The sequence below is a fragment of the Ochotona curzoniae genome, unplaced genomic scaffold, assembly GCF_017591425.1.
Source record: "Ochotona curzoniae isolate NIBS_2020 unplaced genomic scaffold, NIBS_Ocur_1.0 contig_523, whole genome shotgun sequence".
Classification (NCBI taxonomy): Eukaryota; Metazoa; Chordata; class Mammalia; order Lagomorpha; family Ochotonidae; genus Ochotona; species Ochotona curzoniae.
In genome coordinates, this window is record NW_024466459.1 from 2,158,044 (window position 1) to 2,218,228 (window position 60,185).

At 46.5% G+C, this 60,185-nt stretch overlaps 1 protein-coding gene across 2 annotated transcripts; it reads right to left on the minus strand.

The window, feature by feature from the left end:
- Positions 1-28,523: 28,523 nt before the first annotated feature.
- Positions 28,524-52,418, minus strand: NOL11 (nucleolar protein 11). 2 transcript variants are annotated; one of them, XM_040989531.1, is made up of 18 exons: positions 52,208-52,418; positions 51,339-51,452; positions 51,169-51,225; positions 48,657-48,805; positions 47,865-47,922; positions 47,158-47,299; positions 44,701-44,889; positions 41,325-41,401; positions 38,997-39,120; positions 38,480-38,568; positions 37,925-37,999; positions 34,605-34,789; positions 34,380-34,505; positions 34,035-34,265; positions 31,692-31,770; positions 31,133-31,225; positions 29,078-29,185; positions 28,524-28,919 (listed from the first exon to the last, which is right to left on the minus strand). In XM_040989531.1, exons 1-18 carry the CDS (start codon positions 52,346-52,348, stop codon positions 28,803-28,805), a joined length of 2,154 nt encoding a protein of 717 aa, XP_040845465.1. In that variant the 5' UTR covers positions 52,349-52,418; the 3' UTR covers positions 28,524-28,802. The 2 variants fall into 2 exon arrangements, with proteins under 2 accessions (XP_040845465.1, XP_040845466.1); XM_040989532.1 differs by lacking the exons at positions 47,865-47,922; positions 48,657-48,805.
- Between the last annotated feature and the right edge of the window lie 7,767 nt (positions 52,419-60,185).

Consider the following 60,185-nt stretch of genomic DNA (forward strand, 5'->3'; position numbering starts at 1 on the left):
GGGCAACTCTTGTCTGATAAAAGCCTCCCTAGCTGTGAGGATGTTCTGATGAGTATTCATGTTGGTCTACTCTAAGAGGGTCCACCTGTATCCTTTCTCCCAAACTTCCTTGTCAATGATCTAAGTCCACGATGGCCTGAATTGATGTAGAGACTTCTTCTCACACAATAACGAGAATACACCTCAAACTTCCGTCTCCTGGGGGAGATTTTTTGTCACTGTCCCTCCAGCCTGCTTTGAAGCGCAGTGATGTCACTTCTGCAAACCAAACTCAACTGTGGTCTTCCTACATCACTTGGTCACAGAGAGGTCTTCCTAAGGTCATGGTTGAGAACTGAGGGAGTGATGGCTATAAAATGAGACTGAACACGCTTGTGCCACTTCTGTACTTCTTAGAGACCTGTTTGTGCCTGTTCTTATAATATACCACAATCTCTTAAGGAAAGAAGTGCTTCTGGACACACCTTATGGCTAAGTGGAACAGACACTCCATTCAAGCTAAACCATACAAATATATGTTCACCTGGTTTTCACTCTGCCTTGGCCCCAGGTTCAAAGTCAGAGTATCCCACATCAGAGTGCCTGCTTCCAGTCCCAGCTGCTTCACTGCTGATCAAGCATCTTGTTTATAACCACACTGAGAAGCAGGTGGTGGCTTAAGCACTGTATCACTGCCACCCACATGGCAGACCCAGACAAAGTGTCTGGATGCTGAATTTGGCCTCTTACACAACCCCACCTATTTTAGGCAGCTGGGGAGTGAACCAGTGGATGGAAGATCTCTCCCCATTATTCCTTTCAAATAAAATGAAAATAATAATTTTTTTTTAAGAAGACAGTGACATAATGAAGCACGTATATATGTGATAGTCTTATTGTTTTAAAAGATTTATTTTTATTAGAAAGTTAGATTAACAGGGAGAAGGAAACACAGATTTTCCATCTGCTGGTTCACTTCCCAATTGGCCATAATGGCCAGAGCTGAGCCATTCCAAAACCAGGAGCCAGGAGCCCCTTATGTGTGTCTCATGCAGGTACAGGGTCCTAAGGCTTTAGGACATCCTCTGGTGCTTACTCAGGCCACAAGCAAGGAGTTGGCTAGGAGGTGGAGCAGCCAGGACATGAACCTCTATGGGATCCAAAGGCAAGGATTTAGCCACTGAGCCACAGTGCCAGGCCCGGCTGCATTACTTCATATCCATTGTAAATCCGTTAGCCATTGCTACTGTTTGATTCCAACTGACATGATTTTTCTGTTGATTTATTTTGCCATTGTCTGCAAGCCTCGGACTACAAATAGTACCCCTTCAGCTGTCAGAGTCTGATAGCTTAATACTTGATGTTCTCTCTCATGAGTCTCCAAAGACTGGACCATCACAGACTACCTCAGACTGGCATTCCTAAGAGTCACTAACCTGCATCCATTCTGATGTCAGTATCCCTATCAGCTGGAGTTAGGATGGCAGGGAACAAAAGCCAGCACTCCCTTGTTTGCCCTTCACAGAACCTCTGAGCATGCCCGTGAGCCAGGGTGTACGCCTTTGCAGCTAGGAAGCGTCCAAAACAAGCTGTAGAATGGAATCAGGGAAGGCAGCCCGGCTGCCAGGAACACAGCCCAGCATGCCCCACTGTCACTGCCAACATGGCACTGGCCCTGCCTCACAGCAGTGCTGACTTCCGATTAAAGGCAAGGATGGGTGGGCAGGCAGGCCTACAAACAGGGTCAGGCTGCATGGAGGTGGGGATGAAGACAGCAGATCCCTGGGGTCTTGTCTCCCAGAAGTAGGGACGGCCATCCCTCCTAACAGGAAGGGTTCCTTAAACCTGGGACTGGGTGCAGATCAGATGGCATATGACACATAGAAACCAGCCTGGCTGGATTTGGACTTTGGTGGGTTGGGTGATATGTATAGAGCTGTGGTTAAGACTCACAGTCAGAAACAGGAACTAGTCTATGAAGAAGTGATTATCTCTGTGATCCTAGACAGGTTGCAGAAGCTGGCTGAGCCTCTGTTTCCTCACAAATTAGATAGAGGAGCTGGGCTAGAGCAGCGCTCTCCACAAGTTCAAGTCTCAACTGCTCTGGTCCAGCTCCCTGCTGCACAACCAGAAAAGCAGAAGATGGTGGTCCAAGTACATGGATTCTGGCTGCTATGTGAAAGACCCAGATGAAGTTCCAGGCTCCTGCCTTCAGCCTAGCCCAGCCCCGGCTGTTTCAGCCCATTGAGGGTGTCAACCATTGACAGAAGATCTCTCTGTTTCTTTCCAACTTTCTCTCTCTCTTTGCAACTTTCAAATAAATAAACTTTAAACAATGCCCTGTGATCTTGCTTTTTTTTCTTTTTCATTATGGAACTCAAGAAAAGTAGAGAAGCATTTGGAATTCAGTAAATACAACTTAAAAAAAAAAGGTTTATTTATTTTTATTGCAAACCCAGACATGTAAATAGAGGAGGAGGGACAGAGAGGGAGAACTTCACTCCCCAAGTGACCGCAACAGCCAGTACTGTGCCTATCCAAAGCCAGGAGCCAGGAATTTCCTCCAGATCTCCCACATGGGTACAGGGTCCCAAGCAGGTGCTTTGGGCTGTCCTCGACTGCTTTCTCAGGCCACAAGCAGGGAGCTAGATGGGAAGTGGAACTGCCGGGATTAGAACCAGCAACCTTATGGAATCCCGGAGCATTCAAGGTGAGGACTTTAGCCGATAGGCCATTGCGTCAGGCCCCTAAATACAACTTTTTAATAAATATTTATTTATTTTCACTGGGAAGGCAAATCTTCAGAGAGAAAGAGAGACAGAAAGATCCCTCATCCTCTGGCTCACTTTCCAAGGGGTCACAATAGCTGGAGCTGAGCCAGTCCAATACAGCAGCCTCCCCTGGGCCTCCCAAGATCTCAAGGACTTGGACCATCTTTTGCTGCCTTCCTATACCACAAGCAAAGAGCTTGATGGGAAGTGGAGCAACTAGGACATGAACCAGCACCCATATGATATCTTCTATCCCCTGGTTCACTTCCCAAATGGCTACAAAGGCCAGATCTGTACAAGGCTGAAGTCAGACACCCAAAGCTTCTTCCATGTCTCCCACATGAGTGCCAGGGGCCCAAGCACTTAGCCCATCTTCTGCTGCTTACTCGGGTCATTAGCAGGCATCAGAAGTGGAGCAGCCAAGACTTGGACCATTGCCCATATGCAGACTTAATCCGTTGTGCCACAATCCTGGTCCTATCTCACACTACCATGCTTTCTTGGAATGAAAAGTCTCCTGAATGTAAACAAAATGTTCAGCCCACCCTGTCTTCTGGGCTATCCACCAGTTCCCTGTTTTGGGAGAAATATCCCTGTCTCCAGCTGAGAAAACCAATCTCATTTGGGAACTTAAAAACCTTGAGCCTCATTAGAGGTACCTCACCCAGTGAGATAAGGAGACCAAGCCATCTCAGTTTCCCAAAGATATCCCAGTTTTGTGGGCCTGCACAGTAGCACAGCAAGTTAATCCTCCACCTGCCAGTGTTACCATCCCAAATGGTTGTGAGTTTGTGTCCTGGCTGCTCCAATTCTGGACCCAACTCCCTGCTGATAGCCTGGAAAAGCAGAGAATTGTCATGATTAATTGAACATACAACAAGAAGAAGCTTAATGGAGAAATTATTTTATTATTCCATGCTGCGGCCATCATCCACACTTTCAAGAAGACACACTTTATTTGAAAACACAGAGACTGTTATACCGCAAAAGAACTCAGATGTCACACAAAGGCTTTCATTAATTCTTATCTTACGTGAAACTAGCAATTCTTAGAATAATTATTCTTATGTTAGCATCACTAAAAAAAAAGTAAGAGAGAAGGCATTAACAGTGTCTTGGTATGCTTTTGTCTGCTATTTACAGTTCAAGGAAAGCATAAGAGATAGTATTGAGGCCAGGGACACTGTCTTCTGTTATTTTTAACTAGAGGGAGGCTCAAAGGAGAGATAGCACTGTGGATTCCAGGCTGCCTCTTGGTGTTCCAAGGTTAGACACAAGCCCAGGTGTTCCTGGCTTATGAATAGCTCCCTGGTCCACTGAGGCACTCAGCTCCTTCAAGGATGGTTCAGGTCATTGAGTCCCTGCTCCCACGTGGGAGACCTGGAAGAAGTTGCTGGCTCCCAGTCTCAGATCAGCTCAGCAATGGCATTGTAGCCGTTTGGGGAGTGAACAAATGGATGGAAGACTTTCTCTCCATCTCTCTTTCTCTCTGTAAAATTTGCCTTTCAAATAAAAAGAAATGTATATTTTTTAAAAAGTAACCCTGTTGTAGTACCAAAAGTCTCCCATCTCAGGAAGCTCCGAGCACCAGCAAACTGGAGAGATGGGTCTCCCTGGGGAGCAGTTCTTTGTGCACACAGCATGGGCAGAGGCTTGGCTAAAGCCTGACTGTGACCTTTAAGCTCATTACTTTGCAAACACTCAAGGGGGAGGGCAAAGGCTCTAACCAGTTTGTGGCGGACCTAGAGCCTTTGCAAAGCTGCGTAAGAGCAGGTGGGGGCATTGAGGCGGTGAAATTTGGGTATCAAGCTGATGAGGGCTCATTTAAGCCCACACGCCTGGAGAGGCCCAGAGCTCTGTGAACAGATTTACATAGCTAAGATCCCCAGATACATTTTTTTTTATTTTTAATGTTAGTTGGTTGAAAAGCAGAATGACAGAGAGCTTCCACCCCTTGGTTCACTCCCCAAATGCCTGCAATAGCAAGGACCTGGGCTGAAACCAGGAGCCAGGAGCTGCATCTGAGCATGGATGACCATGATCTGAGCCCTCATCTGCTGCCTTCTAGGTGCGTTAGCAGGAGGCCGAATGGGAAGCAGAGGTGGGATGCGATCCCAGGCACTGTGATACTGGATGAAGGCGTCCCAGGCAGTAGCTTAGCCTTCTCTGTCACATTTGCCCAAGCCAAACAATTTCTTTAAAGCTTTTCACACCTATGGCTCCACCAGATGCTCTCACAATTTAACAGCAGTGTATAGTCCATCCAGAGGATGTTGAGAGCAAGCCAGAAATTTCCTGTTATAAATACACATTCATAGCGCTAAAAAAAAAGTTATAACATGAAGATTTTCGTTGTTGTTTTTTTTTTTTATTCTAGAAATAGGCAATGCTGTGCTGCATAAAATAGAGTAAGTTTTCCAGGGAGTTAAATAGAGGCTTTGGTTTTATAGACAAATAAGAGCTAAAGAAGGCAGAAACGATAAATAGAAAGTGGTTCATTTCAAACAAAGATAACATGCAGATTTGATTAGTGAATATCAGTATACATCAGGTACCTTTCCTTGGCTAAGAATGAAGGCAGAGGGCCCGGCACAGTGGCGCAGTGGTTAAGGTCCTCGCCTTGCACGCCCGGGATCCCATATGGGCGCCGGTTCTAATCCCAGCAGCCCCGCTTCCTATCCAGCTCCCTGCCTGTGGCCCAGGAAAGCAGTGGAGGACAGCCCAAAGCCTTGGGACCCTGCACCTGTATGGGATACCCGGAAGAAGTTCCTGGATCCTGGCTTTGGATCGGCACAGTACTGGCCATTGTGCTCACTTGGGGAGTAAATCAGGTTTGCTGGCAGGTTTGGGAGCTGGCCTGGTTTGGGTTATTCCCAGCCTTGATTATTGTGTTCACCTGCAAGGAGTACATCCTGACAAAGGAGTTCCCTAAATCCCTCTATCATGCCTCCTCTCAGTCCATCAGGAGCTTCTTACAGGATTTGAGGAAAGAAGAAATTGGAAATTAATTTTTTTTTAAGATTTGTAAGTTTATTTAAAAGCAAAGTGAGAGAGCAAAATGGGCCAAAATGAAGGCAGGATCCAGGTAGTCCATTTAGGTCTCCTATAAAACTGGAGGGAACTCAGGTGTATTAGCAGAAAGCTGGATCAAAAGTGGAGTAGCTGGGGCCCAGCGTGTGGCTCAACAGATAAGTTCTCATTTTGCAAGTGCCCAGATTCCATATGGGCATTATCTTATGTCCTGACTGCTCCATCTCCCACTCAGCTCCCTGCTTGTGGCCTGGGAATGCAAGGGAGGACAGCCCAAAACCTTGGGACCCTGCACTCTCACAGGAGAGCAGGACAAAGCTCCTGGCGCCTAACTTCGGATCGGCTCAGCTCTGACCATCACAGCCGCTTGAGCTGTAGACAAGCAGATAGAGAATCTTTTTCTCTGTCTCTCCTTCTCTCTGTAAATCTGACTTACCTGAAAAAATAAATAAATTTTTAAAAATAGGGGGCGTCTCATGCCTGGATCCCACATGCCAGCCACCATGTGCACGTGGTGAGCTGTCCTTGGGCCTGCCTGGCCTCCGGGGGTTGCTCCCTTCGGGGGGGGGGGGTACACCCAGAGGGGAAGTCTCCATGACTGGATAGGTCTGGGGCCCACCCACTGCTCTCATTAGGTGGTGAATGGGATTGGGGAGGGGCGCAGCCTTGGGCCTGGGAGTTTAAACAGCTCAACAGTTTGGGTGGTGATGGACTAAGCTAGGTGTAACCAAGGAGCTTGCCATCAGCCACAGGCAAAGGAACCCGCAACAGTCTGGACTGATCAAGGCAGCAGCACCCGATTGTGCATCCTGAATAGGGCTGCAACATTCACCAGCTCATACACGGCCAAATGGAAGGCCAGACTGCGCCGGGCACTGGCCTAAAACCCATTGGCATGTGCGAGAACTGGGTTTGGGAGTGGATCAAGCGGAGGAACTTGGGAAACTCCCCTGGTGTGTCACAGCTCCCACTGGTGAACATGTGGTCCAGACGTGGGGGGTCAGACAAGCTTGGTAAAGTAGCTCCAACAGCTAACCTTTGTGTGAATTGGTAATGGAGCGCAATGTACTGGGCAGGACCGAGCAAGCCTTGGCCTACAAGCGAAACTAGAAACCAGCATGGAGCACAGGTCATGCTGAGCTAGGCTCGTGCACCTACTGGTCTGTGTGAGTTAGGGACGCTAGGCCACAGTGTCTAGGGCAGAGTTTGGGACAGGGGAGGGGCTGAGTTAAGCTGAGTCAGAACAACCACTGGCATACACGTGATATATGGCTGGGAACAGGCCTGGTTGGGTAGCTAAGGGGACACCCTAGCTGGGTGGAGGTTCCCACCAAGGGGCATGTGGGCTGGAATGGGGGCTGCGTTCTGATCAAGATACAGTTGTAGTCTCCCTTGGCACAAGTGTGGACTTGGACAAGACACACCAGGCCAGACCCCAACACCGTCTGGTGTCCTGGAGGACGAGGGTAGATGTGGGATGGACTAGGCTAGGTCTCAACCCTACTGAGCCATGTGTGAGCCGTATTTGGGTATGGACGAGCCATGGCTGGGCTGAAACATCCAACAGCAAGAACCAGATTGGGTTGAAGGCCAGTCAGAAAAAGCCACTGTTCCTGCTAGGACAGGAGGTGAACTGAGTAGGGCTGGCTCATGGACCCACTGGTATGCGCAAAATCTGGCATTGGGAGGGGTTCTGATGGAGGAGCCTGGGCAACTCCTCTGATAGGACACAGTCCCTGCAGGTAAGCGCAAGAAGCATGATAGGAAACAGCCCAGAATGGGCCATGGAAAGTTACCCACTGGCATACATTTGGCATGGGTCGGGGGTAGACCAGGCTGAATCAGTTCACGTCATCCACTGGCAAATCTGAGCACCAAAACAGAGTGTGGGTCGAGCCAGGTTCAGTCACGACAAAAACCAGTGCACAACACAGAATGCCAAGGTGAGGTTACCTGTACCGGATGTGAACACAGTGCCCACCAGCACACGTGAGAACCAGAAAGGGAGGGGGCAGAGCCGGCAGGGGGAATAAGGGGTGGTTCCCTTGCTGGACAGCTACTCCCACTGGAGAGCATGAGCTGGGATGGGGGCAGACCAGACTAAGCAGGGCTAGGACACCTGTGCGCCTCATGTGGACTAGATCAGGGAAAAGTCAGGCTGAGCTGATTATTTCTACTGGTGCAAGCATAAATTAGAGTGGGTAAGGGTTGTTTGGGTTTAGCCACAGCATCAGCTGGCAGAAGCTGGCACTGGGGGCTAATTGTGTCAAGTCAAATGCCAGAACCATCTGAAGAGTGTATAATCCGGGAGTGAGAGAGATCTGGGAGGGAAATAGTGGGCTCCTCCCTCTTGGGTTACCACTCCCAAGGGAGGGCACAAAAACTAGGACGGGGGGCTGGGGTGGCTAGACAGAGAGGCACTCAACATCCATGAGGGCTGCATAGTGGAGCTGGTTAGATGGAACTAAGCTTCAATACCCATTGACATGTACGAGAGCCAAATGGGATGTGGGACAGACTGGACTACTGCTACACATACTGGCAAACCAGGGTGGGGGCGGGCCTGGTGGGAGTTATTGTGCGTTGCTCCGACTAGGCTGCAGCTCCCACTGGTTTATGTGATGGCTGAGCATGTGCTGGGCAGAACCAGGCTGGACTGCAACACCCATTGATTCCAGTGGAAGTCGGGACTGAAAACAGAACCAACCTAGCAATTGCAACTACTAGCTGATGGGGCGATGGACTGTGCCGGGCCCTGTGCTTGCTAGAACACACAAGAATCTGGTCTGGGAATACCTCAAAGTTTCTTTTGAGATCTCCCCCGTCAAAATGCTGGACTCAGAACCCTAACCAAGAAAAGACAAAAGACTGAACAAGACAATCAACCACCTCAGCTATTTGTTGTCAGCAAAATACTGGGCAAATGGAGACTCTATGATGGACTATGTCAATCAGTGGATTCTTCAACGACCTCGTTGTGCGTGGAGTGGCGAGATTGGCAGCAATTTATAACTGGTGAACTATCAAAACCACTTGAGCAAGAACCTCGGAGCATACCCTACATGCGGGACCTGGGGAAGGTGGGAACTTGGGTGAGCCTTCTCCCTTAATAACCCTCTTTAAACATGAAGGAAACAATATGGAAAAAATAATAGTCTTACCCACTTCCCTATAGCCCTTGAACCTTTTTACCCCAATTAACTATGTAAAGATTGTCCAAAATATAATAAAAAGAAAGAAAAAAACCATATATTTATATTGCTATGAAAGGAGCCAGAGAGAAAGGCTTCTTGGAGGAATCCCATGTTATGTAATAGCATTTGTGTGAAACGTTCAAGATTAGGCTAATCCACCAACACAGGAAGCAGGCGAAGGGTTACTGAAGATGAGAGAGATGAGAGCCCCTGCCAGTGATTTCAAGACTTCTTACTGGGGTAATGAAAATATGTGAGAATTAGAGCCTAGTGCAGTAGCCTAGCAGCTTAAGTCCTGGCCTTGAACATGCTAGGATCCCACATAGGCACTGGTTCAAATCCCAGTGGTTCCATTTCCCATCCAGCTCCCTGCTTGTGGCCTGGGAAAGCAATTGAGAATGGTCCAAAGCCTTGGGACCCTGCATTCGCATGGAAAATCTGGAAGAGGCTCCTGGCTCCTGGCTTCAGACTGGCAGCTCTGGACATCGCAGGCACGCGGGGAGTAAATCAAGGAACGGAAATTCTCCTTCTCTGTGTCTCTTCTCTGTACATCTGCCTTTCCAATAAAAATCAATCTTTTTAAAAATGTGCTAGAATTAGACAGTAGGTGCTAGCCTCCCAACCTGGGAAATCAATTGCAACCCAATAAATTGTACACTTAGTTAAAGGGTGAAATGGATGGAATGTGAATATTTAAATAAACCTGAAGAATAATACATAAGTTATATGGAAAATGGGAGTAATAGCCATGCTTTGAATGTTTAATCTGTTCCCTTTAGTCTTTCTCAAGTTACTAGCTGCTGATATTATCATTGTTAGTTTGCATCTAGTCTGTTTCCTAACTATATTCCTCTGTAGGAAACATGAGGATGGTTCAGTGATTTTTTTTTTTTTTTGCAATTTTGAAACTTAGCATTTCTTTTTTTTTTTTTCATCATGTCTGTGATTCTATAACCCCCCAACCCTAAATGCCTAAGACATTTTATTTCGTTTAGACTCTGCTCAGCTTGATCCTGCCTTCTCTTTTATTTAATATTCAGGAACGGGTTCAGCCCCATGGCATAGTGACCTAAGCCTTCATTTGTGGCACCATTTCTAATCTCAGTTTTTCCCCTCCCTCCCTTCCTTCGATACATTCATTTATTAGAAAGGCAGATTGATGGAGAGCAGGAGAGACAGGGAGAAAGATCTTATATCCTGGCTTCAACGGTTGGAGCTGAGCAGATCCAGAGCCAGGAGCTTCTTCTGGTCTCCCACACAGGTGCAGTCTAGACTTGAGGGGTGGGAGTTGAAACCTTCTTAGGTAGCGCTTCCAGGCTTGGGCAGTGCCCCTGCTCTTGGCCAGGGCCTGGTTCAAAGATCCTGCCTGGCCTTTGGAGTGGAGGCATCTCCCACTGGGGACTTCCTGGTGCATTAGCCAGGCTGGCCAGGTTCAGTGTTCCCAGACCAACTACAGGGTGCCACCTCCAGGCCAATCCCAGTAAGTGTCACTTGGTGACCTGCACAAGCTATGCTCAAGTCTCTCCGTGAATCCTCAGGAAGTAGGGCCAAGGGTCCAAGCTGCTGGAAGGGAACACACTCATCCCCAAAACAACTGCGGGGTCAGTCCCCTGCATTTCTATGCTGGTTGCTCTGAGAGACCTCAGAAAAGAGAAAAAAAGAAAAAATGCTGTCAGTCCTCCAGTACCAGTTTCCCAGTGTGCTTGTTTCAGAGATTAATAATTCTGTGTTTCTTACAGACTTATTTATTTAAAAGGCAGTGAGTTAGAGAGGAGAGACTCAGAGAGATCTACCACCGACTGGTTCACTCCCCAGATGAGCACATCAGCCAGGTCTGAGTCGAACTGTAGCCAGAAATTAGAGGTCCCTCTGGGTCTCCCACATGGGTGGCATGGGCCAGAGGACTTGGGTCATCTTCCATTGCTTGTTCAGCAGCATTGGCAGGGAACTAGATCAGAATAGAGCAGCCCAGACTGGAACCTGAGCTCTGATGTGGATGCCAATGTTGCAAACCACAGCTTAATGCACTGCACCACAAGGCAGACCAAATAATGTTTTCTAACTTTGGGTCTTGGCTTTCTCCCAGTCATCCAGCCTTCTACCCTTGAAATGATTCCTTCCAGCTGTCTTCCTCACCTGCAGTGCCACATTAATAACTTGTATGATGACTCATCTGGCTAATCATCTATTTATACGCATCAGCATCCCATATGGGTGCTGGTTCTAGTCCCAGCTGCTCCACTTCCCGTCCAGCTCCCTGCTTGTGGCCTGGAAAAGCAGTAGAGGATGGCCCAAAGCCTTGGGACCCTGCATCCGTGTAGGAGACCTGAAAGAAGTTCAGCTCCAACCATTGAGGTCATTTGGGAGTAAGCCAGAAGATGGAAGATTGTTCTGTCCCTGTCTCTCCTTCTCTCTGTAAATCTGCCTTTCAAATAAAAAGAAATTTTTAAAAAGTACTTGTGACTGGGACCATGGCCTAGTGGCTAAAGTTCTCAACTTGAACGCACCGGGATCCCACATGGGTGCTGGTTCTAATCCTGGCAGCTCCACTGCCCATCCAGCTCCCTGCTTATGATCTGGGAAAGCAGTCGAGGACGGCACAAAGCCTTAGGACCCTGCACCCACATGGGAGACCTGAAAAGAAATTCCTGGCTTCGGATCGGCATAGCACCGGCCACTGTGGTGATTTGGGGAGTGAATCATCGGATGGAAGAATATTGCAGTAAAAATAAAATAAAATCTTAAAAAAAAAAAGTACTGGTGATGACTGATAGAAGTGACCTGTGGTTAAGACAGGAGTCTTAGTGAATTTAGATGGTCTTTGGGGAGAGGGACCCACCACTTAATCACTCATACCCCACACTCCCACCTCCACCTTGGAATAGTCAGGGCTTGACCAGACCAAGTTAGGAGCCTGGAACTCAATCCAGGTCTCTCCGATGGGTGGAAGAGATTCAAATGCTTCAGGCATCACCTGCCGCCTTGCAGGGTACACGTGAACAGGAAGTGGATGTGAAGCAGAGCAGCTGGGACTCAGATCAAGTGATCTGATATGACATACAGGCATCCCAAGCAGCAACTGAACTGTTGTACCAAATGCCTGCCCCGCTCACTGTATTTTTAACCTCGTCCCTGAACTCCTGCCAACAGGAAACCAGACACACAGAGCTCCTCTATGGCATCTGTATAGGCCACAGAGGGGGTTGGGCATGCTGCCCAGGGTTCTTTGAAAGTGAAGTGCTAAACAAAAAGAAACACACGCATGCAGAAAAAGAAAAGGAACATCTCCAGGACCCACTCATGCTCGTGAGAACTGGGGTGGGTGTAGGACAGGCTCGGCTAGGTCTCTGCCCCCTGCTGAGCCATGTGTGAGCTGTGACTGGATGTGGTCCTGGCTTGGCTGGGATGTAGCATCTAATAGTAAGAACCGGAATGGGTGAGGGTTGGTCAGGAAAGGCCACTGTTCCTGCTAGGACAGGAAGTGGACTAAATAGGGCTGGTTTGTGGATTCACTGGTGTCTGTGAGATCTGGTATTGGGAGAGGTCTGATGCAGGAACTTGGGAAACTCCTCTGTCGGGACACAGTCCCTGCAGGTCAGTGCAAGAACCACGATAGGGAGCAACCCAGATTAGACCAAGAAATGGTACCCACCAGCACACATTTGACTCAGATTGGGCGCGTACCAAGCTGGGCCAGTTCATATCACCTGCTGGTGAATCCATGCACCAGAACAGAGTGTGGGTCAGGTCAAGTCAGACCACAACACAAGCCAGTTCATGTGAGGGCCACGTCTAGGGGCTGCCTGGACTGGGCTAGGTTGTAGCCCCTACCGGTGTGAGCTGGAATTAGTGATGGGCTGGGACCAGCCAGGCTGCAGCACCCAGTGGAAAATGCCAAGGCAAGGCGAATCATGCTAGACTGGGCCATAGCACTAAACTAGCACACATGAGACCCAGTGAAGGGAGAGGGAAAAAGCTGGAGGGAGTGTTGCATTGGGCTCCCCTGCTGGACCACCACTACCACTGGTGAGCATGAGAGCTGAGATGGGGGTATAGTAGGCTTGGTAGAGCCACAGCTCCTGTTGCCTCATGTGAGCTGGATCAGGGGAAGCCAGGCTGGGTTGACTATTCCTACTGGTATATGCATAAGTCAGAGTGGGTGTGGGTTGGTTAGGTTTTGCTGCAGTATCAGTTGGCAGATGCTGGCATTGGGGTTGCAAATGCTCTTAAGTCAAAGTGCAGAACCACCTGGAGAGTACAAGAGCTGGGAGTGTTTGGGCCCGGCGCGGTGGCGCAAGTGGTTAAGGTCCTCACCTTGCACGCCCGGGATCCCATGTGGGTGCCGGTTCTAATCCCAGCAGCCCCGCTTCCCTTCCAGCTCCCGCCTGTGGCCCGGGAAAGCAGTTTAGGACGGCCCAAAGCTTTGGGACCCTGCACCCGCGTGGGAGACCTGGAAGAGGCTTCTGGCTTCGGATCGGCATAGCATTGGCCGTTGCGCTCACTTGGGGAGTGATAGCATTGGCCGTTGCGCTCACCTGGGGAGTGAATCATCGGACAGAAGATCTTCCTCTCTGTCTCTCCTCTCTGTATATCCGCCTTTCCAAAATAAATAAATAAATAAAATAAATCTTTAAAAAAAAAAAAGATCTGGGAGTGGGAGTGGGCCCAGTAGGGCAACTGTGGGCACCTCCCTCTGGATTGACATTTTAACTAGTGAGCATGAGAACCAGGACTGGGGCAGTGATACCTAGACAGAGTGGCACCTGCCGGCATGTGTGTGGGCTGGATAGTGGGGCTGGTCAGGTCGAACTAGACTTCAATGCCCATTGACATATTTGAGATCTGAAGGGATGTGGGACAGACTAGACTAATCTGCTGTGCATATTGGCACGCACAGGAACCAGGACAGGGAGCATGCCTGGTAGGGGTTATTGTGGGTTGCTCCAATTAGGCTACAACTCCCACTGGTTTGCATGAAGGTCGAGTGTGTGGTGGGTAGGATCGGGCTGGGCTGCAACATCCTTGGTTTATGTGGAAGATGGGGCTGGAGAGAAAACGGTCCCAGCAATTACAACGACCAGCATGTGCATAAGCTGATTGGGGTGTTGGGCTGTGCTGGACCCTGTATTGGCAAACACACATAAAAATCAGGTCTGGGGTTATCTCAGATGAACTTTCTTCGGGGATCCCTCCAACTGAACCACTGGAGTCAGAACCCAACCATGGAGGAAATGCAGCTTCCATGGTCTGACCATGGAGTGCATGTATCAGAGCTGGGACTCCTCAGTTAGGCAGTGGACAGCACATCCAGGTGCACATGGAGATTATGGCAGTACACGGAAACCTGCAGTGGACACCTGGTACGATAACGGAGGATGGAGGGCAGAACAAATTGATCAACTGCTCCAGCCAAGAGTTGGCAGTAAATACTTAGGCAAATGGAGACTCTAAGGTGGACTATGCCAACCAATAGATTCCGGATAGTTTTTGTCATGACTGGAGTAGCAAGATCAGCAGTAAATCAGAACTGTTGAACTATCAAAACCTCTTGAGCATGATCCTTGGATCATGTCCCTTGCATCCTGCTGCATGCATAAGTCAGAGTGGGTGTGGGTTGGTTGGGTTTTGCTGCAGTATCAGCTGGCAGATGCTTTGGGAACCCTGGAATGGTGTCCGGTGGCTGTCCCCCATCCCAGGGTGCAGAAGTCATTGGGAGGCTGGGTGTGGCTTCTCCCTTGATCTTCCCCCTTTCCCCAGATGCAGGAAAAAAAAAAAAAGATTGTGGAAATAATGGTCTCACCCACCTTCCTGTAGCCCTTGGCCCTTTGCAACCTAATCACCAATGTAAAGATCATTACAAAAAAAAAAAAAAAAAAAAAGGGAAAGGAAAGTCTGATCCACACAGTGCATCCGAGTCCAGAACCTAGGAAGGTCTTTCTCCCTCTTGAAGGGTTTTCTCAGCCTTCCATATTGCTCTTTTTGTACTCATGGTTCTCAAGCTATAAAGTTCCCCTGGAACTGGAGAAATGAGGGAACATTTCTCTTTGGTTGCCTCAAGAACTAGAAGGAACAGTTGGCATTTTGTGAGTGGAGCCAGGAATGCTAATGGTTATTCACATGAAGATTCTAAGCCATGAAGATGCACCCTCTCCAAAATGCTGCAAAATGCCACAAGAAGTCCCGGAGACCACGTTCCTGGCCTGAGTAGATGGGGGCAAAGACACATTGGGTTCTACTAGGTGAGGGCAGCAGAGAGCACCATGGCTACACTCGGGGCATCAAGAAGCAAGCAGACTAGACATCAAGTGAGATCCTTGGGGTACACACCTGAACAGGCAGCTGGCGGAGGGATAGCGGGGTAGCAGTGACTGTGAGAGATCAGCAACTGGGACAGATACAGGTTACAGAACCACTAATATGGTGAACCACACATTAGGAATCTGACATTGGGGACCTGGCACTGTGGTCTAGCAGCTGAAGTCCTCGTGTTGAACGCGCTGGGATCCCATGTAGGCACCAGTTCTAATTCTGGCAGTTTCACTTCCCATCCAGCTCCCTGCTTGTGGCCTGGGAAAGCTGTTGAGGGCAGCCCAAAGCCTTGGAATCCTGCACCCACAAGGGGGAACCCGGAAGAGCTCTTGGTTCCTGCCTTCAGATTGGCACACACTGGTCATTGCGGTCACCTGGGGAGTGAATCATCGGATGGAAGATCCTCTCTGTCTCTCCTCTTCTCTCTATATATCTGACCAATATTTATTTATTTATCTGACCAATATTTATTTATTTATTTATTTAATATTTATTTATTTATTTTATTTATCTGACCAATATTTATTTATTTTTTTGCAATAAAAATAAATAAATCTTTTTTTATTTAAATTTTTTTTCCTGGCCGATCCAAAGCCAGGAGCCAGGAACTTCCTCCAAGTCTCCCACACAGGTGCTGTTGTGTGAGGAGTGGTCTGCCTATGTGACCTGCCAGGTGTCCTGCGGGGTGTCACGTAGACTATCAGGCCTGGAGTTCACACAGTCCCCAGCCGAGCCATTAAGGCAGAATCACAAAAGGCAGAAAACGCCTAGGTTCATCAGTGCAGGGTCCCAAAGCACTGGACCGTCCTTAACTGCTTTTCCAGGCCACAAGCAGGGAGCTGCATAGGAAGCGGAGCAGCAGGGATTAGAACCAGCGCCTATATGGGATCCTGGCGTGCAAGGCAAGGACTTTAGCCACTAGGCCACTGCACCGGGCCCAAAAATTGATCTTTTTTTTTTGTTTAAGATTTATCTATTTATTGGAAAGTCAGATATACAGAGAGGAGAGACAGAGAGGAAGATCTTCCATCCGATGATTCACTCCCCCAAGTGAGCACAATGGCCAGTGCTGAGCCGATCCGAAGCCGAAGCCAGGAGCTTCTTCCGGGTCTCCCACATGGGTGCAGGGTCCCAAAGCTTTGGGCCATCTTCGACTGCTTTCCCAGGCCACAAGCAGGGAGCTGGATGGGAAGTGGAGCTGCCGGGATTAGAACTGGCGCCTATATGGGATCCTGGCATTCAAGGCGAGGATTTTAGGTGCTAGGCCACTCTGCCTGGCCCAGCGAAAATAAATCTTAAAAAAAAGAAAAAGAAATCTAACATTGGGCCCCAATCCAGCCTGAGGCTCTCTGATTACCTGAAGAGCTCAAGGAGATGGGATTTGGGGTGGAGCTACAGCCCACATGGGGTGTCCAGAATGGCATCAGGCCTTATGGGGCATAAAATTAGGTGTGGCTCTGCTGCAGGAAGAGGTGTGGCTGCTGAGCCCCTGTGATGGGACTAGGGCAGTGTCCAAGGTTTGTTTGTTGGCAGGACTTAGATCCTTATCCTGCCCTGATTCCCTGACCCACCTGTGTCAATCTCTTTACCAGAATTTCTGTCTCTGGAGCCAAAAACGGGGTGCAGCATATGATATGTTGCCAACTAGGCTGGCATCCCATCTGATGTTGTTTCTAGTCCCGGCTGTTCCACTTTCCATACAGCTCCCTGCTCATAGCCTGGGAAGGCAGTTGAGGATGGCCTAGGGCTTGAGAGCAGGCAGCTGGCTGATCAACACCCCTTACAGGAGCTTGGCCCTGAACAGTGCATTCATAGGGTATTTAAGGGGCAGTCCACAATAACTTGAAAAGGGGCAATTCACAATAGCCTGCAAGGTGAGGGGAAATACCACACATTCCCCTACCTATCTCGGTTGGACAGCCCATGCTTCCAGCAACTAAGGGAAGCACCCACATAATTACCTGGAGCCACCTGTGAGATAACCAGACTTAGCTAGGCCTGGATTCATAAGAATTGGGGCCCATAAAAAAAAAAAAAAAAAAAAAGGAATTGGGGCCCATCAGTACTAAAGGTCACATAGGCCATTTGGCCTGAAAACTCAGTTTTTCAGTAGCAATGAGTCATTAACAAACGGTTGGGATTTTCATACTGAGGTTCTTCAGATGGATTTCACAGCAATGACCATTTATTCCTCTCAGGATTTTGATTCAGACTGGCTTGCCACATGGACTTGTCATTTGCTAATTTCTACTGGGCCCTTCCATTGCCAAGCTCGATTAATAAAGACTCCTTAACACATCCTAGACTTATCTGGCAATGACCTCTTACTGCGCAACACTGGGAACGAAGGCCAGAGTCACAGGGATGGAGTGGTCAAGCCCTAACCAAAAGGCTCAGCAGTAGTGGCCTTTGGGGACCCAAGGCTGACCGTAGTTAACAGCTAGAGCGAACAGGGTCTGGGTGTGGCCAGGCTTCCTGGGAGCAGCTGTAGTGAGGGAGGCAGGCAGCACTTCCTGGACCACCATAAGGAAGCTTGGACGCTAGGGAGACGATGGAGGGGGCAGACAGGTGATGGATGGAAGCGATGGGTGAAGGAAATGTGGCAGGACGGGGAGACTGGGAAGCTCAAGAGGAGGGACAGGAGAGCAACAGAGGTGTGTGTGTGTGTGTGTGTGTGTGTGGTGGGGGGTGAGGGGTCAGTGAGTCTGAGAAACCCAACAGGAAATGTTAATGAAGCAGTGGCAATTCTAGCCTAGGAATTAAGGAAAAGTCAGAGCTGCTGCAGGATCTTCAGCCCAAAGGTGGAGAAAAATTGTAGGGAATTGTATGCATTACAATAAAGGGCTTTGCACCTTCAGCCAGGGAATTCTGCATTAAAGCTGCTGGGAGCTTCCTGCATTTGAATGGGTTCTCAGCCTTTCGCCCTGGCAGCAGTTAGAGGCACCCATGGGGGCTGCATTGAGAGTCCCCAGGTTCTGGCCCAAGGCTCTTTGCATCTGCATTGCTGGGAGAGAGTCACCCCACTGCCAGATAATGCTTAGGGCAGAGGTCAAGGAAAGGAGTTTTGCCTTTCAAAAAGGGACTCCACAAAGCGGGATCAGGGCTTGTTAAACTTGAAATGCTCTGGCATTTTGAGTTCACAGCAAAAGAATGCAACTTAAAAAAAAAAAAAAAACCCACACAAAACAGCTTTCTGCTTTAAGGGAATGGAAACCTAGGAGTGGACCTAAAAAAGTTGCACAGTGGCTCAACTGGCTATGCCAATATACCACATGGGCACTTTTTCCTGTTCTGGCTACTCCACTTCCCTTCCAGCTCCCTGCTTATGGCCTAAGAAGCAGTAGAGGGCTGCCCTTGGGACCTGCACCCTCCTGGGAACCCTGAGGAGGCTCCTGGTTCCTGGTTTTGGATTGGCTCAGCTCTGTGGGGATGGAAGATCTTTCTGTGTCTTTCCTCTCTATGAATCTGCCTTTCCAACAAAAATAAATCTTTAGAATTTGTGAGAATATAAATTTGTTCGCATGTAAAAAGAAAAAAAGGGTGAAATCCACGGCATGGTTTTTCACCATCTGCATTTTCCAGAAAGTTCTGGAAGAACTTTGGTATATATATATACATTCAAGCTAATAAACAAATGCATGACCTCATCTTATTGGTGACAGGATGCTTGAATTCCACTGTGTGAGCAGTTTTCAAGTAGGGGATATGCTGCTGTTAGCTATAGTCACTATAAGCTATAACCCCACTAGGCCTCCATTTCCACTTTTCAGCCCTGGACAAAACACATCTTCTTTTCCTCAGCTCCTACTGAACAAAAACCAAGCCAACAAGATCCCAGATAACAGAGGAATTCCTGCCAGAACCAAGGTTTCCACCCGATTTCATATCAAAGAAACCTGTTTAACCACCTTGCCCAGCTCCCTCCTAAGAGGGCCAATAGCAACTGAAAGGGGGAGGGGCTCCTCTTTGCAGGGTGGGGTGTGTGAGTGTGTGTGGGGGCGGTGAACCCTGCTTGGTCTCTGGTATAATCTCCATCTAATTTTGTTTCAGTAACAATAGATTTCTTGAACTTATTTCTTCTATCTAAATTAAATTTTTTCTTCTTTTTCTGGACCACATGCAATGACTAAATTGGCTAATCCTCCCCTTGTAAAGCACTGGGATCCCATATGGGAATCAGTTCCTGTCCTAGCTGCTCCACTTCCCATCCCTGCTCTCTGCTTATGATCTGAGAAGGCAGCAGAGGATGATCCAAAGCCTTGGGACTCTGCACTCACGTGAGAAGACCCAGAAGAAGCTCCTGTTGGCTTTGGGTTGGCTCAGCTCTGGCCATTATAGTCACTTGGGGAGTGAGCCAGAGCGCGGAAGGAAGATCCTTCTCTCCTCTCTGTAAATCTATCTTTTCAATAAAATGAATAAATCTTAACCCAAAAACAGAAAAAAGAAAAACCAAAAACCTTCAAACTTTCTTTCTTTCTACATGCACATATTTATTGAATTAAAAGATGGATGGAGTACTGGTGTTAGGTCCGAAAGATCCCCGAACCACGAACAGACAGGTTCCACATGCAACAATGCAAAAGCAAATAAACTTTATTGCTAGCTCAAACTAGAGTCCATGTCCTGTCCAACGAACGCAGTGGAGTCTTGACAAGGACCCCTCTTGTTTCTTGCATACTGTTTTTATTCCCTCCTAGTCACATACAACACATCTCCAGCAAGCAGTCCTCATCTTGGGCACATAAAGCTCCTACTGGTGTAGGCCACATTCTCGTGCAACCCACGCCAGCGCAGACCACGTTCCACTTGCCCCTGATGGCCCATCACCAAGGCCACTGTCCCCTGCCTACCCCATCACTTTGAGGACCTTAGACCTATCATCGCGTCAGTCCTCTTCTTTATGCAGCAAAGCCAAGCAACGATTACGGAAGCCAAATATAGCGGTTGTGCTAACAGTTAAACTCCCTTATCACTCTTGTTAAGAGTAAATCCTTACCACCCAGCCCTGTACCCCCAACTCCACACTGGATGTTCTAGCGTAAGTGACTGGTTAATACCTTGGGTCATGCACATCTGATGCACTAGGACACAACACACTCACCACACTGAACACAACACACACACCACAAGGTTCCCTTGTGGGCAGCGGTTGTCACTGCTTGGGATGCCCACAGCTCTTACTGCGGTGCTTGGTTCGAATCCTGATTATTCCATTTATGGTAGAAGACCTGTCTCTTTCCTTTTAAAGAAAATGGAGGGCCCAGTGCCATGGCTCATTGGTTAAATACTTACAAGTGTCAGGATTACATAAAGGAGCTTCCCTAGCCATTCTATTTCCCATTCAGCTCCCTGCTTGTGGCCTGGGAAAGCAGTAGATGGTCCAAAGTCCTGAGACCCTCCACCTGCGTGGGAGACCTGGAAGAAATTCCTGGCTTTGGATCTCTGGATCTGCTCATTTCCGGCTGTTGCAGCCATTTGGGATGGGGAGTGAACCAGCAGAAGGAAGCTTTTTATTTCTTGGTCCTTGTCCCCATAAATGTCTTTCCAATAAAAAAAATTTTTTTTAATGCAAAAATGGTCATTGCAATGGCTGAATTGACTAATTCTCTGTCTGCAAATGCCAGGATCCCACATAGGTGCAGGTTCATGTCCCAGCTGTTCCACTTTCAGCTCCCTGCATTTGGTCTAGAAAAGCAGTCTAGGCTGTCCAAAGCCTTGGGATCCTATGCCTGTGTGGGAGACCCGGAAGAAGCTCCTGGCTCTGGCATCCAATTGGCTGTTTTGGCAATTGTGACCATTTACGGAGTCAGCCAGGGGCTGCAAAATTTTTCTGTCTCTCCTTCTTTCTGTAAATCTGCCTTCCCAGGGGAAAAAAAAAAAAAGGAAAATAAAATAAACCTGTGAACTTCTGGCACCATTGGAAGTTATATATATATATTTAAGTCTTGGTAGCTTTCAAGGCTTTTTATTTGAACCAAGAATGTAAAATATTTAACCCAACCCATAAGTCCTTTTAAGATACAACAAATATATTGTATCTGAAATTATACATGAGCTCGGAATTGCTATTATGAATCCAGGTCTGAGTACATATGTTTTTTTGATTGTAATTTAATATCTTTGCTTTGTTTAATAATTGTTTTTGTAAACTTTTTTTTTTTTTAATTGGAAAGTCAGATATACAGAGAGGAGGAGAGACAGAGAGATCTTCTGTCTGATGATTCACTCCCCAAGTGAGCGCAACCAGGAACCTCTTCTGGGTCTCCCATGCGGGTGCAGGGTCCCAAAGTCTTGTGCCATCCTGGACTGCTTTCCCAGGCCACAAGCAGGGAGCTGGATGGGAAGCAGAGCTGCCAGGTTTAGAACCAGCACCCATATGGGATTCTGGCGAGGACTTTAGCCACTAGGCCACACTGCCGGGCCCAGGAACTGCACCTTTCTGAAGCCAGGAGCCAGGAACTTCCTCCAGGATTCCCATGCAGGTGCAGGATCCCAAGGCTTTGGGTCGTCCTTGACTGCTTTTCCAGGCCACAGGTGAGCCCATATGGGATTCCCGTGCATGTAAGGTAAGGACCTCAGCCACTAGGCTACCGCGCCAGGCCCCTGTTACAGCCAGCTCAGCAGGTAGCTCATATTCTTACCTTTATTTTTTGTAAAGATTCATTTATTTTTACTGGAAAGTCAGACTTGGAAAGATAGTAACACCCTCACTTAGAAATCCAAAAAAGAAAAAAAAAAAAAAAAAGGAGGCAAGATCAGTTCATTTTTGAGGTTCAGTCCAACATGAAGATGTGCGATTCCTTGTTCCAAAAGCAGAAAAGCAACGTGCCATACAAGGTGAGGAAGAGTAAGCTCTACCCCCAGTGGGCCTGGTGCTTCTTACTCGCAGTTCACGATCACGATTGCACAGCTTTCTGGGCACACTAAGGTCGCTATGGCACTGAGATTAGTGCAAGTATAAGCTACAACCCTACCAGGTTCCCGACCCTGCAGGGCTGAACCAACATGCCCACCCACAGCTAGGGGCAGCAAATCCATACCCCTTCCACCCCTTCTCACAGGCCTGACGTCCCCAACTGTGAGGTGGGCACCTGCCGAGGAATTGCCAGGACCATACTTACACGGGCTGGTTAGTACACGAGATGGGCAACAGTCTCACCGTTCCTAAGCTGCCCTCGCAGTGGGCACCAACGGGGGAATAGAGAGCCCAGGATTCGTCCCAGGGTGATGAGACCAAGTACTAGTTGCAGCTGGAGCTTGGCCAGACAGAAGCCGGAAGTCAGGAACTTCTGGGTTTCCCACATGGTTGCAGGGACCTAAGTTTTTGGGCCATCCTCCACTGCTTTCCCAAGCCATTAACAAGAAGCTGTATCAGAATTAGAGTGCCAGGGCTCGAGACGTGCCCATATGGGATGCTAGGCATTGCAAGGGGCAGCTTAACCCTCCACCACAACACGTAAGAAAAGTTTTCAGAGAAGTTGAAGAAACACTGATTGAGAACAACCTGCTCAAGTAGAATCTGCTGACGTGCAGCTAACAGTATAGAAAAACAGGTGTGGAGTGAAGAGACTGGCTTGGAGAAACTTAAAGACCTTCATAAATGAAAAGCATTTAAAGCCAAGATTATTTCTCTTCTTATTTAACAAATATTTTGTGAGAAACATCTGAACCTACCATATAATACTAAACTATTAGTCATTTGCTTTTGGAGAGGGTGGTTAATATGTATTTGAAAGAGGATCAGAAAAAAACTTTCGACACAGATTCACTTTCCCCAATAGCCGTAACCACAGGCCGGGGCCAGGCCAAAGTCAGGAGCCAGGGTCACAAGTCCCAGGCCACAAGCAGGGAGCTGGAAGGGAAGTGGAGCAGTGGGGATCGGAACCAGTGCCCATATGGGACCCCGGTGCACGCAAGGCAAATACTTTAGTCACTACTTTACCATGCCAGGGCATGGTTTTATTTCTAAATATTTATTTATATTGAAAAGGCAGGCTTATAGAGAAAGAGCCAGGGAGAAATCTTGCATCCACTGCCTCACTCTGCATGTGGCCACAATGGTCGGAGCTGAGCTGATCCGAACCGAGCAGCCCAGCACTTCAGGGTCTCCCATACGGTGCAGGGTCCCAAGGCTTTGGGCCATCCTCGACTGCTTTCCCAGGCCACAAGCAGGGAGCTGGATGGGAAGTGGAACAGCTAGGACAAGTACTGTTGCCCCAGTATGATGCTGGTGCATGCAAGGAGAGGATTTAGCCACTAGGCTATTGTACCAGGCCCCACTGAAAAGTTTTTAAACTGATTTTCTTGGTGCTTCCAGAGTCTTCAAATCAATTCAGCTGCTCTCACTTAAAGGCTAACAGTTGTAAACAAAGTCTAGTTTTACCGGATACATTTTCCTTTGCCTGTTGCTAATAAGACCTATTTGAAAGGTTCGTTTATTTAACACAGAAATTAACACAGAAACCGTGACTCAATCTTCATGATCAAATGGCCACGACAGCCAGGGCCGAAGCCAAGGCCATGACCACTCTGGGTCTCGGCATGGTGGGGGTGGGGCAGAGAAACAGGCACCTGGGCCACTGCGGCCTGCCTCCCAGCTACGTTGGCAGGAAGCTGGATGGGAAGCATCTAGAAGTCAGACATTGAGCTGACGCTCTGCAACGCTACCGCAGCCATCCCAGATGGCAAGATACGGTGCGGTGTCATGCCCTAGACAAGGAATTATATGAATTTCCCATTCAAATACTAAGGCAAGAGTAATATTGTGATCACACATGATCAAAATGTTGTCAGCAGTGAGAGAATACACATCCATTCATGTGCGCAGCAGCTTCCTCCAGGTTTCCCATGTGGGTGCAGGGTCCCAAGGCCTTGGGCCGTCCTCGACTGCTTTCCAGGCTATAACTAGTGCCCATGTGGAATCCCAGTGCATGCAAGGTTTAGCCACTAGGCTACATGCAGTCCTCTTTTTTTTTTTTTTTTAAAGATTTATTTTTATTATTTTTTCATTGGAAAGGCGGATATACACAGAGGAGAGACAGAGAGGAAGATCTTCCGTCCGATGATTCACTCCCCAAGTGAGCGCAACGGGCCGATGCTATGCCGATCCGAAGCCAGGAGCCTCTTCCGGGTCTCCCACGCGGGTGCAGGTTCCCAAAGCTTTGGGCCGTCCTCTGCTGCTTTCCCAGGCCACAGGCAGGGAGCCATGCAGTCCTCTTTAACTTTCAAATAAGTAAATGAAATAGGGGAAGCTCAGGGAGGCCCCAGGGCGGAGCTTTCACCGGAGTTCAGTCCTGGAATTCTGGTTGACTCGCCACTTCCCATGGCTGATCTTCAGTCTCCAGTAATAACCCATAGTGTCACTATCCAGTGTGTCTTAGAGACCCAGCTAAAGAAAGGCACTCATTATGGGGTATCCTAGTGGCTCAAGTCCATGCCTTGAACATGTTGGGATCACATGGGGGCACCGGTTCTAATTCCGACAGCTCCACTTCCCATCCAGCTCCCTGCTTGTAGCCTGGGAAAGCAGCGGTTGAGGACGGCCCAAAGCTTTGGGACCCTGCACCTGCATGGGAGACCTGGAAGAAGCTCCTGGCTGTGGCTTGGGATTGGCACAGCTCTGGCTATGGCAGCCACTTGGAGAGTAAACCAGCAGATGGAAGAACTTCCTCTCTATATGTCTTTCCTCCTCTCTGTATATCTGCCTTTCCAATATAAAAAAAAAAAAAAATCTTAAAAAAAAAAAGGACACTTAATAGGAAATTCTTAGAGAACAGAGGTTACATCCCTGGGGCAAAGTGCAAAGGACAAATGTCTCTTGGAATGAACAGTAATTCTTAGTTATACACCTGTCTCCCCCCTTCAATTTTGTCCCTGTAGTGTGAATGTAGCAATAGTCAAAACATAAATAAGCACAGCTATGGTTCGATGAAATTTATTTAAGGACACTGATATTAGAATTTCTGTAGTTTTCTCTGTAGTGTCCATGTGTTATGTGATGCTTTCTGCCCCACCTGCCACCTTGAAAGAATAACAACACCACCATTTTCAGATGGCCAGCAGGATTTGGTCCTTGGTCTACTGTCCACCAACCTCCGACCTGGATGACCATTTTTGTAAGTAAATATTCATTTTTTGTCTACTAACAGAAGAGCATTTGTCCCAGGTAATGTTACCATCGCCTGTGAAAACGAAAGGTTAATAGTTCAAAGAGAAAAATGTGTAGGAGACTTGAATGTACATGCTTTACCATGCTTTTCAGAAGTACAGATCTTGGACCCTGGCGTGGTGACCTAGTGGCTAAAGTCCTCGCCTCGCCTCGCATGTGCCAGGATTCCATATGGGCACTGGTTCTAATCCCGGCAGCCCCGCTTCCCATTCAGCTCCCTGCTTTTGGCCTGGAAAAGCAGTCGAGGATGGCCCAAAGCTTTGGGATCCTGCACCTATATGGGAGTCCAGGAGGAGGTTCCTGGCTCCTGGTTTCGGAATGGCACAGCACCGGCTGTTGCGGTTACTTAGGGAGTGAATCATTGGGCGAAGATCTTCCTCTCTGTCCCTGCTTTCTGTATACCTGGCTTTGTAATAAAAATAAAATAAATCTTAAAAAAAAAAATAGTAGTACAGATCTCACCAAACTCACAGGGAATCTGGGCCATTTTAAGTATAAGCAGTAAATTTGTTTTAGAAAAATACACTGACTTACCTCTCCCATACACATACTACCGATTCAAACCCTTGCTCTGCAACCAACTCCGAGGTTGCAACTCCCTATCAAAGGCTGTGGCTGATGCATTGTCATTGTACACACAAGTGAGGTGAACTGAGAGAAACTGGGGCAACAAAGATTGTTAATAAACAAAGATTAATGAACTAATATTTTTTGGAAATCTTGCGATACCTGTGTCCGACATGGAAGTGCCAGCAGTGTTTGCTGCTGCTTCTAATCTGGCTTCTTACCAAAGAGCCCAGGAAGCAGCAGCAGATGGCTCTAGAACTTGTTTCCTGCTACCTACATGTGGGATTTCAGGCCTCTTGGCTTCAAACTGGTCCAGTCCTGACTGCTGAGGGAATGAACCAGATTGGAAAAACCTCCATTTCTCTGTCACTGTGTTATAAATGAACGAGTGAGCAAATGAAATCTTTCAAGATCTTTTTGCCTCTCCTTCTCTGTAAAATCTGCCTTTCAAATAAAAACAAATCTTAAAGAAAAAGTACTGACTAGAACTCTGCATGTTGGGCAGATTTTAAAAAGTGTTGCAGGGCCCGGATTTGTTCTTTAGTTTGTAGAACTGCTCCTCTCCTGACTTAGCTCCCTGCCAGTGCCAGGAAAGCTGTGGAAGAGGGCCCCTGTGCCCACATTTAAGACCAGAGGTCCGGCCTGGCCTTGCGTGTTGCACCCATTTGAGCAGCAGACCAGTGGATGGAGGGTTGCTGTCTGCTTTGTAACTGCCAGTCAAGGAAGGTAAATAAATCTTCAAAAGTCTGGGAAGCACTGCCTCCTTCCACACTTGCAGACGGACTGGCCATCAGTGACCAACACTTTTCATATAAGGATGTTTTGTATCATGACATGATCTTGCTTTGTAGTCCCTTTAGATAGCAGGCACACCAAAGACAGGCATTCTCTTCCACTCTCGGTTTTTGAGCAGGTGTTGTCTGAGAGGGAGTACAGCAAGAATGCCTCCCATTTTTGTGCATCTTTTTCTGTGTTTGTAAAGCCAGCCCTTACATACAGCAATTTCCAAGAATGTCTCAGCAGTGTGCAGCACAGTTTGTGATGCCTGTGGGAAAAGCCAACAGTTCGTTAGAGGAAGTGAAATTCTTTCAAGTTCACTTTTCCAACCTCAGGGCCGGAGAAGTCCCTCTGCTAACAGGTGTTTGTTTTTGTCTCCCTCCTACCTTGCCGCCTCCCTCAGCTCCTTGCTTGTGTGAACTTGCCTTCTACTGCACATTTCAATCCCACCCACACTGCTTTCTCCAATCATTCGCAATTCTTTTTTTCTCAGAACTTTTCTTTCCCCTCAAGATTTTATTTTTATCAGAAAGGCAGATCAGATTTACAGAAACAGAGACAAAGATCTTTCACCTGCTGTTTCATTCCCCAAATGGCCAAAAACATGGATAATCTATAAACTTCAGTGTGGCATTCTCTACCTTTCTAAATAAAGGAAAAGCAGGGAAGAAGAAAGACCAATAAAATAAATAAAGCACAACCACAGAGCCTGGAAGCATAAGTGACCATAAGATAGATCAGTTAAGAAAATAGATTCCTTGGCAGGACATTTGGTGACCGACCTGAGGTACCATTTGAGATGTGGCATCTACTCTATCAGACTCCATCTGGCTATCTAAATGCCTGGCAGGCACCCAAAAACTTGGCCATCATCAACTGTTTTCCTGGAAGCAGAGCAGTCAGGACTTTGATCGGTGTTCTGCTCAAGAGGTGGCTCATGTCACTGCACCATGACGCCTGGCACAGGAGTGGGTATTTTTTTTTTTAATTATTTTTTTAATTTTTATTGGGAAGGTGGATATACAGAGAGCAGAGACAGAGAGGAAGATCTTCTGTCCGATGATTCACTCCCCAAGTGGCCACAACGGCTGGAGCTGTTCCAATCCGAAGCCAGGAGCCTCTTCCAGGTCTCCCACACGGGTGCAGCGTTCCAAGGTTTTGGGCCGTCCTCGACTGCTTTCCCAGGCCACAAGCAGGGAGCTGGATGAGAAGCGGGGCTGCAGGATTAGAACCAGCGCCCATATGGGATCTCGTGCGTCCAAGGTGAGGACCTTAACCACTGCGCCATCACTCCGGGCCCAGGAGTGGGTATTTTTGAGGACCCAGTCTGTAAGAAGATGGGAATGGCCAGAGGCAAGCATGTGCCTTTGGAAGGTCCCTCTGCCTGCCTGCCTGTGCCCCTGACCTGGGCATTCCTCCTAGAATCACTTTTTCAGGAATATTTTTTCTTTTTTACTTCCATCCACTGGTTCATTTCCCCAAACAACTATAATAGCCAAAGCTGAACTGATGCGAACCCACGAGCTTCTTCCAGGGTCCCAAGGCTTTGGACCAACTTTACTGCTTTCCCAGGCCACAAGCAGGGAGCAAGATGCAAAGTGGAGCATCCGAGACACAAACTGGTACCCACATGGGATTCTGGTATGTGCAAGGTGAGGATTTAGCCAGTGAGCCATTGATCTGGGTCCAGGAGTGATTTTTTGTTAAAAGAAGAATGATTCAAAATATATGGTAAGAAATTACACTTTTATCAATGCAGAAACAAGTTTCCTTAAAACCCCTCAGTCACATGTTTAAAAGAAATCCAGAACCTCCAGCAGCCACGCTGCTCTCCAGCGTCCACAGTTGAGAGCAGGTTCAGCGAAAGGTGCAGGTCAATGGTCCAAGTACACGCTGGCACGTGTGATGCTGAGAAGCTCACAAACAAATTGCTGTCTTTTGTCTGGATGCATAGGGAGAGTCACATGACGGAGCTCTGTAAAAGTCTATGAAGGACAACTGGGAACCTCAGAAGAGTTCCAGCACTTCAATTGAATACCGTCCTCTGTTATTCTTCTCTTGGTTTAGTTTCTGTAGCTCCCGGAAACTTACTTCTATCTTGTTAAGCTCAGAATAAACAGAGATCTAAAGGAAAAAGGTTGTAGAGTAAATTTTACTGTAACTTCTACATATGAATAAATCCTTTGTTATATAAACTTCGGAGAAAAAGAATCAGGACTACATTGTAATTTAGGAGACATCTGGGGACAAACAGAATGATTCTACACCAAATAGTCACCAACCTGGGATTTCACAAACTTGTAAAGATTCATCAACAGCCTTTTTGCTTCCGGTATCATTACCACCACAGTGAAGTTGGCATCTAGCAGCAGGCATATCCAGTCCATAATCTGGAGATAAGCAAGTAACAGGGAAGTTAAGGTAATTTTTGTTAGAAAGAACACACTAAGTTTTACAAAAGTCTGTACACTTTTTAGTTTTGAAATGGAAGAAATTAGTAAGAAACATGAAGAGGAATTTCCTGCTTTTTGTACTTAGTTTACAAGCATAATTAGATCTTTCTCAAAGGATTAATAAGCAATAGGAAAAACAGTGATACTTAACTAAAAGAGATTCAGTACCTGTTACTTTATTTCCACAATTGTTTTGATAACTGCAGTTATACAGAAAATGAACTTCCATGTCATCTACAATCAAACATGTATGATCCTCTATGGACAAGACATTGTAGATTATGAGTGCATCAGCTTGGTCCCCAACTGCCCAGGACAGCAGGAGCAGGCTAGGCTCCAGCCAAGAGATTGGCATCTGAGGTCTCCTACAAGGTAGTTGGGACCCAAGGACTTGCGTCACTGTCTGTTGCCTCCTGGAGTGTGTGTCTCTAGCAAGAAGATGGAATGTGGAGCAGAGCCAGAACTTGAGCCAGGCACTCTGATAACAGGACATGCATTTCCTACTGCTGCCCTAAAACTGACCCCTGGAGAGAACATCAAGGCAGCGACTACCATCAGGCTGGTCCTGTGTTCCCCCAACCAGGCTACGGGAATTCCTGGCAAGTCACAATGATGGATGCGAATATAACATGAATTTAAATCCTGAAGCACAGAATTACACTTTTAGAAGTATACATTCCAGACCTGGCACTCTGGCTCAATAGCTAGGTCCTCACCTTGCAAACACTGGGATCCCATATGGGTGCTAGTTTGTGTTTGGGCTGCTCCACCTGCCATCCAGCTCCCTGATCATGGCTTCAGAAAAGCAGCAGAGGATGGCACACAATTTTGGGACCCTGTACTTGTGTAGCAGACTTGCAATAAGTGCCTGACTCCTCAGATCAGTCAGCTTGGCCACGAAAGCATTTAAGAAGTGAACCAGCAGATGGGAGCTCTTTCTCCTTCTCTCCGTAAATCTGATACTACTTTCCAATAAAACTATAAATACTTTTTTTGTCAGCATCATCATTTGTATTATTGCTTTTTAATATTTTAATAATTTTTTAAAAAGATTTATTTTATTTTCATTACAAAGTCAGATATATAGAGAGGAGGAGAGGCAGAGAGGAAGATCTTCCATCTGATGATTCACTCCCCAAGTGAGCACAACAGCTGGTGCTGTGCCAATCCGAAGCCGGGAACCAGGAACCTCTTCTGGGTCTCCCACACAGGTGCAGGGTCCCAAAGCTTCGGGCCGTCCTCGACTGCTTTCCCAGGCTACAAGCAGGGAAGCTGGATGGGAAGTGGAGCTGTCAGGATTAGAACTGGCGTCCATATGAGATCCCAGCACGGTCAAGATGAGGTCTTCAGCTGCTAAGCCACCAAACAGGGCCCAAAAAAATAAATCTTAAAACAAAACAAAATCTTATCATTTTTTGTAAACTCTGCCTTTCAAATAAAATAATAACAACAAATTCCACTTGCTACCTAGCCAGACTTTCTCCCTCCAGTGATTTGTATACATGAAGAAAGTTCGAAAAATCATTTATTCAATTACAGGTGCTAACACTGCATATACGTTTCTGTCAAGAGTATTTTTTTACTTGCAAGATAGAGTGCTGGTTCACTCTCCAAATACCTGCTGTCGCTGAGGCCCAGGAGCAAGGAACTCCATCCATGTTGCCTCCACATGAATGGCAATCTTTCACTTCTCTCCCACATTCTCAGGCAGTTGGGATCAGAGGCAGAGCAGCTGGGACTTGAACCAGCAGTGGTAAGGGTTCGTGATGTCAGAGTAACTTCAGGTACCACAAGCCAACCAGCTGAATTTCTTTCTTTCTTTTTTTTTTTCTTTCTTCTGACAGAAGTTTCTCAAGCACCAAATAAAAGGTTAAAAAGTCTCACCTGGCTTAGAGTTGGAGGGTGTATTCCAGGAAGAGTCATTGAAGCATTTTTGCTACACTTCAGATAAAGGAAATATAAGTACTGGAGAAATACCTGGGTAGAAAAAAAAATGAACAACTTATCAGTGTGACAGAAAAACTTTTTCATTTGATAGAGTTGAAAGACTTTTAATAAGCTGCTCAGTTTAACTATATAAAACATGGCAGATCTCTGGGGTCATAAGGCCAATACAGTAAAACTGCTGTCGCCAACAAGGAACAATGCTGACTCTGAGCAGTGGGCGATGCACTCTGGAAAGAACAGGTGCAGAAGAGACAAGCTGTTTTACCATTCTTTATAGTGCCTACCCGGGAAGAACTCAGACGGCCCAACCTGGTCGTCAAGCTGGGCACAAAATAAAGAACAAACTCTATCACCCCAAAAGCACTCACAGAGGCTGGCACCTTCTCACCAGCATGAAAGTGTTCGCCAGCCTTTAGAATTCCCAAATACTTGATTAGAGCGAAGCCACAAAATTCAGAGCAGCAAGGCACTGTGCCGGCCCTGTGAGAACACTTACTGTGACGTGCTGGGCTGGGATGTCTTTCAAGTAAGGCAGGAGGAATATGTCACTATACGCTGAACGAAGAACTGCATTTCTACTTAGGACTCAAGGAAAATCTTAATTTCAACAAACAGGTTAATTCTGCAATTATGAATATTGCTCTTTCTAAATTGTAAATCACAATTACATACGTGAAGAGGAGAGCAGAGAGGAAAACACAGGAGAGAAAGGGAGAGAGGAAAGAGGTACAAGGGAAGGGCAGCATACAAGTCCTCCTGGCAACGGGTTCCTTCCCCACACAGCTGCAATGGCCGGGGCTGGGTCAGGCTCAAGTCGGGAGCATTGGATTCCGGTGAGTGAAAAGGCCAGAACTTTCACCCACTGGTTCCAAAGATGCATTAGCGGGGAGCGGAATCAGAAGCAGAGAAAACAGGACATGAACCAGCCATTAAATATGGGATGCCAGCATTGCAGGTGGCCACTTAGTTCAAGATATAACAATGCTAGCCCCTCTTCCTAATTTTACACAAAAATGTCACTTATCTTATACCATTCATTAAGACCATTTTTAGCACTTCATTATTATTAACTGGTATTTGTTACTATGACTTTAAAAGTTGACAGTTTCTATGTTAGTATAGCCGCTTTCTCTTTCTTTAAGATTTATTTGTTTTTATTGTAGCGTCAGATATACAGAGGAGGAGACAGAGGAAAATCTTCCAACAGATGATTCACTCCCCAAGTGACTGCAACGACTGGTGCTGTGCCAATCCGAAGCCAGGAGCGAGGAACTTCCTCCAGGTCTTCCACGTCCCAAGGCTTTGGGCCGTCCTCGACTGCTTTCCCAGGCCACAAGCAGAGAGCTGGATGGGAAGTGGAGTTGCTGGGATTAGAACTGGCGGCCATATGGGATCCTGGTGCATTCAAGGAAGGACTTCAGCCGCTAGGCCAACATGCTGGGCCCAGCTGTTTTCTTTTTTTAAGGTTTGCTTATTTACTTATATATTTTAAAGACAGCAAGAGAAATGGGAAAAAGATGTTTCACCCACTGTGTCACTCCTTAAATAGGTCCAACTGTGGGTCAGGCAGAAGCTAGAAGCCAGGAGCTCTTGTCTACGTCTCCCACATTGGTGGCAAGACCCCAAGTTCATGGTTCACCTTCTGTGACCTTCCATATGCATAGTGGCAGAGCCAGACAAGCTGGACAGGCAGGACTTGGGGCTCAGTGCAGTAGCCTAGTGGCTACAATCCTTGCCTTGCACGCACCAGAATCCCACAGGCATGCCGGTTCGTATCCCAGCTATTCCACTTCCCTTCCAGCTCCCTGCTTGTGGCCTAGGAAAGCAGATGAGAATGACCGAAAACCTTAGGACAATGTACCCACATGGGAGCTCTGGAAGAAGCTCCTGGTTCCTGGCTTTGGATTGGCTCAGTTCCAGCTGGCCATTGTAGCCACTTTGGACAGTGAGCCAGCGGATGGAAGATCTTTCTCCATCTCTCCTCTTCCCTGCAAATCTAAGTTTGCAATTAAAAAAGAAAAGTCATGTATTTCCTTAAGAGGCAGAGAGCTCCCAGGCACCAACACATTTCCCACATGCCCAAACTGGGCCCAAGCTCAGGCCCAAGCCGAGTCTTGAACAGAACCCAGGTATGTGGCTGATAGGAACTCAATTACGCACGCCATTACCACTGCCTTCCAGGGTTTGAATGAGCAGCTAGAATCACAATCAGAGCAGCAAAGCAGGCACTCTAATTTGGCACGCAGGTGTCACCAGCAGATTCTTAACTATTAGGGCGAATGCCCACTCTCTACTAGAGCTGAATTACAAAAACATGTTTGGAACCAGTTTTGTGGAGTGGTTGGTAGATTCGTCACCTGCCCACATTCCATATGGGTGCCAACTGGCTCAAGTCCCAGCTGATCTATTTCCAATCCAGTTCCCTCTTAATAACCTGGCAAAGCAGCAGAGATAGTCCAAATGTTTGGGTCTAGCCCAGCCCTGCTATTGTAGCCATTTGGGAATTGGCCCCCAAAATGAAAGAACTCGGACTATCCCCATGGCCCCTTGAGACTCCCCACTTTTGATCCAGTTCCCTGCTTATGGCCTGGGAAAGCAGCAGAAGATGGCCCAAGTCTTTGGGACCCTGCATCACATGGGAACCCCATAAGAAGCTCCTGGCTTTGAAGCAGCTTTTAGCCCTGGTTCTTGTGGCCGTTTGGCAAGTGAACCAGCAGATGGAATATCTTTTTGTCTGTCTCTCCTCTTTAAATCCGCCTAACAAAAATAATTAACAAACTGTTCCTTAATTATCACCAGGTATACAACCTAGGACGAGTCACTTTAACTCCAAGGATACAGAAGAGCTGCCCTCTGCGCTATCACGGGGCAGGCGGAAGTCTCCTGGACGGCGCCACGAGCCTTCTCACGGGAATCTGAATCGCAGCTGTGACAGCCGTCTGCCTCAGGACTGAACCCATTTTGCACAATTCCAGTTTGCTCTTCCATTTTCTCGTCTTGTACACCATCATTACAGTCAACAACTGATTCCATGTTGACATCTATTTTCCGAAGATCATCATCACCGATGCTACGATGTCAAGTGAAATAAAAAGATTAATTTTCTACTCAAAATTTTAGAAACGAAACAATATAATACATTAAAAAATGCAGTGAAGGAATAGATCATTAAATTATAAGTTACCTTAAGAAAACTTTTAAGCAAGTACAGGTGACTGATTCCGGAATGTCAGGGAACTGCTGCAGACAGAGTTGCAACATCTGAACATCTGCTTTTTCTAAGGCAATCTCCATTAAGCCTGGGCACAAACTGAGACCAAAACATGGAAGTCACCGTGAGATATCAAGAACAAAATCTTATACACGTTTTTAGAGCATGAAAATGAATACTTCAGGAACACCGGCCCACCTGTAGGAAAGCACGTGTGTTTGGACAAGCTGCAGCAGACAGTTCCGCGGATAGAACGCCGGCTCCTCTCTACATCTCGCCACAAGCCCCGCCACTACGTCCCCAATGATGGTACACAAGTCCGGCGTCTGCTTCACGGCTAACAATTTACGCAGTTCCAATTCAATGTGTTTTTCTGAGTCTTTCTGAAAGGACAAAATTAAAGAATTCAGCCTGTTAGAATTTAACTTAAAAAATACATATATACACACACACACACACACATATAAATTTACTATTTTTATTGGAAAGATAGAATCACAGAGAAAAAAACACAAAGGATCTTCTATCCACTGGCTCATGAGCCAAATGGCTGCAATGGCCAGAGCTGAGCTTATCAGGATCCAGGAGCCTCTACCAGGTCTCTTTGGCCATACGGTCCCAAGTCCTTTGGCATCTTTATTTTTTTTTTTTTAAAGATTTATTTTTATTATTTTTCATTGGAAAGGCGGATATACAGAGAGGAGAGACAGAGAGGAAGATCTTCCGTCCAATGATTCACTCCCCAAGTGAGCGCAACGGGCCAATACTATGCCGATCTGAAGCCAGGAGCCTCTTCCGGGTCTCCCACGCGGGTGCAGGTTCCCAAGGCTTTGGGCCATCCTCGACTGCTTTCCCGGGCCACAGGCAGAGAGCTGGAAGGGAAGCAGGGCTGCCAGGATCAGATCCGGCGCCCATATGGGATCCCAGGCGTGCAAGGCGAGGACCTTTAACCACTTGCGCCACCGCGCCGGACCCTGGCATCTTTTTTTAAAGGTCTACATATTTTTATTGCAAAGTCAAGACATACAGAGAGGAGGAGAGACAGTGAGGAAAATCTTTCATCTATTGATTCGCTCCCTAAGCAGCCACAACGGCCGGAGCTGCATGATCTGGAGCCAGGAGCCTCTTCGAGGTCTCCCACACAGGTGCAGGGTCCCAAGGCTTTGGGCTGTCCTCGACTGCTTTCCCAGGCCACAAGCAGGGAGCTGGATGGGAAGTGGGGCTGCCGGGATTAGAACTGGCTCTTATATGGGATCCTGGCGCATGCAAGGCGAGACTGTAACCACCAGGCCATCGCTCTGGGCCCTAAATCCTTACTTTTTATGTGCTGGGATTCCATATGGGTGCTAGTTCATGCCCCAGCTGCTCTACTTCCCATCCAGCTTCCTGCTTGTGGCCTGGAAATGTGATGAAGGGTAGCCCAAAGCCTTAAGATCCCGAGCTCCTGTGGGGAGATTTAGAAGCTCCTGGCTCCTGGTTCTGGATTGGCTCAGCTACAATTGTGATTCATTGGTGGAGTCAACCAGTGATGGAAGATCTTTCTCTCTGTCTCCTCTCTCCATAAAAATAAGTAAATCTTTGAAATATTAAAAAAAAAAGAAGGAAATAATAGTAAAAAAAAAAAAAACCCTTATGGTTTAGAAGTCAAAGCTTATCAGAAAACTAAATACTAACATATTCAATGTAAACCTGATTGAGGCACTAACAATGCCATGTCTGGACACGCGTCTCATGAGTGGTTTTAAAAAAAAAAGTGGGGTGGGGCCCGGCGGCATGGCCTAGCACCTAAAGTCCTCGCCTTGAACGCCCTGGGATCCCATATGGGCGCCGGTTCTAATCCAGGTGGCCCCGCTTCCCATCCAGCTCCCTGTTTGTGGCCTGGGAAAGCAGTTGAGGATGGCCCAAAGCCTTGGGACCCTGCACCTGTGTGGGAGACCCGGAAGAGGTTCCTGGTTCCCGGCTTCGGATTGGCGCAGTACCGTCCGTTGCAGTTGACTTGGAGAGTGAATCATCGGACGGAAGATCTTCCTCTCTGTCCTCTCAGTCTCTCCTCATCTCTGTGAATGTGACCTTGTAATATAAAAATGAATAAATCTTAAAAAAAAAAAAAAAAAGGGCCCGGCGCGGTGGCGCAAGTGGTTAAGTCCTTGCCTTGCACGCCCAAGATCCCATATGGGCACCGGTTCTATCCCCGGCAGCCCCGCTTCCCTTCCAGCTCCCTGCTTGTGGCCCGGGAAAGCAGTCGAGGACAGCCCAAGGCTTTGGGACCCTGCACCCACGTGGGAGTCCCGGAAGAGGCTCCTGGCTTCGGATTGGCATAGCATTGGCCGTTGCGCTCACTTGGGGAGTGAGTCATCGGACGGAAGATCTTCCTCTCTGTTTCTCCTCTCTGTATATCCGCCTTTCCAATAAAAAATAAATAAATAAATAGAAAAAAAAAAAAAAGTGGGGTGGGGATCCACCGCAATGGCCTAATGGCTAAAGTTCTCGCCTTGAAAATGCCAGGATCCCAAATTGGTGCCCGTTCTAATCCTGGAAGCTCCACTTCCCATCCAGCTCCCTGCCTGTGGCCCGGGAAAGTAGCTGAGGACGGCCCAAAGCCTTGGGACCTTGCACCCACATGGGAGACCTGGAGGAACTTCCTGGCTTTGGATTGCACAGCACTGGCTGTTGTGGTCACTTGGGATGTGAATCATCAGATGGATGATCTTCTTCTGTCTCTCCTCTCTGTATATCTGACTTTATAATATGAAATAAACAAATCTTACCAAAAACAGTATGTGTGGGGACCTGACATAATGGCCTAGTGGCCAAAATCCTCGTCTTGAATGTGCCAGCATCCCATTTGTGTGCTGGTTCTGATCTCGGCAGCTCTACTTTCCACCCAGCTCCTGCTCTGGCCTGAGAAAACAGTTGAAGACAGCCCAAAGTCTTGGGATCCTGCACGTGCATGGGAGACCCAGAAGAAGCTCCTGGCTCCTGGCTTTTGATCGGCACAGCACCGGCCAGCTATTGTGGTCTTCAGGAGAATGAAACATCGAATGGAAGGTCTTTCTCTTTGTATATCTGACTTTTCAAAAAAAAAAAAGAAAAAAAAGAATGGGGCGGGTGTTGTGGTTCAGCACATTAAGGCATTACTTGGGATACCCGCAAGTCACTGTGGTTTCAGTTCTGCCTATCATAAGACAGCTCCCGAACAGTCTCGGCAAGCAGTAGATCTCGGTTCAAGTGCTTCAGTTCTTGCCCTCCACTTGGGACACCTGAGTGGAGTTTCTGCCCACTGGTTTCTGCCTGCTCCAGTCCTGGACAGGGAGTGAACCAGCATTGGGAGATCTGTCTTCCTGCCTTTCAAGTGAATAAAGAAATCTAAAGAAGAATCAAACATGCCAAAAGTATTGGCCCATCTCCAGAGACCTTTAGACACAACAGCGCAGCTACAGCTGTAAGTACCCCAAGAAGAAGGCAAGGTAAGATGGATGAGATTTGTTTTCTCCACTTGGGTTTATTTTTTTACTCACCTTTATGGCTAACAAAAGCTGTGAGGATGCTGGAACCTCTGGCTTTAAACTCACTTCAGATTTTCTTCTCCTTAACTGGAATTAAGTAAGTCTATTAGGATCACAGACAACAGAAAAAGACCCAAAATGCACTTAGAACACTCCCAAAGAAATTACAATACTTTTGCTCTAATTTTTTATAAAAACTAAAACAAAAACAACAACAACAAAAAAGTTATAGAGAAAAGTGTATTTACTTTAACTTTGAAATATCTGAAACTAATTTAGGCTGTTGTTTTTAATATAAAATAAAAACTCTTTAATTTTTCATTGCAGATTGCAAACTGGTTTCTTTTACACTGGAGTTTTAATATCACATTCACATCCACAAAAACTAATACACTACAGGTGACATTTTTAGGCTCAAGAGTTTGAAGTTACTAAATTTAATCTCAAGCCACTCTGTCATACGGATTAAAGCTTTGAGGGTTGTATGGATACGAATCATTGTAATAACCCTATCCTTTTCTTTTGCACCGTCTGTACTAACGTTTCTCTTCATATACCTGAACTTACAATTCTCTTGGACTGCTCTGAGTTTGGAGATCCAAGTTCACATTCTTGAGATGTTTCCCAGTTTACAAAATGGGGTATGGGGTGAGTACCTAAGAAGACACACAAAAAAGATAAATTTATGTTTCGACCTATTAGCAGTTACCCAAGCAAACAATCAAAAGTCATTTACACATCATTAAGACAAGCTTTCAAGCCCAATAATTCTGACAAGCTTGGATCAGTAAATAATATTACAGCATCCAGCCACCCACCGAGGCCAGAGTGAAGGAAGGAGGGCAGACTGGCTGCTCTTGCCTGGGGTCCTCACCAACTGCCCCTCAGAACCCAGCGCAGCGGCCTGGCAGCCTGCAGCCGTGTCCGTAAACAGGGCTAATTCCAAGGCAGCGTCTCAGGACAAGGAGGTTTCAAGGTACCATGGTAACATGAAGAGCAGATTCCGCACAAGGAGGATGTGTGAGTCGACACATGAAATTGGGAGCTAGTAAAAAGGCTTGTGTTAATAAATATAAATGCCTACCTGGATCTTGACTGTGTTTGAGTTTCCCAAGAGCACCTGCTAACGATGACACTTCACATTTATACGGAATCACAGTTAGATATTTTCCATGGAGCATAAACAGACTTTCCCCATAATACCAGAGCTGGGGGGGGGGAAAAAAGTTATCAAAAATACAGACTTTTTTTCTTTTTCAAAATGACTCAATAAAGCTTTATTACCACAACTTAGTATATTAGCTATCTCAGTATATTTTACCTTTTCTTGTTTTATTGTTTTATACAGTTCCATAGGCTCTGGGATTTCTTGTCCCCCTACCCAGGTCCCCTCCCTTCCCCGTATTAATTTCTACTATAGTATTACAATGGGTGGTCCTTCTCAAAAGAATTTCACATGTACAATTTATTCATTGAAGCAGAGTCATACATCTTTTGTTTTCTGCTCAAGTTTGAATGAAGATTTATTTTATGGATTTTGGATCTCAGAAAACTTTGAAATAACAACTGGGGTTAGCATTTAGTACAGCTCTTAGGATGCTGCTTGGATTGCCCACACACCACGTTTGAGTCTTGGTCCAGTTTCCTGGCAGTGTGCACCCTGACCGATGATGACTCATGTGCTTGGGTCTCTGCTATTCACATGGGAGACCTGAAGCGAGCTGTTAGTCCAATCCCAATTTCGGACTGGTCCAGTGCTAGCTGGGTATTTGGGGAGTAAACCAGGAACTGGGAGATCTCTTTCTGTATCTCTGCCCTTTAATCCAGCTTCCCTGTTAGTGTGTCTGGGATAGCCCAGGTGCCTAGTCCCTACAACCCAATGGGAGACTCAGAAGCAGCTCCTGGGTCTTGGCTCCCACCTGCCATAGCCCTAGCCATTGTGTTCATTCTGGAGAGTGACTGAGCTTAAGGAACACCAATCTCTATCAAAACCCCCCCAGAAAGCTGGGTGGGAAGCAGAGTGGACCTGGATCCCAGTCTACTACAGGGTGGCAGCCTACTCCCCCGTGCCACAAGGTCCACCTCCACAGGACTGAACAGAGTTTCTAGACTGGTGGGACTACCCTGTTACAATTAGTTGTCCATGAATGAACTAGAAAAAACTATAACTGAGAAACCTAGTCTCTTTAGCTTTTATTCGAAGTGATTATATGTCACATCCTATTATTTCACTTACATTTTATTTGTATACGAATGCTCATCCACCATAGAGCTAATACTTGTTGAGCACTCAAGAATTATCCAACAGCCAAGAACCTTACTCAGGAACTTTAGTTTAGTCTGGTTATTTATTTATTTATTTTTTTATTGTTAAACTGTGCTTTTAAAAAAATTATTAATTACTTTGCATTATGTGACACAGTTTCACAGGCTCTAGATTCCCCCAACCCCTCCCCATACGGTGGATTCCTCCACCTTGTTGCAGTATTACAGTTCAAATTCAGTCAAGATTCTTTCACTATAAGCATATACCAAGCACAGAGTCCAGCATCTTATTGCCCAGATAAATTCAACGTTTTCTTGGGGAGACCATATCTGGTCTGAAGGTAGAGCTGGCAGAATACCATCCCGATTGATTAAAAGCCCTAATATAACATCAACAACAATTTACAACATTATGGAATTAATTGACATGGTATTGAGTAACCAATATGTTAAAAAATACAAGTTCTTAACCACATCCTGTGACTACTTCATTGGCATTTTAATTTTAGTTTATATACAACCAGCTTCTATACACCTTAAAATGGCTATAGGGTACTATCCAGCTGTCTTGTGTCTTAGTCTGGTTACGTTTTAGTTCCTTAAATTTCCACATATAATTTAAAGGTTGGTTTATTAGGAAAAGTAACACCCTTGACGTATACTGAAAATTAAAAAAGAAACCAAAACAAAGTAAAATAAAATAAAAATAAAATTTGGCCTGGCGGGGTGGCCTAGTGGCTTAAGGTCCTTGCCTCAAATGCACTGGGATCCCGTATGTGTGCCGGTTCTAATCCCGGCAGCACCACTTCCTCTCTATCTCTCCTCCTCTCTGCATATCTGACTTTGTAATAAAAATAAAATAAATTTTTTCTTAAAAAGAACTAAAATTAAGTTGTTTTATTAATTAACTAATTGTTCTCCTTCCTTGATTTAAACCTAGTTACAAATTAGTCTTTTGAAAGAAATAAACATATGGAAACTATTAAAGTGACAACGAATTAAATAAAACCTTAAAGGCAAATATGATTCTTCAATAAAATACTATCAGAATATTTGTATGAAGAAATCTCTTTATTATAATTACTATTTATTATTTACTAAATATGAATAAGTGAACTTGAGTAAGTCCTCAAGTAAAAAAGCTTACTTGACCACTGGTTCCCTGTGGCAACTCTTTGGAAGTCTGCAGTGTTTGAAACTTGATGTTCCATATACACAGACATTCTATAAAATAAGACACAGCAATTCAGAAACAGTTTCAAGCAGACATGATATTTCAAAGTGTGGGTGAGGAGTCACAGGCAAATATATAAGTTTCACTTTATGAAACATAAAGATGAATCCTGAAGCCAGTGACTGCCACGGGAATTTGAAGAGCTGACAGCTCAGGAAAGAAGGGGAGCAGGAAGCGGAGTTCTGAGCGAGGTCCTAATGCTTGGTTATAAGTCAGATTTTTTTTAATTTAAAATGAAATTTAAATTTTTTTTCCATGATGCAGTTTTATAGGTACAGGTATCATCTCCTCTTCCTCTCTCCTCATCCTCCCCTCCCAGCTTTTGTCCCACGTTATCACAATAGTAGAGTCCCTTAGTACAAGTTACAGGCTTAACTTTCTGGTACTTAAATAAATGTATCATGACATGGTAATGAAAAGGAATGACAGGAAAAGGAAGAAAACCTAGTATCAGATGGCTTCATTAATGAATTCTACCAACAAATTAAAACACTAACACCAAAACTTCTCAAACTCTTTCAAAATTTAATAGCGGGAACAAATTTAATAGCGGGAACATTTCCTATTTTATTTACTGAGGTACATATTATCATGATACCAAAGCAGACAGACATCACCAAAATAAACCAAAAAATAATTCCAATATTTCTTATAAGGACAGATGCAAAAAATTCTCAGTGTCAAGCTAAAACCAATAGTGTGATCATGTGGCTCAAACTAAGAAAGATCTAACAGGGAGCCGACTGCAGTGGCCTAGTGGCTAAAGTCCTTGCCTTAAACGTGCCAGGATCCCATACTGGTGCTGGTTCTAATCCCGGCAGCCCTGCTTCCCATCCAGCTCCCTGCCTGTGGCCTGGGAGGGCAGTGGAGGCCAGCCCAAAGCCTTGGGACCCTGCAACCTCATGTGAGACCCGGAAGAGCTCCTGGCTCCTGGCTTTGGATCAGCACAGCACTGGCCATTGCAGTCACTTGGGGTGTGAATCAATGGATGGAAGAATCAGGCTTGACCGCAACACCCATCGGTTCACTTGGAAGACAGGTCTGAAACAGAACTGACCCAGAGCAATTGCAAGCACCAGCATAGGCATAAACTGGGGCGACGGACTGTGCCGGACCCTCTACTGGAATTCACACACAAGAATTAGGTCTGGGATCATCTCAGAAGAAATTTCTTTGGGGATCCCTCCAACTGAACTACTGATCTCAGAATCCCAATCATGAGAAGTGCAGCTTCCATGGTCTGACCATGCAGTGCCAGTGTCAAAGCTGAGCCTCCTTAGAGGCTCAAATGGAACAGCGGAAAGCATATCCAAGTGCACATGGAGGAAATGGCGGTCCATTGGAGCCTGCAGAGGACACCTGGCACCACAACAGAGGACGGAGGACAGAACAAATAGATCATCTGCCCTGGTCACGTTTTGGCAGTGAAGATATGGGCAAACGGAGACCCTAAGGTGGACTATGTCAGCCTGTTGATTCTAGAGAGATTTCATCGTGCCTGGAATGACAAGACTGGCAGCAATTCAGAACTGTTGAGCTATCGAAACCACTTGAACATTGCCCTTGGAGGATGCCCCATGTCTGGGACCCTGGGACGGGGTTGGAGGTTGCGTAGAGCTTCTCCCTTTATCTCCCTCCTTACCCCGGATACACACACACAAAAATGTGGAAACAATGGTCTTACCCACTTTCCTGTAGCCCTTGACCCTCTGTGCCCTAATCAACTACATAAAGGTTATCAAAATAAGAGAAAAAGAGAGAGAGAGGAAAAAAAAGAAAACTTTTATAGGATAGTATATCAGATCTATACAACGAAGAGGGTACTGAAGAGGACACAACAAATTATTACCTCAACTTATACAAAACGATGACGACAACAACGAAACTGTAGACTAAATGTCTTTCCCTAGAAAATTCTAACTGTGATTACTAGATTTTGTTACAGGTGGGTAAAATAGGAATATGGAAGAGGGGGAACTGGGGTTGACAGCTACAGGGCATGGTAAAGCTACTGTGAGCCAGAACTACAAGTGGTAAGGTACATGAGAGCACATTTGCTTGGTTAAATTCTAGCTCCACAACTTACTTATCACTTCAGCATCCTAATATGTGAAACATTAGATGAAAAAACTCTACCGTAGCACAGTTGTTTCAGCACATTAATATCTTAATAACAGGGAGGACGGAGGATGGCATTTTGATGTAGTGAGCCAGTCTACAATGCCAGCACCCCATATGCGTGCTGTGGCACTGTCTTGGTTGTTCACGCATGGGAAGGCAGCCAAACATGGCACAAATGACTGGACCACTGCTGCCCCTGTGAGGGACCCAGATGTTCTTGCTGGTTTTGGCCTGGCTCACTCTCAGTCTCGAAAGCCATTTGGGGAGAAACTGAAAATGGAAGATCTTTCTTCCTCTGTCACTAACCTTGCTTTTTTTAAAAAAAGATTTATTTATTTATTGGAAAGTCAGATATACGGACAGGAGAGAGAGAGGAAGATCTTCCGTCCGATGATTCACTCCTCAAGTGATTGCAATGGCTGGTGCCACGCTGATCCAAAGCCAGGAACCAGGAACTTCTTCCGGGTATCCCATGTGGGTGCAGGGTCCCAAAGCATTGGGCCGTCTTTGACTGCTTTCCCAGGCCACAGGCAGGGAGCTGGTTGGGAAGTGGAGCTGCCGGGATTAGAACTGGCTCTTATGTGGGATCCTGGCACATTCAAGGCGAGGACTTTAGCCACTAGGCCACGCCACTGGGCCCTAACCTTGCTTTGAAAGTAAGAAAATAAATCTTAAAAAAATACATGTTCATGATAGAAAAAAAAATTGGCAGTGGGTAGGAGCTGGTGATTGAGAAATTGGGGTGATGAGAATACTGCTCCCAAGTCAGAGACCAGAAACATACTCATAGTTCAGGCAGTCTAAATCCTGCACATTTCCACGTTCTGATCCAGTGTCAATAATTCTCTACTAGATAGATTACAGTTTTTTACCTTTTCTTTCTTTTCCTGTGAACAAACTTTCCCTATTTTTTTCTTTTTACCATTTGTTTGTTTAGACCATTATAGTCATGAGCAAGGACGTGATATCAAGAGCTATTTGAGAAACATTAGTCAAAAAAATTATTCATATTAAAAGCATTCAGAAAGTATCAGAAAGCTATAAAATGACTTGAGTATGGTGACAGAACAAATTAGGGTAGTAGCAAAGAAACGAAGCAGAAGTGGAACACTCGCAGGTACCCTCCGAAGGGAGCATGCAGATTTCCCAGCTGGCAGGATTCAGTTACCTTTAGAAGCCGGGATTGGGGGCCCCAGGACTGCCACATGATTCTGATCCAAAACGGTGAGGGCAACTTCTTTTTGAGAACTGCCAGACACAACAGTTTTGAGCAACAATGACCTAACCACCTTCTGATTCTTGTCTGTGTCACTTGGATACACTGGAATCAGGCTTTCATATATACACCCGTCAGAGCCTGTTGAAAACAAGTATTTGTCATTCTCAATTGGATAAAAGACTGCAATAATTACAGATCAATACCGAAGGCTTTCATGTTGCTACCAGTGATAAAGGTTCCAACTGTAATAATAAACTTCTCTTAAAGACTCAAAATAGGATGACAATTATTACTTTTTCTTAATTTAAAATTTCATTTTTAATGCTGTTTACACAGCTGAAAGGGATATACACCAATATGGGGCTCTGATTAGGGTGGGAAGGGTTGAGGGAGGTATGGAGGAAGGCGGGTGGGACAAACATTTCTTTTTTTTCTCCTGTGTCCGCTCGAGGTGGAAGGGTAGGAGGCTGCTCCTTGCTGTCAAACTACATTAGCACCCGGAGATGGAGGACAGCATTTGATGTCTTAAAATCCCGATGTGGAGAAGGGTGCTCTGAGGTATTACTTAAGTTGTATTGATAGTTTTGAGACATTTTTGGCTTTGTGGTATCAAGATTGCACAAATCTACTGGCTGGACTAATACTGTTATTTTTGGGCCCAGCAAGATAGTGTAGTGGTTGACGTTCTCGCCTTGAACACACTGGGATCCCAGTGGGTTCTAATCCCAGCAGCCCTGCTTCCCATCCAGCTCCCTGACTGTGGCCTGGGAAAGTAGTCGAGGACGGCCCAAAGCGTTGAGACCCTGCACCCGCGTGGGAGACCCAGAAGAAGCACCTGGCTCCTGGCTTCGGATTGGCTCAGCACCAGCCATCGTGGTCACTTGGGGAGTGAAGATCTTACTCTGTCTCTCCTCCTCTCTGTATATCTGCCTTTCCAATAAAAATAAAATAAATCTTTAAAAAAATTAATTTATTTTTACTTTAAAGAGAGAGATCTATCATCTGTTGTTTCACTCCCCAGATGGCCACAATAGTCGGAGCTGCGTTGGTCTGAAGCCAGGAAACAGGAATTTTTTACCCCATGAGGGTAGAGGCCCAACACCTTGGGCCATCCTCTGCTGCTCTCCCAGGTCATTAGCAGGGAGCTGGACCCGAAGTGGAGCAGCCAGGACTGCTAGAATTAGCATCCATAGGAAATACCCAGGATGTAGGCAGAGAATTAGCATGTTATGGCATAACATCAGCCCTGAGCACTATTTTTAATAAAAATCTCAGCAATATATACCTTGATAAATAAAAAACAAAAACTATAAGTATTTTGAACAGCTGGAAGGTATATAGGCAGAGATTGCCCCAAGGCCTTGAGCCCCAGAAGCAGCTCCTGGCTCCCACCTTTGGATTGGGCCAGTTCTGGCTGTAGCGTCCATTTGGGTAGTAAACCAATGGATGGAAGACTTTCTGTGTCTGCCTCTCTGTAATAAATAAATCTCTCAAATAAATAAATCTTCAATCTAGTTACTAAAAGGATCTATTCCTTTTGGTCTTGGGGTGAGGGTTGTGGCATAGCAACTTAAGCTGCTATCTGCAAAGCCAGCATTCCATAATGCAGTTCAAGTCTCAGCTGTTTCACTTTCTAACTTCTGTACCAATGTGCCCCCAAAAGCAGTAGATAATGACCCAAGTACTTGGGGCCTTGCCACCTACACAGGAGACTTGCACATTATTCTAGGCTCCTGCTTTGGGACTGGCCTTGTCTGGCATATTGTAGCCATTTAGGAACTCAACTAGTGAATGGAAGAGCTGGCTCTTCCTTTCAAGTAAATAAATAAATCTTTAAATACACACACAATCCTACAATAGTTCTCTATTTATAATCATTGGAAGCTTAAAAGGTTCAGCATGCTAGCTCCCTAACCGTAACTATACCTCCCATCTCCAGTGCTACATCCCATACGGATGCTGGTTTGTGTCTTGGCTGCTTCATTTCCCATCCAGTTCTCTGTATATAACCTGGAAAGCAGGGGAGAATGGCCCAAAGCCTTGGGAGCCTTGGAACCCTGCACCTGGGAAACATGGAAGAAGTTTCTCACTTTAGAACAACTCAGGTTCTGAAAGACTCAGCTCTGGTCATTGTGGCCACTTGAGGAGTGAACCAGCAGATGAAGTTCTGTCTTTCCTTCTCTCTCTGTAAATATGCCTTTCCAATAAAAATAAATAAATCTAAATCTAAATCATCTACTGCCTTCCCAGGACATAAGCAGGGAGCTGTATGGGAAGTGTAGTAGCCAAGACACAAACCAGCTCCCATGTTGTACATATTGTACACACCCGGCGTGTGTAGGGTGAGGATACAGCCACTGAGCCATTGTAACAGGCCCCAAATAAATAAAGCTTAAAAATACTTACTTAATGACATCAAATAGATGAATTTCCGATCCACAGATGCAGTGAAATTTTTTATAATGCTTTTTTCTTCTCCAAGTAAAAGCGTGTATTTGCTTAAGGTACATGAGTTCAACATTTGTACATAAGCAAAGTAATTCCCATGCTGCAAAAAAGGGGAAGCTATTTATAAATCTTCCTATTTCAACCAAACATATTTAATATGATAAACCCAGAAATTGTAGTCCTATTCTAAATAACTGAGTATTTAAAACAAAACAAAACTGTTTCAGGGGCCAGCATTGTGGCACAGTGGCTTAAGTCTTAGCCTGAAACGCAGGTGTCTAGGTTGGTTTGGGCCAGTGCCCTTCTAACACAAGGCGGTGGAGGATGGCCAGAGTTGATAAGCCCCTGCCAGCCACTCGGGAGACCTGCATGGATTTTTGGCCTTGGCCTGGCCTGGTCAGCCCACCATGGCCATTTTGGGGAGTCACACAGTAGACAGAAGATCCTTCCCCTTTTCAAACACACAAACCAAACCTTTAAAAAGATGTAATTTCTTGTTCAACTGAGTCTAAAATGTTTCTAAAAATGTCTGACACAGACACAGAAAGAATTATAACCAAGAGTATTTTAAAAAGACAAAATCATTGAAAAACCCCAATAAAACACTAAAGTCTCATTTTGGTTTTAATGGGCCAGAAATTGAAGGAATTGAAGATGTCACTTACTTTTTCAGTAATAAAAACTAAAACAGGATGCTTAAATACCATGAACAACTTGGTCCACCTAAAAAAAAAATTACAAAATGAAAATTCACAATTGAAATACAGTATCAACTAATATTCCAAGTATCTTTTATTAAATAATTGCTTTTCTTTGACTGTAGTTTCCACAGGCAGACCTGGGGAGGTAGTCAGCCAACCAATCAGGAAACATGAAGAAACGATGCACTCAAGGGAAGTGGAGTCATGGAGTGGCCTTCTATCACTTGGTTGAGGCATCTGCAGCTCTACTGCAGAACCTGGGAGAGCAGAGGTCTCAAGGCACGACCATGAGCTCCCTAACAGGCCACACTCTTCTCCAGGGCAGAGGATGGATGCTGCATCCATCCAGCCCTGACTAGGGCTGCACCAGAAGTCTCCTTTGGTCAGTGATAAGAGATGGTTTTCATGGGTCTCTGCCTGAGGTACCAAAATCCCACATGGATGGCATGTCCCAGTGGCTCCCCCTCCCAGCCTGCTCTCTGCCAATGAGCCTGGGAAAGCAGTGGAGGATGGCTCCAGTCCTTGGGCATGACATGGGAGACCTGGAAGAACCTGCAGGCTCCTGGCACAGGAGAGGGTCAGGTCTGGTCACCGTGCTGCGTGGGGAATGAACCAGGGATAGATCTCCGCCTCTCTGTAATCAGCCTTACAAATAAGGTTAGGTTCCTGATGTGCAAAATCAACGCTTCTGAGCATGGCAAAGAATGAAAGAAACAATGAACAGGGCATTTTCATTTTAACACAATTTGAACTTACTTAATTACTTCCTCATCCGAGATTACAGTTTCAATTTTCTGCTGGGGCTCTGCCAGCAAGGCTTCTAAACGACGCACTGCGCCTTTCCTGAACAACACTACAGGCTCCGTCCCTTGTATTGAGTGTATCCTGTACACCTCAGCTGACAGCTGGAAGAACACAAGAATATTTACAATTTTCAACAGTTCATTGTCATTAGAAGGACTTTTACTGAAAGTTGATTCTTTCCAAGGAACTGAATTATCTTCATTTTGATGTAATTTTGTTTGTATAGCTATGCATAAAACTAAGATCAACTTGGGCCCGGCACGGTGGTCTAGCGACTAAAGTCCTCGCCTTGAATGTGCCAGGATCCCATATGAATCATATGGGCGCTGGTTCTAATCCTGGCTGCTCCACTTCCCATCCAGCTCCCTGCTTGTGGCCTGGGAAAGCAGCTGAGGACGGCCCGAAGCTTTGGAACCCTGCACCCGTGTGTGGGAGACCTGGAGGAGGTTCCTGGTTCCTGGCTTTGGATCGGCACGGCACTGGCCATTGTGGTCACTTGGAGAGTGAATCATCAAACAGAAGATTTTCCTCTCTGTCTCTCCTCCTCTCTATATATTTCTGATAAAAATAAATAAATCTTAAAAAAAAAAGAAAAACTAAGATCAACTCTACATAATGCAAAATATACGCTGAACTCTAACTTATGACCTTTTCTATTTTTTTAAAGACTTATTTATTCATAAGGCAGAGAGAAAGGGAAAATTTCCATTTAGCTCCTCAGTACTCAAAATGTCATAAAGCCAGGGCTTGACTTGGCCAAAGCAAGGAGCCTAAAACTGCATCCTGGTCCCCACCTGAGTGGCTCAAAGACTTGGGCCATCTTTGCCTGTGTGTCCCAGGCACGTCATCAGGGAGATGGGCAAGAAGCAGAGGAACCAGAACCTCAACTGGTACTTGGTGGGAGCTAAGAAGGTAACAGATAGCAGCTTTACCCGCTGCAGCACAGTGCCTGACCTAACTTCTCAACTGCTCTTCGCCTCATCTGATCTCTTTCCTTGCTAACCAGTTTCATTTAATGGCATAAGCTTTCCCAGCTTATCTGTTAGGAACACTGAAAGATAGTTAGCACCCAGCTCTCTCTTAAGACAGGATGGGGAGAAGTACAAGGAAATGCATGACTACACCTGCGGGGTGTTAAAGACCACAACTCCACAGCAAGTGCAGGAAGAGTTGACGCCATATGTCGAGGAAAAACACACACACACACACACACACTCCTCTGAGTAAAAGCACTGCGTCACAGCAAGATAAACCAAAGCACTGGAACCAGGGCAGAATCATCTGCATCCTAACCTGAGAAAGTCCTCTTGCGGGCACTTCTCAAATGTACCAGTAGAGTTGAGTTAGGCATTCAGAAGTGGGAGGAACCTACGTGACTAACATAGTTTGACAGCCTCCTTTTATAGGTAAGAGAAAGTTACCACACTTTAGCTCACTGACAGAAGACACAGAGCTAGTCCTGGTTCTTTTTCCTTTTTTATTTTTTCTTTTAAAGATTTATTTATTGTATCAGAAAGGCAGATCAGATTTGTGGACAGAAGTAGAGACAGAGAGAAAGATCTTTCATGTGCTGGTTCACCCCAAATGGCTGCAACGGCTGGAGCTGAGTCAATCCAAAGCCAGGAGCCAGGGGCTTCTTGGTCTCCCACACGGCTGTAGGGTCCCAAGGCTTTGGGCCGTCCTTGACTGCTTTCCCAGGCCATAATAAGAGACCTGGATGTGATCTGGAGCAACGGGGACACAAACCAGTGCCCATATGGCATCCTGGCACTTGCAACTTGAGTATTTAGCTATTGAGCCATTGTGCCAGGCTTGCCACGATTCTTTTTCCACTACAATGCATACCACTCTGAGAAACAGCCAGTGAAAAAACAATAAACAAGAAGAAAAACAAACAAAAATGGCCAGTGTTGTTGTACAGTGGCTTAAGCTGTCATTCAACGATTTCTGCATTTGCCAGGTAAGAGCCCTACCAATTCTACTTGCTGTTAATACATCTTAAGAAGACAGATGTGAGATCCTGCCTTTGAGCTGGTACAGTCTGGGATGCTATAACCATTTGGGGACTTAACTGCTCTTTGTCACTCTACCTTTCAAATAAATATCACAAAACTTGTAAGATGCATCGTACCTCTTCTAAGAAAGTGCACAGGAAATTTACTTACTCTCCCAGAAACACAAACTCAAGGGAACAAATAGAAATTAATTTTCCATGAATTCTTTCTTTGAACAAAGGGCACAGGAAGCTCACTTATTCTCACAAGGCACACTTCAAAAAACCCAACTCTTTGGAAGTAAGGGTAAATTGATCATTCCTGGATCACTTGAATACTTAAATTTCCAGGTTGGAAGGTCTATATTTTCTAACTCATGCTCACAGTAAGCTGAATCACACGTTACACTGTGACTGGTTCTGCTTCACTCAACACCTAAATACACGTGCAGAGAAATGCCAAGTACTCACAGTCGCTTTAAACACTTTATCCAGGTTGACATCTTCGTTATTCCATATTCTCAAAACCTTAAATAAAAAACACACAAGTCAGAAAACATTCCATTCTGCATACACATGTAACAGATAAGCCGTTACTTGGTTTGTGCTGTATATACGACAGATAATGTCTTAAAGCTCACCTTATTATCATGTACAACAATATACTCTCCAGTCTGAAAGCTGCACACAGCTGGACACGTTATAATCTGCCCTTGTTTCACGGACCAGCTCCCCAGTGGTTTCTGATCAGAAACCTGGTGGAAATGAGGCACTACAGTCAGATTTACAAACAAGACCGAATCCATCTGCATTAAAACAAACAAGTAGTCACACTCAAATACTGGAGATTCCTTTCCCAGGAGGTACCTAACCCAGGCAAATGATGGAGACAGAAGGAGGGGCGGTTGCCAGGGGGTGCTGATAGGAATGGGGAGTTCTTCCGGTGAATACTGAAATTCAGTTTTGCGAGATGAGCCGTCCTAGAGATGGACAGAGACCATAGTAGCCATGGACATGCACTCCACAGCTCCCTTAATTTCATTATGTATCCTTTACCACAATTAAAAATTTGAAAAGTTAAAGAGTAGCGAATATATGCACATGCAGGTGAAACTTAAGTTTCGAATATGAAGATAATTAGTAGTTAACTCTTTGCGCGTTAGGCTGAAACGGGGACACAGACTTCCGGGGACATCTTTCCAAAACTCACGGCGTGAACTTTTTGGAGATCATTCCCTCGGAATCAAGATTCCACTCGCAGCAAATCATGTCAGGTGTCAACTCCCGAAAAAGCGCCCCCTCCCCACCAAAATTCACTCCCCGCCTTCCCAAGGTGAAGGGGACCAAGCACCCCGACGCCGGCACAAACCGCTGCTCCCTCCTCTGCGGCAATGCCTTCTGCCGCCCAGCCACCTCCGTCCCACCCTTGTGCGGACACGGCGCGGGAGACGCGGCGCGGAGCCGGGTTCCCACGTGCCCCAAACCCGGCTCCGCGTCAGGGAGCCCTAACCTTATAATGGACGACGGTCCTGCCGCTGTCCGTCACCAGAAACTGGTCCGCTTTGTCTGTCGGCTCCACGCCTAGCAGTCCGTCCGGCCCGGCGCCCAGGACTACCGTGGACAGCATGATTTCCTCGTCCAGAGCTGCCATTTCGGTCGCACCTAAAGACGACAGCGTACTCTTCCCGGCAGGCCGCGCGGTTTCCTCTCGCGAGAACGCTGAGCTGGGACGAGCACGCCGCGCACGAGACCGCCTCGCTCGCGGTGCGACCTCTGGTGGGCCCGAGGGGCGCGCGGAGAGCCAGAGCCGCCCGGTGGGCGGGGCCCGAGGATGGCGTCAGGACCCCGCCTCCCGCGGCCACGCCTCCCCGAGTCCCGGATGTGCTCCGGGCGGAGTTCAGGCTTGCGCGTTGCACAGCAGCAGCTACCGGACCGTCGCAAGGGGCTGACTGAAAAAAAACTTTGTGATGTCTCTAGGAATTCGTATTCCACCTTCGTGGAACCACGTGCCAAAGAAAAAGGCTTTTTTTTTTTAAAAAAAGATAAAACTGCAGCTATAACCTCCTTCGGGAGGTGCCTGCGCCGCCTCAGGCTCGCCCAGTGCCTGCTCACCGCCTGCGGGAACTCTCAGCTTCTCAGAGCTTCTTGACGGTGACGTTGAAGCGACAGGTTCCTCTTGAACCCTTTTGGGCAAGACCTTGTTTTTCTAACATAAACTTGGAGGTTTCAGTCTATAATGTGGGGGTAGAAAAAGATCAATTGTGCGTGTTGGGAGGGCGAAACCATCCTGCTGGGCCACGTGAAAGGCGTGTACCGCGTGGCATCAAATACCTCCTGGGGCCCTGTGTCTAGTTTATGTTGAAACAAGAGAGACTGTTCAGCGACTGTGAAGGAATCAAATACAGGTGGAAAGAAGTTTTTAAAAAGACTTAATTTGAAAGACACAGCTGCACAAGCCCACTGGTTGGGCTACAACTCGGTTCCGGGTCTCCCACATGCACGCCACGGTTCCTGGCACCTGGACCATCGTCTGCTGCTTTTCCCAGGTTAGCGTGGAGCTAGGCGGCAAGTGGACGGGCTGGGATTTGAACAGGTGACAGTTCTACATCTGCAGGAAATTCTTAGACTCTTAAGAAGCTTTTGAGTTGTCGGCTTGGCCTAGCGGCTAAAGTCCTCACCTTGAACGCCCTGGGATCCCATATGGGCACCGGTTCTAATCCTGGCAGCCCCACTTCCCATCCAGCTCCCTGCCTGTGGCCTGGGAAAGCAGTGGAGGACGGCCCAAAACCTTGGGACCCTGCACCTGTGTGGGAGACCTGGAGGAAGTTTCTGGTTTCTGGCTTCGAATTGGCTCAACTCTGGTTGTTGCGGTCATTTGGGGAGTGAATCATCGGAGGGAAGATTTTCCTCTCTGTATATTTCACTTTCCAATAAAAATAAATAAATCTTGGGCCTGGCGGCGTGGCTTAGTGGTTAAAGTCCTCGCCTTGAACGCGCCCAAGATCCCATATGGGCACCGGTTCTAATCCCAGCAGCTCCACTTCCCATCCAGCTTCCTGCTTGTGGCCTGGGAAAGCAGTTGAGGACGGCCAAGGCTTGGACCTGCACCTTGTGCTGATCACAGAAGTTCCTGCTCCTGGCTCGGATTGGCACAGCACGGCCGTGCACTCACTTGGGAGTGATCATCGGACGGAAGATCTTCCTCTCTATCTCTCTTCCTCTCTGCATATCTGACTTTGTAATAAAAATAAATAAATCTTTTTTTAAAATAAAGAAATCTTTAAAAATTCTGGTGGCTGCTATGAATTGGAAAAACTTCCGATTCCTATTTTTGTAAATTTTTTTTGAAGATTTATTTATTTACTTATTTATTTATTGCCGATTTGAAGCCAGGATCCAGGAACTTCTTCTGGATCTCCCACACGGGTGCAGGGTCCCAAAGCTTTGGGCTGTCCTCAACTGCTTTCCCAGGCCACAAGCAGGGAGCTGGATGGGAAGTGGAGCTGCCGGGATTAGAACTGGTGCCCATATGGGATCTTGGGCGAGGACTTAAGCCACTAAGCCACGTCGCCGGGCCTGACTCCTATTTTTAACCCTAGAAAGAATAATGTGACTGGAGATCAACATCATTTTTAAGGAGTTATAGATTTAAATGCACACATAGATTTCCCATCTCATTTGTCATATTCACCTATGTTCTCAGAGTTCCCAGCACTAATTTCATAAGCAGTTAGTAAAAATAGGCTTTCAATCGGATTGATGAAGTCACATCTTTGTGTTCACTGCACCAGTGTTGTACCTGAGCCATACAGGGAGTTTAATACACATTCATTGCACAGGTCAAGCGTCATCTCATGCTTATGTTGCTAGTGTTATAATGAATGGAATGTTGACTTGATCTATTCGTGTGAAAAAGTCTGTCTTACTGGTTAGAATGCTGGCACTGCACTTGTGCGTTAGTCTGTACAATTGAGTCTAAGTTCGGTAAAGTATTACAGGAGATTGCAATTCTTTCTGGAAAGAGCACCAGCTGCAACATGGGAACTGGAAGGCTTCTGTAAGCTAGCTGGGTCAAAGCGTTCCACTTGCGGCATGTTTCCATCAAGGTCAATGAGCAAGAGCAGGGCTCTCTGGTTACGTGTTTGAAGGTTAGTCTCTAAACGCAGCTGGGACCCTGCACATTTTCCTGCGTGCTCTGCACGTTCTATCTGGCTGGTTTGTCATGTTTGTGCTTCTTGGCTGCCTAGCAGTGAGGACCAAAGAGGATATCACCTTCACAGTCAAGCCCCAAAATAGAAGCAGGTGATAAATACGCAATGACTAATCTTATAGTGGGAGAAGAAACGATACATAATCCTATTCAAAAAGGAGGATATCACCTGTCCGGGATTTGTCACAGACAGGTGCCAGGTGGTGATGTTAGCATTGTATGAGGGGGGTGTACTAGATGCTTTGCCAAAGGAATACTTGCAGAAGGACGTTTTGCAAAGAAAGTAGATATGTGATGCCACCAGATCTCCGTTTTTATACAAATGTGATGTTTCTTCAATGAGTTCCAGAATGATCTGAGATCTATTTTCCAATTTGAGAATTTCAAAACACCTTGGAAGTTAATGTTCAGATCACAGAAGGATACAGGCAGGTGCCTCTGAAGATGGTTTCTCCAAGGCAGAAGCCGAGAACAGAAGAATCTAAGGGCCTTTGCTGGACATTTATATGGAACACACCCAGCCTCACAACCTCCTTAGTACCTGGGGATGGGGAACGGCTACCCAGCATCATCCCAGGGTTCTCCATTTGGCACATGCTCTGAGCGTTCTGCTCAAGTGGGTCTGATGATTCTAAAGTGCTGTCAATTTTGCCGCTCCAAGGATGAAAAAATCCTTCCAAGGTGCATTGCTTGACGTGGTGCACCTTAGAGTCTCCATTCTCTCAGATACTTGCTGTTAATGCTTGGCTGGGTTAGTTTGTTCTGTCCTGCTTCCTTTGCTTTGGTACCAGATGTCCTCCCCAGGTCCTATGGATTGCCGTATCCTCCATATACATCTGGGTATGCATCAACTGCTCCATCTGAGTCACTGAGGAGGCTCAGTTCTGACACATGTACCCCATGGTCAAACCACAGAAACTACAAGTCTCCCTATAGCTGGAGTTCTGAGTTCAGTACAGTTGTGAGGGATCCCCAAAGAAACCATGCCTGAGGCAATCCCAGTGTGTCCTTGTAGTATGGGGTGGCTCAGCCTATCACCCACATTAGCCTGTGCATACACTGGTAGCTCCAACTGATGCATTTATTCGGCCTCCAGCCATGTCTCTTACGTAAACCAATGGATACTGTGGCCCAGCCCAACCCTGCTCACCACACACTTGGCCCTTACATTCACCAGCGGGAACTGCAGCCTAGTCAGACTCCCAATGACCCACTCCCAGGTTGGGTTCCTGTGCTTGCCATTATATGCAGCAGACTGGCCCAGTCTATCCTGCACCTCATTCAGCTCTTGTACATATCAATGGGTGTTGAAGCCTAGCTCAACCTAGCCGACCCCACCATCAAGCCCACACTCATGCCAGCAGGTGCTACTGCCTGTCTAGCCAGGCCGGCCCCCTTCCCTGGTTCTCATGCTCACCAGTGGGAGTTATAGCTCATTAGAGAGGTGCTCACAGTTACCCTCCTAGACCCACTCCCACTTCCAGATCTTGTACTCTGCAGTTTTGTCCAGCCTTGGTTCTTGTGCTCACCTGCAGGGAGTGTATTCTGACAGAGGAGTTCCCCAAGCTCCGCCATCAGGTCTCATCCTGTGGCAGATCTCACATATACTGGTGGGTCCTTGACCCTGACTGAGTTCACTTCCTGTCCTGACAGGAACAGTGGCCCTGCCCAACTTGCACACACCCATTTCCGTTTTTACTGCTGGGTATTACAGTCCAGCCATACCTGGTCCATGATCACACAGATTTCACGAAGTTCAGTGGGACCCAAGACCTAGCCCAGTCTGTCGTTCATTCACCCTGACTCTCACAAACACCAGTAGGTGCTGGTGTCTAGCCCAGTCTGGCACATCCCAGATCCAGTTTACATCCATGCCAAGGGACACCACAGTCATGTCCAGTCCAGATCACCACAACACCCATTCTGGCTCTTGTGCTCACCAGTGGGAACCACAACCCAGACAGTGTGTCCCCTTAGCTCCCCAAGCAGGCCTGTTCTCAGCCACAGATCTTGTGCATGCCAGTGGTTGTTCTGACCCAGCTTGGCATAACCCATCCTGTCTTGATCTTTGCCACTGGATGCTATAGCCTGTCCTGTCCCAGCCCACCCACAGTCCCAACCCTTTTTGGTGGGTGCTGCAGTCCAGCCCTGCCCAGTCTGTTCCCATCCCTGGCTCATGCAATCTGGTAGATGTGATAGAAAGCCCAGCCCTACATGACCCACGCTCCAGACTGGCTCCTGTACAAGTGAGTGGGCTAAGGTTGGTCTGGCCCTGCCCTGTCCTACCCATATTCTTGCCAATGGATGGAGCTACCTTGCCCAGCTTGACCAAAATGCAGGCCTGAATCACATGCTCACCAGCAGGAGCTACAGTCCACCATGGAAGTTTCCCAAGTTCCCACACCAGGCTCACTCTTGGACCCAGATCTCACATGTGCTGGTGGGTGCTAGGTCCTCACCCAGCATTATCTGCCCCCTCCATTCTGGCCTTTGTAAGAGCTGCTGGATATTGTAGCCTGGGGAGTGGTTGTGGGTGTTGTAGCCTGGAGCAGCCTGGCCTGTTCCCAGTCCCAGTCCCCATGAGTTTGGAGGGTTCCATAGTCATGCTTAGTTTGACTTATCGCTACCCTAAGCTCTTAAACAAAATAGTAGAAATTACGTTTCCACAAGGGTGGACCCATATATCCCCCACAGAATCTGCCCCCACATCTGATTCTCTTGCATGCCGGTCAGTGTCATGGTCCAGCCTGACATCACCCTATTCTGACTCTCACTGATGGGTACTGTGATCTAGTCCTGCCAAGTAGGCCCTGAGACCTAGCCTTACTGTGTGCTGGTGAGTGGTGGTCAGCAGTGATCTATACTAACAAGCCCAGCTCAGGTCTCCCATGTCTGAGTCTTCCAGTTCTGCCCCTCAAACCACTCAGTCTCAACCTCCTCACTTACCTGCAAGCAAACTGGCCTTGTCGATGGAAGTCCCTTGGAAGACACTCTCAGTGGTCCTCCTTCCCACACATTCCCTCATACCATCCCCTAATCAATCCACAGTCCCTGCACCCGGGAGCTCTTGGGTTCCCCAGCCCAGCTTTCCTAAGCTCAGTCTTCTGTGGGGTGATGTGCTGGACTGGAGCTCTGCCCATCTACCAGAGTCCCAAGCTCCTGGCACGTGTGCTGACCCAGCATCCTACAACATCCACACACCAAAAACCTAGATCCGATCAAGTTCCCTAAGCCTGGTCTACCAGCACAACCAGGTCAGCATGCTTAGATCTCCCCCCTGCCCACATCCTGTCTGGGACCAAGAATATGGGGTAGCCTAGTGGCTAAAGTCCTTGCCTTATACCCACTGGGATCCCATATGGGCGCAGGTTCTAATCCCGGCGACCCCGCTTTCCATCCAGCTCCCTGCTTGTGGCCTAAAGCCTTGGAACTCTGTACCTGCATGGAGGACCCAGAGGAGGCTCCAAGACCCTGGCTTCGGACTGGCTTAGCTCCAGCCACTGCAGCCATTTGGGGAGTGAATCATCAGATGGAAGATCTTTCTGTCTCTCCTCTCTGTATATCTGACTTTACAATAAAAATAAAAAAATCTTAAAAAAAAAAAGAGGAATGACTTATACGGCTCTGGAGAGGAGCCTGGGTAGGCCACTGACTTCCTTGTTGAATACACTGATGTCTCCCGTCATCACGACCTTTCCAAAAAGTTCAAGGAAAGACTTGGGTAGGACTCTGCTTTGTCCTTACTAAGGTTCAGGTAGAATTAGAGAATCATTGATTCCAAACCAACAGTGAGTATAATATAGACGCTGATTCTCTCTGGGTTAAAAAAAAAAAATCACCTTCCTTGGCACTTCTATCCTAATTTCCAGGAAATCCTCAATCACAGACAGACTCAAGTTTTGTTAACACTGAAGGTGTGAAAACAAAATGACTTCGAATTAAATGTTTGTTTACTCAATTAAACACAGTTCCTTATGCTTGAGTTAATCTTTTGTTTCTGTAGTAGCCAGTCAAATGTTTTTGCAGCTCAGTATGCTAGAAAAGACACACATATTTAAAAGAATCAGACAGCTCCGTTGGGTCTAGTCTTCCCTTCATCACATGAACATTTGAAATCATGGTATGAGTATATGGCCTATTAACACAGAATCCATGAAGGACTTGGGTGTTGGTAAATGGGTAGCAAGGTAAAAGTAGTGAAACTTTTAAAACTACAAATTTTTGTTAGAAAAGACACGTTATGGGCCCAGTACAGTAGCCTAGTGGCTAAAGTTCTTGCCTTGCACTTGCTGGGATCCCATATGGGCACCATCTGTATTTTAGCTGCTCCCACTTCCCATCTAGCTCCTTGTTTGTGGCCTGGGAAGGCAGTTGAGGACGGCCCAAAGCCTTGGGACCCTGCACCCCTGTGGGAGACCTGAAGAGGCTCCTGGCTCCTGACTTCCAATCAGCTCAGCTCCAGCCATTGCGGCTACTTGGGGAATGAAGCAGTGAAGGGAAGATATTTCTTTCTGTCTCTCCTTCTCTCTGTATATCTGACTTTCCAATTAAAAAAAATCTTCAATAAAAAATGGACACATGTTCTCACTTAGAAGTTGTCAGCAGAATTCTAATTTTCTTTGGAAGTGATATTGGCAGTCATTGTCCAATGTCATAAAAATATTTATACTCTTTGATCCAATAATTCAAATTCTGGGAGTTTAACCAGAACAAATAATTGAAGGGAAGACATAAGTTGTGTTACAAAGATGTTTCTAATGGCACTGTATATATAAAAATTCATAAAATAACCTCAATGCTAATTTAAGTAGATTATGGCTTTTCGACCCAGTAGAATATTACATAGCTCTGAAAGGCTGCAGACGTGCGCTGCATCAAATGCAAAGGTGTTTATAAAAGAATGCAAAATTCTAGAAGCATCTTGTAGAAAGGCATTTCTGAGTGATGCTCCATGGGAAGGGGAGTGGGGGGTTGCAGGGAAGGGGGGAGCCAATTCTACGGCATTAATGGAGGCAAGAGGAAAAGGTCACATTACTGGGATTATACCATAGATTTTAACAAAATCAATTTAGCAGGATAATTTCAAAGGAACAAGAAACTTCAAATTTGTAGAAACTGTATAGATTTTTATTTTTTATTGGAAAGTCAGATATCCAGAGAGAAAGCTCTTGTGTCTGCTGATTCACTCCCCATGTGGTCGCAACGATCCGAAGCCAGTAGCCAGGAGCTTCTTCTGGGTCTCCCATATGGGTGCAGGGTCCCAGTACTTTGGGCTGTT

Bases quoted from the DNA above. Each gene is read 5' to 3' on its own strand.
- NOL11 (XM_040989531.1), bottom strand. From the start codon at position 52,348: ATGGCAGCTCTGGACGAGGAAATCATGCTGTCCACGGTAGTCCTGGGC. The intron at 48,806-51,168 runs GTGAGTACTTGG...GTGTTCTTCCAG, and splicing joins ATAAAGTGTTTAAAGCGACT to CTGTCAGCTGAGGTGTACAG. The intron at 34,266-34,379 runs GTAACTTATAAT...TTGACATCGTAG, and splicing joins TGCTTAAAAGTTTTCTTAAG to CATCGGTGATGATGATCTTC.